General features: G+C 42.6%; 3 protein-coding genes and 1 non-coding gene across 7 annotated transcripts in view; 3 read left to right on the top strand and 1 right to left on the bottom strand.

The window, feature by feature from the left end:
* LOC135548718 (rho GTPase-activating protein 32-like) overlaps positions 1-3,885 on the top strand; it is a 226,397-nt gene extending 222,512 nt beyond the window's left edge. The window contains 2 exon segments of the mRNA XM_064978581.1: positions 1-42; positions 132-3,885. The exon segment at positions 1-42 is cut by the window's left edge and continues 563 nt beyond it. Of these exon segments, the coding sequence (XP_064834653.1) occupies positions 1-42; positions 132-2,378 (2,289 nt within the window). The 3' untranslated portion in view covers positions 2,379-3,885.
* A 181-nt stretch (positions 3,886-4,066) lies between these two features.
* anapc13 (anaphase promoting complex subunit 13) lies at positions 4,067-6,687 on the bottom strand. 2 transcript variants are annotated; one of them, XM_064978582.1, is made up of 3 exons: positions 6,519-6,687; positions 6,233-6,366; positions 4,067-4,464 (listed from the first exon to the last, which is right to left on the bottom strand). In XM_064978582.1, the coding sequence occupies exons 1-3, from the start codon at positions 6,586-6,588 to the stop codon at positions 4,339-4,341; spliced, it is 330 nt and encodes a 109-aa protein (XP_064834654.1). In that variant the 5' UTR covers positions 6,589-6,687; the 3' UTR covers positions 4,067-4,338. The 2 variants fall into 2 exon arrangements, with proteins under 2 accessions (XP_064834654.1, XP_064834655.1); XM_064978583.1 differs by having other exon boundaries at positions 6,233-6,685.
* A 19,924-nt stretch (positions 6,688-26,611) lies between these two features.
* On the top strand, positions 26,612-42,018 carry sc5d (sterol-C5-desaturase). 3 transcript variants are annotated; one of them, XM_064978580.1, is made up of 7 exons: positions 26,612-26,712; positions 27,409-27,486; positions 29,539-29,592; positions 32,104-32,321; positions 39,400-39,532; positions 39,661-39,761; positions 40,244-42,018. In XM_064978580.1, the coding sequence occupies exons 4-7, from the start codon at positions 32,112-32,114 to the stop codon at positions 40,709-40,711; spliced, it is 912 nt and encodes a 303-aa protein (XP_064834652.1). In that variant the 5' UTR covers positions 26,612-26,712; positions 27,409-27,486; positions 29,539-29,592; positions 32,104-32,111; the 3' UTR covers positions 40,712-42,018. The 3 variants fall into 3 exon arrangements, with proteins under 3 accessions (XP_064834652.1, XP_064834651.1, XP_064834650.1); XM_064978579.1 differs by lacking the exon at positions 29,539-29,592; XM_064978578.1 differs by lacking the exons at positions 27,409-27,486; positions 29,539-29,592 and having other exon boundaries at positions 26,632-26,712.
* LOC135548964 (small nucleolar RNA SNORA57) lies at positions 40,000-40,137 on the top strand. Its single transcript, XR_010456915.1, has one exon. It is a non-coding gene; the product is annotated as a small nucleolar RNA SNORA57 (small nucleolar RNA).
* Positions 42,019-72,089: the final 30,071 nt, after the last annotated feature.

Here is a 72,089-nt window from a genome sequence, read left to right as displayed (position 1 = left end):
AGGAGCAAGGAGACGGGTGTCCTGCCACAGCCTGCTCCTGAGGTAAATTGGCGAAAATGTGGCATATTTGCAGAATATCTTTGATAAAGTAACTATATAGCCAACTGGAATTGTTTTTGGTTAATTTTCAGGTCCATGTAGATGAGGCCGTCTGGTCGCCATCTCCGAAACCGTCAGAGCAGCGAGTTGCAGTTTCACAGCCTCAAATACAGTTCCAAACTCATCCACAGGCCCAGCCGCAGTCCCAGCCTCATCCCCAGCCTCATCCCCAGTCCCAGCCTCATCCCCAGTCCCAGCCTCATCCCCAGCCCCAGTCCCAGCCTCATCCCCAGCCTCATCCCCAGCCCCAGCCCCAGTCCCAGCCTCATCCCCAGCCCCACTCCCATCCCCAGCCTAACGCCAGAGTGCTCCCCACCCCATCCGAGCTAGTGGAGAGACCATGGGAGGCCATAAAGCCAGTTCAGCCCCGCGCGGAGCCTGTGACCCACGCCCATGGGCCCACGCCGCCAGCGCCTCCCATCCGCTCCATTGAGAGCAAATTGGCAACTGCCGCCCTCAGCCACACAGAGGCCGCCAACCCCGCCATCTTCCAAAACATCCTGACAGAGGCCTCCACGCCTGAGGCCCTCGCCCATCCTCACCCTCCCCCGCGTAAGTCTTCCACCCAGCAGTCAGCCTACCTGTACCACACCAAGGGAGAGGCCGCCTTACTGGAACCTCCCGGGGAGGCCTACTACCACCAACGGGCCATTCCCGTGGGGCAGCCTTCGTACCACTACCGGCCAGACAGTGTTCCCCCACACCTCTCCTACGCGTCAAAGTCGGAGCCCCAGATACCTTACCGTGCCCGCACGGACCACCGCTACAACACCATAGCTCACCCCAGGTCCTGCCACCAGTCAATGAAGCATCACGGGCCTCCCAGGGGTGGCGAGTATATATCACCCAGCCCGGGACACCACGGCTATGGACCCATGGAGGGAGCTCCGGTCTACCCCACTATCCGTAGGGTGCACTCGCTCCACGTGCCCTCGGCAATCCGCTCGGTGCCCATCCAGCGGACCGAGGTGCCTCCCGACGACGAGCTCTTCTACTACCAGCGGCCCGTCTACCAGTGCAATACCTACCAGCAGCCGCCGCAACAGTCCTCGCAGGCTGACTACCACGTCACCCAACTCCAGCCTTACTTTGAGAATGGCCGGGTGCAGTACCGTTACAGCCCCTATTCGCCTGGCGCCAACCCGCTGGACGCCCCTTACTACGACGTGGACCCCTACGAGACCATCCGGCTGAGGCACTTCCACTCGTTCAGCAGTCGGGACCTGGGCCTCAGCCGGTCGGGGGGCAAGGCGGGCGGCTACCACTACCTGTCCCGCCACATCCCCCCGCCGGGGAAGGAGCACAGCTTTGTCAGCAGAGACATGCCCCCGGGCCATGGCTCAAAGGGAGCCGCCGTCTACTTCGCATGGAACCCAGAGGACTCTGAAAGGCTCCGGATGCACTCCATCCACAGAGAGAGCCGGGCCAGGCAGAAGGTCAAGGGACCTGTCATGTCTCAGTATGACAACGTGGGCCTGTTCATGCCTGGCGACCTGGGAGCATACGAAACCCTACACCTGCGCAGTAAGTCGGACCCCGGCAAAGCCATGCTGATGACTGTCGAGGGTAAAGACGGGCGCTACGGAGTACCGCCGGGCTCCCAGCACGCTCCCCGACACCTTGTGTCTGACCCTGACGTCCTCATGTACATGGAGACGGAGAAGCACTGTCAGGGAAATGGCACCGGGGACAAACATAGCAACTCCAGGACCTGCCAGGTCTCCCACTCGCACCAAGCCCAACACCCACCCCGTTACCAGGCCCATCAGCAGGACCCCGGGGACGGAGCTCGGAGCTTCCAACCTCACTACGAACAGCTCGATCCAGACCGCCACCAGAACAGGTCCAAAATCCCCGGTTGTTACCAGGACAATGATGACCACCAACACCAGTCGGCCTCCGTCAAAGCGCAGGCCCCTCCCAAGCCCGAGCGGTCGCACAGCGTCCGAGAGCGCCAGCAGCAGCACTATAGCCAAGCTGCCACTTCCGAACAAGACAGAGACCACTCATACCAGCCCCACGGTGGGCAGCAGAGACACAGCACCATGGCGATACAGTCCCACTACGACAACCTGGATGATTACCACCCAGCAGCAATACCTCAGCCACAGGCCCCCATGCCAAACCCCCACGGGGTCTCCTCTGCTTCTTTCCCCACCAACCCTGGCTTCACGGGAAGCCACAGCAACCGAGCGTACTCCACTGCCTTGGGCCAGGGCGCCTTCATCCCAGCGGAACTGGCCCTGCAGAGGCCCGATACAGAAATACACGCTGAATGAAGAAGAGACTTGTAAAAGAAAATGTGCAGGTTTTAGTAAGCAATGAAGTGACTCAGCTGGAGATTAAAATGTTCCACAGCCTCTGCAGGACAGTGGACTGTCGTCAGAACCTTTCTCATTATTTTTCTCTATATTTTTGATGAATTGTAAAGGAAAATAAGATACTTTTTAGAGAATGTACCATACTTTCTTCAATTGTTCTAAGAAGCCACGCGGTCGTAACTCATTGAAATGGTGGATGATCATAGAAATGTATATGATATAAGCGAAAGGTCCAAGAAACCAGAAAATGTGTACAAAGAACTACTACTGGTAAAAAGGGATTTGTTTTATTTTTGTTTCCAGTTTTGTTTTGACTGGGGAGATATGAGCATAACAGGGATGAAGGTTTGCATTTTAGAAATGCATGTTATCTCTCGTTTACCATTGATATCCTTTGTGTACTTTCTGGATGTTTCAGTACAAGTTCTCGAGGGAGGAAATCTGTGTAAGTCATCGTGCCCTCCCTCCTGTTTTTGTATACATAAGGCGTTACAGTATGTTCACTTTCAGTCTTCAATAATCTCGGATTTGGGGTTGGGGCCCAGCAGTACAAAGTGCGTTCTAGAACTAGACAGGGTACTTTCACCTGGTACTGTACATTAAATTATGTTAATATTTTATTTGCTCTGTGATTGTGTTTTTGCTATAAAACGGAGTGAATTGAATTATAATGGAATGTTTTGGAACCGAGATTTGTTCTTCATTGCAAGAGGGACCAAACATTGAGTATTTTTGGCCATGAAAGCATTCCTGCACATGTATGGGTTGATGACCGGGTGTGAGAATGACAACATTACCTTGGGAGGTGTAACAGAGTAATTCTTAAAATGTTTAGTTATAGTCTTGTTTTTTTCTGCCAATTTCAAAGGACTTGAATGGACTGGACAACTTAATAAAATTATAAAAACTGATATTGTACAACACTTCACACAAATGCTTGGTCAGCCCTTGAGCAGGTTGAATTCACTCCAGCAAATACATTTTGAAATAAATGTACATACTAATTTTCATAGTATGTGAAAAAGAGAAGTAAACCATAATTTAATTTGAATGGACAAATGTTTGGGACCATTTAAGAAAATGTGGATGAACTTTTATGGAATCAACTGTCTGCTTTCAGTGCAATTAGTCAGTGAAATTGGCAGAGGATTCAGATTCATCTCACTCAATTTCAAATGCGGGTCATATTTGCATTTGAAAACCTTGACTATATTTCAGTTGTAACGCCCATTGGCTTGTGAAGGTACTGTTCTATTTTGCCTTATGGTCCCTAACTGTTTAAACGGAATACTCCCAGATGTCCCTCCTTTGTTGTGGGGCACAGTATGTGGCTAAATAACCACCTAGTTGTGTTTGAATGTAAAAACATCTCTTGTCTCAGTAACTGGAGAGTTATGCTGTTGGATATAACAAATAAAATTATTCAGGAAATAACAATGAAAATGTCTGTCAGTGGGTTCTTTTGTTAAATTGTAGTGTTGCATGTTCAATGCTACTTTGAGACCCTGAGCCTTTGTCATAAACATTGTATTTTTCATAACACAAAGCTCCCTGAGATGTCTTGACATGTTAAACACTTCAAAAATGTACAGTAGTTAGTCAGTGAAATTTTCCTCTTAGATGCCAGAGGCAAGGAGCCAATTACATGAGATGAAATGTTGTTTATTTTTGCTTCATTGAATATACTCAGTTTTCAGACTTTGTCGGGCCAATAAGAAAATCTACAAATAGTCCAAGGATGCTTCAATCCAGGTTCAGATATTGAACTGCGAGACAAATTGTGGGTTTGAGAGAGGGGGGTCCTTCTACATGAATGAGAATACCACAATGATTTTCTTTTGACCATTGTAAGAGGAAATGACAGATGAGTTCAACCACAGGTACATTGGATTGGGCACCGTATCCATTTACGGAGTAGCTAAGTCCCAGTGTTAGGTGTATTCTCGTGCAGACTCTGTAGAGCCAAATCTGACCACTTCATTTCTTGTTCTTTCACAGACTCTGTTGATCCTCCATTATCTTGCTCAGCTTCAGGCAGTTCGCTCTGCAGGAAAAAATAAAAGTATGAACCACATGAGAGCAAACTAGACTGAACAAAAATATAAACACATGTAAAGTGTTGGTCCCATGTTTCATGAGCTCAAATGTAAAAAAAATCAGATGCACAAAAAGTGTTTCTCTCAAATGTTGTGCACATAGCTGTTAGTGAGCATTCTCCTTGGCCAAGAATGCATATAATGACGCAGATTTAAACGGCATGATTATTACACAGGTGCACCTTGTGCTGGGGGACAATAAAAAGCCACTCTAAAATGTACAGTTTTGTCAGAGCGTGCAATTGGCATGTCCGCCAGAGAATTGATTGTTAATTTCTTTACCATAAGCCATTGTCGTTTTAGAGAGTTTGGCAGTATATCCAACAGGCCTCACAACCGCAAACTATGTGTATTGCGTCGCAACAGATTGCCCCATGGCAGCGGTGGGGTTATGGTATGGGCAGGCATAAACTATGGGCAACGAACACATTTGCATTATATTGATAACAATTTGAATGTACAAAAATACAGTGAGATCCTGAGGCCCATTTTTTAGGAAGGGGTATCTGTGACCAACAAATGCATCTCTGTATTCCCAGTCATGTGAAATCCATAGTTTAGGGCTTAATGAATTTATTTCAATTGACTGTACTGAGTTAGTTCATATGAGGAAAACAATCTTTGCATAATTTTTTTCAGTATAGTAATATTCAGTGGAGGCTGCTGAAGGGAGGACGGCTCATAGTAATGGCTGGAACGGATAGAATGGCATCAAACCATGTATATGATAATATTCCGCTCCAGCCATTAACACGCCACCAACCACCTGTGGTAGTGTTGTCCAGTTTTATACAGAGGTATCAGAAGTAATTTTATTCAGAAACATATTTCTGAAACCAGGTAAAAGAGGACTCATTGCCAAAGGCATTTCCTCTATTTGATTCCACCAGGGAGAGAAGAGAACCAGCAAGCTACAACAGTGAGCAGATTAAAAGGTATGTATGAGACTGGTACTAGATGGCAAATCTGAATGTCTCGTATTTCTACCTGATCTCAGAGCATTTTGTATTCTGTACGTACATCTAAAACTCCACTTAGTAATGTGTATGTTACGAATTCAAATTTGTTGTGGCTAATGTTGATTCAAAAGCGTTGGGTTGTTAGACGTTCGTTATATACCCACCCTCCTTTTGGTTTTTGCCTTAAGTAACCATACCAAACGTAACACACTAATTTGAGTGTCCCGGATATCTACTGTTACATTTAGTCTGAGGCCAGGCAGTGAGATCGTTTTAATATCTGTATTTCCTCGTTGTCGAAGTTCCATTTGCAACATACGTTTATAAATCGCCAGTGCCGTTAAACGTTTACCCCATCTATAATCCATCCTAAGCTAGAATCCTGTATTGAAGATGTTTCCAGTTCGATCTGGATATTTGGCGGAGCTGATGTAAATGTGAGGGTGCAAATGATTAAAAAGGGCTATGGCGCGTGTAACCGCACAACACAGTGCTTTCTAGCTATATAACGTAAGCTTGTTTAGTGTTGTCCAAATGTTCTTTTTGGGCTTCAGACATCAGCGATTTCGATTTGCCATCAAATAGCTAATACATTTTTGATGCTGCCATCATCATTCATATTTCCGAATTATATATCAACTCATAATTGAGTGAGACCTTTTTAGAAGCTAAATTACCAACGTTATATCATGTAGCAGTTATCAAATTAGCTAATCCTCATCTACAGCATAAACATTGTTTAAAGGGTTTTACATACCAATGGGATAGTGACATCTTCATAAGGTAGACGGTCTTCCCGCCAAGCATCATCTGTAAGGTCAAGAACCCTGCCATCTCTTTGAACTTCACTGTCCATCTCTGGATGTTTTGGTTGCCTGCTAGTAGTGCTAGCTAGGTGTGAAGATGGCACAATTCAGTATCCTTGTTTGTTGTGGTGGTTTAACCGTAGAAAAGTAGTCTGGTGTGGCAAGTCAGAAGTCTCAATATAGGCTTATGAAGCTAATCTAATTCCCAAAATATGTAATGTAAACACAATACCTTACCCAAACAATAAAGCCTTGCAAAAATCCTTAAAACCTGCGATTCAAATGAGTCGCAGTATTTTGACGTCATATTCTTCGGGAGGGGGATAAGTTCACGGGTTTCCACTAGATAACACAGCCACAAAGTCAAAATTAGCTTCACAGGTGTGCTTTAAGGGCTGATGTGTGCCGCATTCAACCAGTTAGCAAGTCAAAACATATTAAGACTTTCCAAGTTCCGACTAGCACTAGAACGCAGTTGAGCAACATTCAAATTATTGAATGGCTGTGTCGCAACTGTTCATGAATCAAATGCAGCAAATGCCTTCTAGTGATAGGACGTTCACGAACGAACTGCGCTTTTTGGACGGCTCTTTATGTTAAATGGTAGGAACCGAATCGCATCGGTAAAAAAAAAAATCGTTAATTTGACTCCTGATTTGCATACTGTACCTCTGTTTTTTGACATTCAAACGACGATTATCTGCAAGTAAATTACATAATCATTAGCTGAAGATGGTGAATCCTCACTGCAGAAACAATAAATAGTGGGAAGAGCACAGAACCGGTCCCAGCCTCCTGCCGCCAAAGGAAGGAGCAAGAAAAACGAATTGAAGTTAGGTTACGAATTAAATGTGAAAGGGTATTGTCTGGACGTTGAAAATGCTTATTTTCCGGACGTTGAAAAATACGTATTTTCCGGATGTTGAAATCCGGTTCATTTTCAGGTTCTGAATGAAAGCTGAAAATATGTCAACTCAGCAACAACAACAAAAACGTCCTCTCACTGTCAACTGCATGTATTTTCAGCAAACTTAATATGTATAAATATTTGTATGAACATAACAAGATTCAACAACTGAGACACAAACTGAACAAGTTTCACAGACATGTGACTAACTTAAATTTAATAATGTATCCCTGAACAAAGGTGGGGTCAAAATCAAAAGGAACAGTCAGTATCTGGTGTGGCCACCAGCTGCATTAAGTACTGCAGTGCATCTCCTCCTCATGGACTGCACCAGATTTGCCAGTTCTTGTGGTGAGATGTTACCCCACTATTCCACCAAGGCACTAGCAAGTTCCTGAACATTCCTGTGGGCATGGTCCTAGCCCTCACCCTCCGATCCAATAGGTCCCAGATCATCCCGGACAGTGTCCTTTACTCCCGCCGGCTGATCACCTGCCATCACCATCTTTAACAGAACTGCAGGAAAAGAGTGCCCAACTGGCGGAGGACACTGTCTAACGGTCGCCCCCTCTAGCAATGCCGGCGGGAGAGACACCGTGTGCTAACTAACTGACTCTGAAATCCTCTTTGATTGATTTGACTTAACCAATACTCCTCATCGTTTTAATGCTTCTGGTATTTTTGCAAATGACATAAGTGATCACTGACATAAGTATTGCCTGTGTGAGAGATTGTAAAATTACTAAGAAATCTCCACGTGTTATTACGAAAAGAAACTGGAAGCAGTTTGATATTCAAGGTTTTTTACATGATGTATCTAGCATTGAATGGAATAGAATGTAATTCATCTCTGATGTTGAACTAGCCTTTTCTTACCTCCACATCGCATTCCAGGAAGTATGCAATAGGCATACCCCTTTAAAATAATGCAGGATTAAGGGCAGGGAGAACCCTTGGTTTACTAAGCGACTTCATAAGGGAACGAAATCATAAGGGAACAAAATCATAAGGGAACGAAATGTTATGTGGGCTAAAGGAAGAGGGACTGGTGTGGCAGATGATTGGATGGCTTTTAAACGTCTTCGAAATATGGGTGTGGCTATGACCCGTAAATTGAAAGCAGACGACTACCTGAAATTTACTTCACATAATTTAAATAATCCATCCAAATCTTGGCAAGTAGTGAAAGGTTTGGAGTGCAAAAAAGATACACAGCTTCCCAAACAATTGTTGGTAGACACAGAGATTGAGAGAACCATTCTGAAAGCCTTGAATCAGCATTTTTTAGATGCAGGCAGTTTATTTGAAAAGGTCAAAGGGATAATTGAGCCCCCTGTGAATTTACCTGACACCCCTGTGCACTCCTTCACCAGGTGAAAAGGTTCTCCTTTTCATCCTTCTCTGTTTCAGAAGTGTGTAAAGCCCTGAAAGAAATTGATTTTAAAAAATCCCCTGGCCCTGATGAACTAGACCCCCGCCTCCTTCACCAAGCTGCAGACATCATTGCTCCCCCCTTAACATGTATTTTTAACCTCATGCTTGATGTTAAGGAAATCCCCAAGTTATGGAAATCTGCTTTTATACTGCCTCTCCTGAAAGGTGGAGATCCTTCGCTACTTGACAACTATTGACCCATATCAAAATTGTCTGTACTGTCAAAGGTACTGTAGTCCTTAGTTAGTCAGCAGCTGGAGGCCTACTTCCGAGAAAACAACATCTTAAATGAAATGCAATCAGGTTTTAGGTCTGGCCACAGCACTGTTTCAGCAACTTTGAAGGTTTTAAATTACATCTACTGTGCACTTTATAAGAAGTTACATTGTGTGTCTGTTTTTATTGATTTGTTGAAGGCTTTTGACACCGTGGACCATGCTGTGTTAGTGCAAAGGTTAAAATGTTTTGGAATTACTGGTCATGCTCTAGGTTGGTTTATAAATTACCTATCAAATCGTACACAATGTGTACCTCCATAGAGGTGTGCTCAGGTGTTCCGCAAGGTTCTATTTTGGACCCACTGTTGTTCATTTTGTATATCAACAACATTGGGGATCTTATTGAAACAGAGGATGTTCATTTTTATGCAGATGATACTGTTCTTTATTCAAGTGGTAGTAGTTTATCTTTAGCTTTTGAAAATGCCCAAAGAGCATTTAACATCATACAACAATCTGTATGATTTTAAAGCTGGTTCTAAATTCGGCTAAAACAAAATGCATGGTATTTTCAAATGCCAGGCATGTTACAAATCATGTCATTGCTACATTGGCTGGACATACTATAGAGCAAGTTAAAGTGTACAAATATTTGGGTGCGTGGGTTGATAAGCTGAGCTTCACTGTGCATGTAGAGACACATCCTATATCTGCTACATGGGTTATGTAATACTCTGAAAATATAATTTTATTACCGGCATAAGGCTTGTTTTTCTTTTGAAGCCAGAAAGGAGCAAGTACGGTGTTATATATATGCAGGCCTCAGCCACTACCCTGAGAGCACTTGATTCAGTGTATCATGCAGCCCTCAGACATCATGCAGCCCTCAGACATTTCTGATTTGTAATGAACCTAACACATCATTGTGATCTCTACAGCGCTGTTGGCTGGTCATCATTGACCTTACGTAGGCTTAAACACTGGTATACACTGATTTATAAGGCCATATTGGGTAAAATGCCATTTTTATCTCTGTTCTCTTTTAGTCAGGTCAGCAAATAAATATAAATTATGGTCCCATTCTGATTTGCTTCTAACAGTACCAAAAATTAGAACAGGTCATGGTAGAAATAGTTTTAGTGACTTAGCTCCGTGGTCCTGGAATTCTCTCCTGAACATTTTAAAATGTGATGATCTAGTTTTGTAGGGAGTTTAAACACTTGATCGATGTGTATATATCATAGAAGAGTGTAATTGTTTTTAGGCCAGCTGTTTTTAGTCAAGACGTTTGTGTTTTTAATGTAAAATGTTTGTTGTACTGTGTGTGTTTATAGTTTTGTTTTAATGTTGTGTTCGTGTATGTAAGATGTTTTGTCTGAAACGCTGTTCCCTCTGCTGCTATTGGACCAGGTCTCTCTTGGAAAAGAGATGTTATTGTCACGATCGTTGGAAGCATATTCGGACCAACGTGCAGTGTGATCTGGGTTCCACATCTTTTTTATTTAAAGTAAGTGAACCACACAACAAAACAATAAAGAATAAACGAAATGTGACGACAATGGAGTGCTAACATGCAACTACACACAAACAATATCCCACAAACACAGGTGGAAAAAAATGCTACTTAAATATGATCCCCAATTAGAGACAACGATTACCAGCTACTTCTATTTGGGAATCATACAAAATCACCAGCATAGAAAAACAACACTAGAACCCCAATTAGAAATAATAAACTAGACTTAATGGCGGATTTGGTGGTGGCTCTGGTGCGGGCCGAAGAACCCGCTCATCCCTCGGATCCAGACATGAACACGGTGCCTGGACTGGACCTAGAAAGGCTCCTGCCATGGAGCTGGACTGGACATCGGTGCAGAGGAAGACTCCTGCCATGGAGCGGGACTGGACGCCGTGTCTGGACTGAGCATCTGCGCAGAGGAGGGCTCCTGTGCCTGGAGCTGGACTGGACGCCGTGTCTGGACTGGGTATCTGCGCAGAGGAGGGCTCCTGTGCCTGGAGCTGGACTGGACGCCGTGTCTGGACTGAGCATCTGCGCAGAGGAGGGCTCCTGTGCCTGGAGCTGGACTGGACGCCGTGTCTGGACTGAGCATCTGCGCAGAGGAGGGCTCCTGTGCCTGGAGCTGGACTGGACGCCGTGTCTGGACTGAGCATCTGCGCAGAGGAGGGCTCCTGTGCCTGGAGCTGGACTGGACGCCGTGTCTGGACTGGGCATCTGCGCAGAGGAGGGCTCCTGTGCCTGGAGCTGGACTGGACGCCGTGTCTGGACTGAGCATCTGCGCAGAGGAGGGCTCCTGTGCCTGGAGCTGGACTGGACGCCGTGTCTGGACTGGGCATCTGCGCAGAGGAGGGCTCCTGTGCCTGGAGCGGGACTGGACGCCGTGTCTGGACTGGGTATCTGCGCAGAGGAGGGCTCCTGTGCCTGGAGCTGGACTGGACGCCGTGTCTGGACTGAGCATCTGCGCAGAGGAGGGCTCCTGTGCCTGGAGCTGGACTGGACGCCGTGTCTGGACTGGGCATCTGCGCAGAGGGGGGCTCCTGTGCCTTGAGCTGGACTGGACGCTGTACTCGGACTGGGCATCAGCACAGAGGAAGGATCCTGCCCTGGAGCTGAAGGTTCCGGACCGTGGACCGTTGCTGGAAGCTCTGGACTGGAGAGGCGCACTGGAGGCCTAGTGCGTGGAGCCGGCACAGGACGTAACAGACTGGGGAGGTGCACTGGAGGCCTGATGCGTGGAGCCGGAACAGGTGGTACCGGACTGGTGACATGGACTTCAGGGCGAGTGCGTGGAGCAGGCACAGGATGTACCGGACTGGGGAGGCGCACTGGAGGCCTGGTGCGTGGAGCAGGCACAGGACGTACTGGGCTGTGGAGGCGTACTGGAGACTACGTGCGTAGAGCAGGCACAGCTGGTGCCGGGCTGAGAAGGCGCTTTTCAACATGCCTGCGCTGCAGCATACTTCTTTCCACAACCTTTCTCTGGTATCTCTCATTACCCTTTTCTATCGACTCCCACACAGGCTCTGGCTCACTCCCCGGTTCCACCGACCAACCCCCCCCCAAAAAAAACTTTGGGGATTTTTCTGTGGCCGCAAACACCGGCGTTGTCACTGTCCTCCCTTCTCTCCTTGCGTCTCCCGCCAAGGAAGGCGATCCTGTCCTGACAGGATTTCCTCCCAAGTCCAGGATCCCTTCCCATCCAGAATCTCCTCCCAAGTCCATGTTATCCTCTCCTCCTGAGCACGCTGCTTGGTCCTGTTGTGGTGGGATATTCTGTCAAGTTCGTCAAAATAATAATTATCGGACCAAGGCGCAGCGGAGGTTGAGTTCCACATCTTTATTTCTAAGTGAAACTTGAGCAAAATAATAAAGAAAGAACAAAACGTGACAACAATAGTGTGCTGACATATAACTACCCATAAACAATATCCACAAATCACAGGTGGGAAAATGCTACTTAAATATGATCCCCAATTAGAGACAACGATAGAAAGCTGCCTCTAATTGGGAATCATACCAAACACCAACATAGAAAACAAAACTAGAATCCCACATAGAAAATATAAACTATACTAACCCCCCCAGTCACGCCCTGACCTACTCCACCATAGAAAATAAGGACTCGTGACGGTTATCTCAATGAGAAAAAACCTGTATAAATAAAGGTCAAATTAAAAAAATAGCTTGCACATGATGTCGCTCCCGCCTGCTATGACCTCGAGAAAACTGTGCCTGACCGGCAGGGGAACAAGGACACTGTCTACCGGGCGACCCGCTAGTACTGCATGCAGGAGGCTGGAGCTACACCATGTGTTAACTAGCTAGATTGCACATGTTGCCCCCGCCTGCTGTGTACCGGAGAAAACTATGCCCAACAGGCAGGGGCGAAGGACACTTATGGGGCAAGAAAACTCTACCCAGTGTGTACTAGCTATAGCAATCTACCACTGTTATCCCCACTTCTTTTGTGGAATTTGATGTCAGGTGGCATTCAACGTTATGGTGCATTACCACCATCTACTGTAGTTGAGCACTTTTTTTAATCCTTTATTCAACTAGGTAAGTCAGTTAAGAACAAATTCTTATTTACAATGACAGCACAACGGGGAACATTGGGTTAACTGCCTTGTTCAGGGGAAGAACGACAGATTTTTAACTTGTCAGCTCGGGGATTAGATCCAGCAACCTTTCAGTTACTGGCCCAACACTCTAACCATTAGGCTACCTGACACCCCTCTTGCCTATGTACTGGAGTCATAGCTTAAAAATGGACCAATATAAGTATAAAGAGGGGTTCCTGCAGACGCAGTATTGCCCACATGCAGGAATGCCCCGAATTGCAGGCTGCGGCTGCATCGTTCTCAAATGATGTGGCTCACCGAAAACACTCGGAAAACACTCAAAATGTCCAATGCTTTCAGTATAGTGAAGCAGTTCTTTATATGTTGTACACATGAAATTGTGTCATTCTGAACTTAATCTGCAAAGTTAAATTCCATTTTGTTTCCGACTGGAGAGATAATTTTGGCCATGTAGTGTATGTGGACACCTGCTCATTGAACGCCTCATTCCAAAATCATGGACATTAATATGGAGTTGGTCCCCCTTTGCTGCAATAACAGCCTCCACTCTTCTGGGAAGGCTTTCCACTAGATGTTGGAACATTTGCTGTGGGGACTTGCTTCCATTCAGCCACGAGCATTAGTGAGGTCGGGCACTGATGTTGGACGATTAGGCCTAGCTCGCAGTCGGCGTTCCAATTTATCCCAAAGGTGTTTGATGGGGTTGAGGTCATGGCTCTGTGCAGGCCAGTCAAGTTCTTCCACACCGATCTCGACAAACCATTTCTGTATGGACCTTGCTTGTGCACAGGGGATTTGTCACGCTACATCAGGAAAGAACCTTCCACAAACTGTTGCCACAAAGTTTGAAGCATAGAATCATCTAGAATGTCATTGTATGTTGTACCATTACGATTTCCCTTCACTGGAACTAAGGGGCATAGCCCAAACCATGAAAAACAACCCTCCACCAAACTTTACAGTTGGCACTATGTATTGGGGCAGGTAGCGTTCTCCTGGCATCTGCCAAACCCAGATTGGTCCGTTGGATTGCCAGATGGTGAAGCGTGATCAGCCCAATGGCGGCGAGCTTTATACCACTCCAGCCGACACTTGGCATTGTGCATGGTGACCTTAGGCTTGTGTGAGGCTGCTTGGCTATGGAAACCCATTTCATGAAGCTCCCAACGAACAGTTATTGTACTGACATTGCTTCCAGAGGCAGTTTGGAACTCGGTTTTGAGTGTTGCAACCGAGGACACATTTTTTACACTCTACATGCTAGATGGCAGCAGTGTATGTGCAAAGTTTTAGACTGATCCAATGAACCATTGCATTTCTGTTCAAAATGTTGTGTCAAGACTGCATTAATGTGCCTAATTTGTTTTTATTAATAACTTTTCATGCTCAAAATTGTGCACTCTCCTCATTAACCTATGTTAGCTCAACCGTCCCATGGAAGGGAAACCAATCCCAAAGAAGTTAAAGAGAAAGGCTTTCTTACAGGGGGAAAAACTGAAATTAATATATAATGAACAAAATTTAAATAAAAAAAACATGCAACAATTTCAAAGATTTTACTGAGTTACAGTTCATATAAGGAAATCAGTTAATTGAAATAAATAAATTAGGCCCTAATCTAATGATTTCACATGACTGGGCAATGGCAGGGCCGCGAAAGGCAACCACTCTTCGCATCGCGGCAATAGGGTTAAGTGCGAAGTGGCTCATTAGCAAGGATCGCCAGAATATACTTTCCTGCATTGAAGGTTTGCTTGAATATTAGCAGGGTTCATAGTCATGTTTACAGTTAATAACTTAAAAGTACAGTTGTTTTAAAGTAACATTACGTCTCAGGGTATAAAAGTGTCACCTCTTTTTTTTTCCAGGTATGTCCGAAATTGGTAGACAGTTCCTTAAAAAACACATTTACATTACAGAGCAGCTCACAAGTATTAAATCCACATTTTTGATGCTACTTCACCTCCCTAAATCAAAATCGAGCATGGATGCCAATGTGTTCCTCCAGGCAGTCTTAGATTTCTTACATCTTGGAAGTGCCTTTGGCTATAGGATTGTTTGGTGCTGTTCATTGATTTTCTGCCACTGCTTGATGCTTGGCTGTTTGGTTTGTCACTGTGGTTTTTGCTCTACTGCTATGTACATTTGCCTGTTGGGTCCCCTTGTCTATCTGTGGAGTTTGTGTTGATTTTAATTCTTGTCTGCAGCAAACCTGTGCTGCAACTTTGCATGGTTTCTTGGAATGGCGACGATCATAATGCTTAACCCATATTGTCTACCTTAGGTAGGGGCTTGTCATTTCTGGAAAGGGCCAGCCCTTTACTATGGCAGTTGTCTGCTCTTATCTCTGAATAGATTTTGTGTGTTTTGCTTTGACTTGGAATTGCCTTTGGCGTATCTGCCTGTGTGCTGCCCTTGTAGCACTGGAGTGTTGTGTGCTGAGATGTTGTCAATGTCAGAAGCAAGAAATTAAAAGCATTAGTTTGGCTCCGGCAGGTGTACAATTTTGCATTTGCTCCTTTCCCTATTAGTGCCGTGAACAATGTTCCCTGTTATCGCCGACTGTAGACTACAAATTCACCAAGTTCACATGTTATACACTCGCTCAAGACCGTTTGAAGCCCTAAAAATTTCATTTTTTTGCCTACTGGTTTTCAAATCCAACTTCATCAATTGCCATCGCAGTAAAGGTTTGTTTGTATACAGTAGTTGTCACATCCATCTGAGGGGATGTCAGAGGGAGCCTTTCCGCAATAATCCACCGGAATGCAGAGACTGTCCCTTGGGAGCCACCCAGAGCATGTTTCCAGGAGATGTCCAGGTAGGCTGTAGCAGGCATGGAATGCCAACTCATGTTGTATGCATATTAATCATAAAATGTTGAAGTACACATATTTTGAACACCAGTGAGCTGTCATACAAGGTTCCAAAAAAATAAATTTTATGTATCCTGTACTTGTCACGCCCTGGTCTTGGTATTCTGTGTTCTCTATATTATTTTGGTTTGACATGGGTGATTTATGTGGTGTGTTTTGTCTAGGGTTTTTTTGCAGGTTATGGGATTGTGTTGAGTGAAGTATTCTAGGTAAGTCTATGGTTGCCTGGAGTGGTTCTCAATCAGAGGCAGGTGTTTATCGTTGTCTCTGATTGGGAACCATATTTAGGCAGCCATATTCTTTAGGTCTCTTGTGGGTGATTGTTCCTGTCTCTGTGTTTTGCACCAGTTAGGACTGTTTTCCACGGTTTCTTGTTTTGTATAAGTTATTGTTCACGTTATCATCTTTATTAAAGATGTTTATAAATAACCACGCTGTGTTTTGGTCCGCCTCTCCTTCACCAGAAGAAAACCGTAACAGTACTATGTATTCTACTCCATAGGCCCATCTCCCATGACCAGCCGAGCGACAAAGCAAGACCCCAGGACCAACCGTGTGACATCCTGAAGCAAGACCCCAGGACCAACCATGTGACATCCTGAAGCAAGACCCCAGGACCAACCATGTGACATCCTGAAGCAAGACCCCAGGACCAACCGTGTGACATCCTGAAGCAAGACCCCAGGACCAACCGTGTGACATCCTGAAGCAAGACCCCAGGACCAACCGTGTGACATCCTGAAGCAAGACCCCAGGACCAACCATGTGACATCCTGAAGCAAGACCCCAGGACCAACCATGTGACATCCTGAAGCAAGACCCCAGGACCAACCGTGTGACATCCTGAAGCAAGACCCCAGGACCAACCGTGTGACATCCTGAAGCAAGGTCACTGGAGCAACCCATTGGAAAGATCCTGCCATCATCCAGTCTGTCCTGAAGTTGTCAGGGGCCTCATTTCTTATTGTTGTATACGCATAAAATATGCCCCAAAATGTGCGTGCGCCAGTTCATGCAAAAGTTAGCTTTTATAAAAACTGAACTTGACCTGAGAATGTGCTTCTCCTCCCGCAAACTTTCGACCATGTGTTTGCATTTTCTAGTGGTTGAAGTATTGCTTGGTAACAAGGCAAAAGTAGCCTAGTAATAGCCTTGTGCAAATTGGGAATCTATGATGATAAAAATGTAATAAATGGGTAGCTAAATATAATAAGATGCAATCATTGGCCATTAGTGAGAAGAGTGAAAATCGATTTATTTTATCTGGGCTTAGCTTAAGACGCGACAACAGTCAGCTCAGCTATTCCCATTGAGACTGTCTGTGCCTCAATCTAGGTTGGGCAAAACTAAACATGGCGTTGTTCGCAATCTTCTCCATGCCTGTCATTATTGAAAAAGATTGTGATATCTCAAAATAGGGCTAATGTTATAGATCCCTTTCTTCCAAGGGAGTTATAGTCAATGAACTAATCACTGATCATAATATTGATGTGATTGGCCTAACTGGGGTGGTAGGTAGCCTAGTGGTTAGAACATTGGGCCAGTAACCAAAAGCTTGCTAGATTGAATCCCCAAGCTGACAAGGAAAAATATGTCATTCTGCCCCTGAACAAGGCAGTTAACCCACTGTTCCTAGGCTGTCATTGTAAATAAGAATTTGTTCTCAACTGACTTGCCTAGTTAAATACATTTTTAAAAATTAACCATGGCTTAAGCCTGATGAATTTACTGGGTTAAATGAGGCCTCTCCTGGTTACACTAGTGACCATATCCTCCACGCATCCCGCAAAGACAGAGGTGTTGCTTACATTTACGATAGCAAATTTAATTTACAGAAACAAATCTAACTTGTTTTTTGTCTTTTGAGCTTCTACTCATGAAATCTATGCAGTCTACTCAATCACTTTTTATAGCTACTGTTTATAGGCCTCCTGGTTCGTATACAGCGTTCCTCACTGAGTCCCCTAATTTCCTATCGGACCTTGTAGTCATGGCAGATAATATTCAAATTTTTGGTGACTTTAATATTAAGTCCACAGACCCACTCCAAAAGGCTTTCGGAGCCATCATCGACTCAGTGGGTTTTGTCCAACATGTTTCTGGACCTATTCACTGGCACAGTCATACTCTGGACCTAGTTTTGTCCCATGGAAAAAATATTGTGGATCTAAACGTTTTTCCTCATAATCCTGAACTATCGAACCACCATCTTATTACGTTTGAAATCGCAACAAATAATCTGCTTAGACCCCAACCAAGGATCATTAAAAGCATTCTATAAATTCTTGGACAACCCAAAGAGTCCTAGATGCCCTTCCAGACTCCCTCTACCTACCCAAGGACGTCGGAGAACAAAAATCTGTTGACAACCTAACTGAGGAACTACATTTAACCTTGCGTAATACCCTAGATGCAGTCACACTTCGGGCTGTTACGGTGACCATAGTCATGTAAGAAGTCAAATTCCACATGACCGTTTAGTCAAGGTAATTAGGCATCTCCAAGGTGCTAACTGCCTGGTACTCAGCACTTTATTGCCCATCTAATCACTTTGACATCAATGCAAATGTCTTTGAAAATCTAATGAAACACTGAGTGCCCACGAGCTCATGTTGGGCAACATTTCTATAGGCTATGCAATTGTGGGAGAAAACAAGAGTGATGGCTGCTAATAAAAATAGGAGCTTTCTAAAGGCTAGGCCTACTATATTTATTTCTCAACTTTCCTAATATCAAACACATTGCTTATATGTACAACAGGAGTATAGCCTACCTGGCTGGCATGAAAATAAACCACGGGGAAAAGCATCCTCCATTCGCTATTTAAGTGCATAGATGATATGTATTTTTTTTCGCGCTGCCCCTGTTTCGATACAGGTGCATGATAAGGATCCATGCTAAATCATAACAAATGTCACACATATATCATAAAGTGTATATATAAAGACCAGATTAAATCAAGAATAGTCTGATGGGTGACCAATATTAGCCTATCACTTGTGAATTATATATTATCACTTGTGAATGAAGCCCAGCATAAGAAACCATGCCTTTTTTTGCAACTTGTTCGAATCCTAGTTGCACACCTTATGTAGCCTAGCCCATAGGCCAATATGTTTTAGTGGCCAAATAACTTCTTAAAATTAAGCACAGTTTTATCTCAATCTGTTCAGTAAAAGACTGACAGTTGTGTGATGTATTGTTGTCTCTACCTTCTCGCCCGTCATGCTGTTGTCTGTGCCCAATAATGTTTGTACCATGTTTTGTGCTGCTACTATGTTGTGTTGCTACCATGCTATGCTGTCATGTGTTGCTGCCTTGCTATGTTGTTGTCTTAGGTCTCTCTTTGTGTTGTCGTTGTGTAGTGTTTTTTGTCCTATATTTATATTTTATATTTTATTTTTAATCCCAGCCCCCATCCCCACAGGAGGCCTTTTGCCTTTTGGTAGGCCGTGTCATTGTAAATAAGAATTTGTTCTTAACTGACTTGCCTAGTTAAATAAAGGAAAACATTAGGCTCCTACACCCCTTGTAAAGCAGATTATCTATCTGGCATATATAATCAGCGCGTGAGTTTAAAATTTGGGGGTACATTTTCACCATAACAATGCACCTTTATAATAAAAGCATTACATGCATAATTGCATTTGGGGGTCACTTTTTTGATAATGGTGTTTTCAGCTCATGGAACATTCGCACTTATAACCTACTACCATGTGCACATTGCTGCGCTTATAATGTGATGAAATAGTTTAGCCTAATAGTTTATCAACATTTTAAGCTAAATGTTATGATTTGTTGTGTCAGCCACAGTGCAAAAAAAAACGTTTTTTGATGCTAGCGGTTGTATTAATTTAGGATCTATCGCATCCCACAACTGTCCCAGACTGTTTGGAATATTTTTCGTTGTTGCACAGAATAGAATAGGTCAGCTTGTGTACTATGGGGGATAGTAGATTGACATAGGCTAGTGCTTTTGCTGTTCGTTAGGCTTACTCATCTTGTTGGCTGACGAAAAGTAAATAGTTCATTCAATATCTTCAATATGCACCTCGGAATCAGATAAGGACGCGCTCAGTTGTGTCCCCAATGTGTCTGTCTTAACTTGTAGCCTGTGAGAAAGACCCGATCATGTGAAGGAGATCTCTTGTGAGATGCTTTATGTTGTGCAGCACACTAAGCGAGAAGGGCACAACACAGCAAAAAAAGCCATGGCTTTTCTTCGGGTGCATTTCGGCCACAAAGAGGGTGCTGCAGGGAAATTCGAGGCATTATCAGGTGCTTGTCATTTGTGAATAAGAGACTACTGGAGTGTGTACAGCATGCACACAAAACAAAAAGCAGAGCTCAAGCCTTTTCAAGAAACTTTTTTCCAAATCATCATTAGAGTTGCATCATGCAGCTCTTACAATGTATTAAAAATCAAAACGTATAGCCTTACGTTTGTAAAACAATTATATGAATAACTCTAAATTAAGCATATTGGAGTACCTATTTCTTCATTAACCGCTCAACACAGAATAACCGCATGTTCGCACTGCCACAAATCATTTGGAGAAAATAGTTATATTTTGTTCAATTGTATTCTATATACTAGCAAATCTCGACTGCTAAATGAACGAGTGTAGCCCACATCCATTAGCCACATCGGGACCTAACATAAGGACAACTCAGAGTATGCTATTCTTTTCTTAAAAAATAGACTACATTTTATGCATTAGACCTGTCTAAAATAAATAATGGATGTATTGTGAAGCTGTAGGCTATATTACATGTATTTATTAGACTTTTATAAAATGTAGATGTTCCAAAGGTCTGCATCAGTGGCTTGTTGGCTATGTGTGGAAGACAGGAGATGCTAAATGTGTTTATGTTAATTAACAGTCAATTACCTTGAGACCCACAGTTATTTCTTTGACAATCACTGGCTGACGAAATTTCGTGACCTCCACAGCCCTATTCACACCCCTAAAAACAAAAAACATTTGTCACAAGAAACTAGCACCCTGGTATACAGAAAATACCCGAGCTCTTAAGCAAGCTTCCAGAAAATTGGAACGGAAATGGTGTTCCAACAAACTGGAAGTCTTCCGACTAGCTTGGAAAGACAGTACCTGCTATATCGAATATCCTATTTTTCCGTCCTAATTGAGGAGATTAAGAATAATCCAACATTTATTGTTTGATACTGTTGATAAGCTAACCAAAAAGAAGAATTTCCCAAGATAGGATGGCTTTCACTTCAGCAGTGATGAATTCCTAAACTTCTTAGACGAAAGATCAGGATCTTTAGAAAGCAAATTACGGACCCCTGTTTGAATCTGCACATTTCTCCAAAGCTCAGTTGCCCTGAGTCTGAACAACACTGCCAGGACCTTGTATCAATGGAGTTTTTGAATACCCATTCATGAAAATAGTCATGGCCTCTACACCTTCAAGCTGCAAACTACTGAAGGAGCTGCTTCCTGTGCTTGGCCCTCCTATGTTGAACGTAATAAACGGCTCCCTATCCACCAGATGTGTACCAAACTCACTAAAAGTGGCAGTAATATAGAATCTCTTGAAAAAGCCAAACCTTGACCCAGAAATTGTAAGAAACTATCGGCCTATATTGATCACCAGCAATACTTTTCGTGGCTGTTTATTTACCACCACAGACAGATGCTGGCACTAAGACCGCACTCTGGCAGCGCTCCTAGTGGCTGAAGACTTTAATGCAGGGAAACTTAAATCAGTTCTACCAAATCTCTATCAACATGTTCAATGTGCAACCAGAGCAAAAACAAATCTAGATTACCTGTACTCCACACACAGAGACGCGTACAAAGCTCTCCCTTGCCCTCCATTTGGTAAATCCGACCACAACTCTATCCTCCTGATTCCTGCTTACAACCAAAAATTAAAGCAGGAAGCACCAGTGACTCAGTCTATAAAAATGGTCAGATGAAGTAGATGCTAAACTACAGAACTGCTTTGCTATCACAGACTGGAACATGTTCCGGGATTCTTCCGATGACATTGAGGAATACACCACATCAGTCACTGGCTTTATCGATAAGTGCATTGAGGACGTCGTCCCCACAGTGACTGTACGTACATACCCCAACCAGAAGACATGGCAAGGCTTGCAAACTATTACAGACTACAAAGGGAAGCACAACTGCGAGCTGCCCAGTGACACGAGCCTACCAGACAAGCTAAATCACTTCTATGCTCGCTTCGAGGCAAGCAACACTGAGGCATGCATGAGAACATCAGCTGTTCCGGACGACTGTGTGGTCACGCTCTCCGTAGCCGACGTGAGAAAGACATTTAAACAGGTCAACATACACAAGGCTGCGGGGCCAGACAGATTACCAGAACATGTGCTGTGCTGACCAACTGGCAGGTGTCTTCACTGACATTTTCAACATGTCCCTGATTGAGTCTGTAATACCAACATGCTTCAAGCAGACCACCATAGTCCCTGTGCCCAAGAACACAAAGGCAACCTGCCTAAATGACTACAGACCCGTAGCACTCATGTCCGTAGCCATGAAGTGCTTTGAAAGGCTGGTAATGGCTCACATCAACACCATTATCCCAGAAACCCTAGACCCACTTCAATTGCATACCGCCCAGACAGATCTACAGATGATGCAATCTATATTGCACTCCACACTGCCCTTTCCCACTTGGACAAAAGGAACACCTATGTGAGAATGCTGTTCATTGACTACAGCTCAGCGTTCAACACCATAGTACCCTCAAAGCTCAGCACCAAGCTAAGGATCCTGGGACTAAAAACCTCCCTCTGAAATTGGATCCAGGACTTCATGGCAGGCTGCCTCCAAGTGGTGAGGGTAGGGAGCAACACATCTGCCACGCTGATCCTCAACACTGGAGCTCCCCAGAGGTGCGTGCTCAGTCCCCTCCTCTACTCCCTGTTCACCCACGACTGCATGGCCAGGCACGACTCCAACACCATCATTAAGTTTGCTGACGACACAACAGTGATAGGCCTGATCACCGACAACGACGAGACAGTCTATAGGGAGGAGGTCAGAGACCTGGCCGGGTGGTGCCAGAATAACAACCTATCCCTCAACGTAACCAAGAATAAGGAGATGATTGTGGACTACTGGAACAGGAGCACCACAGACAGATGCTGGCACTAAGACCGCACTCTGGCAGCGCTCCTAGTGGCTGAAGACTTTAATGCAGGGAAACTTAAATCAGTTCTACCAAATCTCTATCAACATGTTCAATGTGCAACCAGAGCAAAAACAAATCTAGATTACCTGTACTCCACACACAGAGACGCGTACAAAGCTCTCCCTAGCCCTCCATTTGGTAAATCCGACCACAACTCTATCCTCCTGATTCCTGCTTACAACCAAAAATTAAAGCAGGAAGCACCAGTGACTCAGTCTATAAAAATGGTCAGATGAAGCAGATGCTAAACTACAGAACTGCTTTGCTATCACAGACTGGAACATGATTGTGGATTCAGCATGTCAACAACCATTTTGACAGTAACATCTGTTGCCACCAATAACTATTTAGCCTTATCCACTATAACCTTCAATCTGGCATTTCTGCTTTCCACAACCCGAGTCGTGTTGATAGCATTACCAATGAATGCTATGAAGTTAACCTCATTCACTATCAAACCAACAGATGTGTCCTTTGACACAGCACATTCATGATCGCAACATTTCTGAACAGGTCTCAAAACCATGCCAGGACCAACAGATGCACCAGCCCTGACAGTAGATCCACTTTGAACAAGAACAGCCATGGTAGCTCCATCAGTCCGCACTCCAGTTCCACCAATCTGTTTTACAGCCGCTGCATATGATACATCATGACTGATTCTATATTTCTGAGCTTCTCTCGTTTCTCTCTGCACCTGGCATCCACCAAATGTTTCCCCCCACAATTACAATACCTAACCTTCACATTGCTCCCACATTCACCAGAATCATGTTCCCCTCCACACTTGGCACATGTTTTCTTTCCTTTACACTGATCAGCTACATGTCCCATTATTTGACCTTCAAAACATAATGGGGAGGGGACACATTTTTCTGACATTGAAACTAAGGAATCCTATCTGTACTTTTCCAAGCAAAACCTTCTCAAACCTCAGCAGCACTGATAGCTTTCACTTCTTTGACCCTCTTTTCTACTGATCAATCTTTTGGCCTCAATAACTCTGCCTCCCTCCACATTAAAAAATAAATAATCTATGGATAAAGATATTGGGTCCCCAGTGATAACTCCCCTCAACCTAGCATAACCACCAGGGTCATGGCTTTTAATCTTATTCTCATTTAAGCTTTTCCATTTGCAGAATCTTCCCTTGCTGATCCTGTCTACCAGCGATCTACATTTTCCAACGTACCAGGCTTGTTTGACTTCACCGATCTCTTTCTCTACAGCATTGGTTAGTCGGGATAGGGTGTAAATGAGGCCCTGTGGTCTCATCAAACACCATCACCCCTTTCCACTCGGACACATTATTACTCTTTCTTCCTACCTTGTCCCTCTTTATGCTTTCTTTACTAGACTCAACTGCTTTCAGTATCATGATCTCTCTTCTTCCTATGTCTTTCCACTACTAATGAACTTGGGCATTAGGTCGAAGATTGTGGATATACCGACAAGATAACTGTCTCTTCGCCCTAACAATGGGAGTCGTTGTCCACAAAGCGGCATGGCAGGCAGTCTAGCACCCACCTATCCTTGCTTTGGATTGGTGGATACATCTCATTATTTTAATACTTTTTTGAATATTCAATTAGGGTTGTTGACATCAATGGCCTGTATTCAATGGAGAGAGACACTATGCTACTCGCCTCATGCCATGAATATGCATAGCCATCTCGAGACAACTCCAATATAGTTTTTTTTCTCAAAATTGCGGTGATATCACATATCCTACTTATATCAGTACACTTGTAGCAACCTAAGCATTACAACACTTTGATTCAATCAAATAAACCTCACCAAATAAACCGTTTACTGTTTTGTTGAACAAATTCGACACTCATTGACCTCCATACAAAAACTGCTTGCTTTTGATGGGCAGAAAAACGGTAAAAACACGCCACCTGCTGGAGGGAGACAGATTTTTCACTGAGTTGTGCCTCTCTCTTCGTCTTCCTCTCTGGTTAGGCTAATAAACACTGCCAGCTCATGCTCGATGTGAAGTCATCAGTCACTCTTAAAGGGAAAGGCTTTCTTACAGGTGAATAAAATCTAGGTATTTCACATGACGGGGCAGGGGCGCAGCCATTGGTGGGCCTGGGCGAGTATATGCCCACCCACTGGGGAGTCAGGCCCAGCCAATCAGAATGAGTTTTTCCCCACAAAAGGGCTTTTTTACAGACTCAGTTTCATCAGCTGTCTGGGTGGCTGGTCTCAGACGATCCCGCAGGTGAAGAAGCAGGTCCTGGGCATGGCGTGGTTACACAGATCTGCAGTTGTGAGACCGGTTGCATTTTAGAGTGGTCTTTTATTGTCCCCAGCACAAGGTGCACCTGTGTAACGATCTCTCTCTCTAAACAGGTGGATGGGTTATCTTGGCAAAGGAGAAATTCTCACTAACAGGGATGTAAGCAAATTTGTGCACAAAATTGGAGAGAAATAAGCTTTTTTGTGCATATGAAACATTTCTGGGATTTTTTCTAAACAGCTCATGAAACACTTTACATGTTGCATTTATATATGTTTTTCAGTATAGAACTGTTGTTGAAAATGTTGTAATTAATGTTGTTGTATTGTGCTGTAACTAATGACAACAAACTATAATTTAATGGATTCAATATTGGGGTGACAAAATCCTACAGTACTTATCAAAAATCTATAGGATCCAATCGGATTACTTTTAGGATTCTGAATGTGGTGATACAAAATCCTGTTGGATTGCGAGAATCATATAGAGTCCAATAGGATAACTTTTGATTCCCAATAGGAAAAAAGTTGTCCAATAAAATTCTGATACAGGTTACACAAAAGCCTATATATATTTTTTTAACCTTTATTTGACTAGGCAAGTCAGTGAATAATTTTTTTTTTAAATGTTTTATTTTAACCTTTATTTAACTATTCAAGTCTGTTAATTAAGAAGAAATTCTTATTTACAATGACGGCCTACCAGGGAGCAATGGGTTAACTGCCTTGTTCAGCGGCAGAACTACATATTTTTACTTTGTCAGCTCGGGATTCTATCTAGCAACCTATTAAGGTTACTGGCCCAACGCTCGAACCATTCGGCTACCTGCCGCCCCATCATTTACAATGATGACCTACACCGGCCAAACCCGGTCAATGCTGGGCCAATTGTGCGCCGACCTATAGAACTTCGAGAACCCTATAGTATCCACTATGATTACTTGTTAAAAAACTTATCCTATTGGAAAAAAAATCACTAATAATCATATAGGAATTTTGTAGAGGGAATACACCCAAATGTTGCATATTGCGTCTTTCTTAGCTTGTCTCAGAGGGTGAGAGTAATATGTGGACTATTACTTTATGCATACTATTACTTTATTACTTTATTACTTTATGCATACTTTATGCCACGCTATATGAAACAGCTGTTTTGATAGTTTGGCGCCGACGTTAATTCATTTAGTAATACCAATGTTTCATAACTGTGTATATAGTCATGTCTCTTTAAATTCACCTCTAAAAATTCGTCGCGCCATGATCACATCAGGCAGTTGTCCAATCAAACGAAAGATGCAGCCCTTTCGTGACAAGGAAGTGTCTTTCCATTGGATATGTGTGCAATTACGTAGTTGTTTCTTTAAACAGGGAGTTGCAGATTGGTTACCCGAATACCTATAGTTTGATGACATTGTTCGCCTTATCAAGTGGCTTGGTAAAGTGGACAACTGCGTCAGGTATGTAACGAACATTTACAAATCACCGATATAGTTGTGCGTTTATATGCGTTGTGGGACATTACATTGGGATATGCCATGGGCGCATATGCATGATGTAGAATGGGGATTAATGGCAGTTAAGTCATTATTTATTTTTTGGTAGGTATAGCTTCAATGTGTGAGCACATATTACCCGAATCTCACTTATCTGAAACATGTTCACGTATTATGAGGTGATATGTTTTGAATTGACTCTGTCTATCTATAAAGTAATGCACACAATGCAATTCGCTTTTTTATAGGCCGAATATGGTAGTGTGCTAAATGGGTACATGGGGCCTTTATTTGATACACTTGTAAAAGTAGGTAGAGTAATTAATTAACACTAATGCATTCTATTGGATTGAGATGTCAAACCTACTTGGGAATGTATTTGTAATTTGTAGTAGGTTTTCTAGATCCTACATAGCCCAATATGTACTCTTAATGAGCCTACTGTTACTTCTTAAAGGTCCAAGGACCTTTTGCTATTTTCAGTGGTAGACTGGCTCTGGCAGCCAACACAGCCTAATACTCCATCAAAACGTGAACCGATTCTCAATTGGAATACGTTTTTAGGAACAGAAAGCCCTTTACTTTCATTCCACATCTAAATACTTTGACAAATGCAAAATATACACTTACTGTACACTGTTTTTGCCGGCTTTATCACAGATGCAGCTGGCAGTAATTTTCAGTGACAACAGACTCCCCCAGGACTGCCGCAGAAGAAATATCAGCCCACACAGAGAGGCATGTAATTGAACTTTACTCAACTTACTAGAGTTTGCCCTCTTAGTTAACACTATCAACATTTCCCTTTACTGTGGGAATTGTGATAAAATCAACGCCATAATAGCCACTTTCAATGCAACATACTGAAAAACAAAATTAACTATGCAAGACTTAGTATGCAAAACTAACTATGCAAGAGATTTTGTTGTAGGCAGAACCCATGCGAGTAGAATTCTATTGCACTGAAATGCACGACTCAGCCCATAATCTACACAGACTGGTGCGGCATAACCAATCAGAGCTGCAATAGGCCTATATGCAAATTGCGATATATGAATCTGTGCCATTCACTTTTAACTGGACTGTGTTTACAGCATGAGCGGTCTTGAATAGGGCTGTGGTGGTCATGATATTTTGTCAGCCGGTGATTGTCAAGCACATAACTGCTGGTCTCATGGTAATTGACTGTTAATTAACATAAACACATTTAGCATATCCTGGCTTCCACATACAGTGGGGCAAAAAAGTATTTCGTCAGCCACCAATTGTGCAAGTTCTCCCACTTAAAAGGATAAGAGAGGCCTGCAATTTTCATCATAGGTACACTTCAACTATGACAGACAAAATTAGAAAAAAAATCCAGAAAATCACATTGTAGGATTTTTAATGAATTTATTTGCAAATTATGGTGGAAAATAAGTATTTGGTCACCTACAAACAAGCAAGATTTCTGGCTCTCGCAGACCTGTAACTTCTTCTTAAGAGGCTCCTCTGTCCTCCACTTGTTACCTGTATTAATGGCACCTGTTTGAACCAAATTAGATCCTTGGTACTCCAAAAATTCAAGGTGATGGCATGTATCTTCTGACCCAACATATGGGATATGCATGCTATCATCTTTATTAAATACCAAGGATCAACAATGACAACACCATTCTGTATACTTTTGGCCCTTCTTTTGACACTGTGTTAACTAACCTCCAGACGAGCTTCAATTCCATACAACTCTCCTTCCGTGGCCTCTAACTGCTCTTAAATGCAAGTAAAACTAAATGCATGTTCTTTAACCGATCGCTGCCCACACCTGCCCGCCAGCCGAGCATCACTATTCTGGACGGTCCTGACTTAGAATATGTGGACAACTACAAATATCTAGGTGGCTGGTTATATAGTAAACTCTCCTTCCAGACTCATATTAAGCATCTCCAATCCAAAATTAAATCTAGAATCGGATTCCTATTTCGCAACAAAGCATCCTTCACTCATGCTGCCAAACATACCCTCGTAAAACTGACTATCCTACCGATCTTTGACTTCGGAGATGTAATTTACAAAATAGCCTCCAACACTCTACTCAGCAAATTGGATGCAGTCTATTGCAGTGCCATTCGTTTCTTTACCAAAGCCCCATATACGAATGGAACTACGACCTGTATGCTCTCATTGGCTGGCCCTCGCTTCATATTTGTCGCCAAAACCACTGGCTCCAGGTCATCTACAAGTCTTTTCTAGGTAAAGCCTCGCCTTATCTCAGCTCACTGGTCACCATAGCAGCACCCACACGTAGCACACGCTCCAGCAGGTATATTTCACTGGTCACCCCCAAAGTCAATTCCTCCTTTGGCCCCCTTTCCTTCCAGTTCTCTGCTGCCAATGACTGGAACGAATTGCAAAAATCACTGAAGCTGGAGACTCATATCTCCCTCACTAACTTTAAGCATCAGCTATCAGAGCAGCGTACAAATCATTGCACCTGTATATAGCCCATCTGTAAATAGCCCATCCAACTACCTCATCCCCATATTATTCATTTATTTGTTTGCTCCTTTGCACCCCAGTATCTTTACTTGCACATTTATCTTCTGCACATCTGTCACTCCAGTGTTTATTTGCTAAATTGTAATTATTTCGCCACTACGGCCTATTTATTGCCCTACCTCCCTAATCTTACTTCATTTGCACACACTGTATACATATATTTTTCTATTGTGTTATTGACTGTACATTTGTTTATTCCATGTGTTACTCTGTTGTTGCTTGTGTTGCAATGCTTTGCTTTATCTTGGCCAGGTCGCAGTTGTAAATGAGAACTTGATCTCAACTGGCCTACCTGGTTAAATAAAGGTGAAAAAAAATGACTAGCTTGTACCCAAATAAGAATTCCCATTCCTGGAAAACCTTTGGTAGTGCCGGGACACTGAAAAGATTGCCTAGTGAAACACTACAGTAGTTTACCCCAAGGTATTCTCAAATGTCACTGCTTTAAAAAGCACTATCAGTAGCATTCCCCCAAATACACCTACAGTACTAGGCCCGCCTCCCATTTATCATACTCTTATTTACTGTATGTTATCTGAGTTCTAGTAACAAACACATAGGGCTGGGCGATATGGCCAAAATATCATATCATATTTTTCAAGTTTTTGACGGTGTGACTTATTTGATGGTATTTTATGTTTTTGAATAATGAAAGTTCCACATTTTCTTTATGAGTAGTGCGTGACCCTAGGGTGGCAACACATATATTCTAAATGGTTTCAATGGGTCTTTCTCCATTCTGATTGTTTTATACTTGGGGTGGCAGGTAGCCTAGTGGTTAACCCACTGCATTGGGCCTGTAACCGAAAGGTTGCTAGATCGAATCCCCGAACTGACAAGGTAAAAAATCTGTCGTTCTGCCCCTGAACAAGGCAGTTACCCCATTGTTCCCCTGTAGGCCCGTCACTGTGAATAAGAATTTGTTCTTAACTGACTTGCCTAGTTAAATGAAGGTAAAATAAAATACTGTTCAATTCAACTTCAATCTGCATTTCCTGCACTCATTTGAGATCATTTCCATACTGCAACGTTATGGGCAAAAATACTAGCCCATATTTTTAACCAAATGTTGCAATTGCAATTTAGATTAAACCACTTGGGTGAACTTTTGGAATCATGGAAATAGAATGTTTATTATAATTTATTATCATTATCGTTGTTTGATTTGACAACGAATGAAAATTCCATGGAAGAGTTATTGTGACAGGGTAGGAACCGAAGTGATGTTCCGTGTAAATCTTTAATCATATAGCCAACATATTCATGCTTCGCCTATTCCTCTGATTTAGAATATATAGTTGCACAAACAACATGCTGATTTAGGCCTCCACCAGCTAGCTACGTTTGCTCTGACTCAGTACTTTTATTAGCTAGCCAGCTAACTAGCGATTAGTATTAGTGGTTAAGACGATTTAGCTTAACCATCTAAGAAAATACAAACTAGCTGTTTACAGATGTAATCTTGTAATTATAGAACGCTAGTGGATAAATATTAAGATCAAATTGGAAACAACATTGTTGTCATCAACATTGTTGCATGTGCTGCATTGACTATGCAGACTGAACGAAAGTGTCTCGTGGTCAAGCAACAACAAATGCGCTCCTTGAGTGACGGGTTGGGACTCGGTCTGTGTGGAAGCAGGGCGGAGAGAGATGACTCAAGTAGCGGAGTAAACTGTAAAAATGGATGTTACACACGGCGTATCACATTTAACAAACGAAACATTCAAATACCGTTATAGAAGGTAAAGTAAAAACCCAAACCGGTCCGTGCATCAATACCGGTGTATATAGTAAAATACAGTATACCGCCCAGCCCTAGTAAACCACTACTGTCTATGTATGATGAAAATATGATTGAACTTGCCTATAGATCTAACATTGACTAGTTGACTACCCACCCTGTCCATAAGCCATGTCCAGTTTACATGTGATGTGTCACTCTCAAGAAGTAAATTCGGCCCACAAATCATTTATGACATTGTCTGCTACATCTGCGAATTCATCACTTCTCAAAACCTGAGCCTTCTCTGAGTCTGAGCCTTCTCTGTGTCTGAGCCTTCTCTGTGTCTGAGCCTACTCTGTGTCTGAGCCTACTCTGTGTCTGAGCCTACTCTGTGTCTGAGCCTACTCTGTGTCTGAGCCTACTCTGTGTCTGAGCCTTCTCTGAGTCTGAGCCTTCTCTGAGTCTGAGCCTTCTCTGAGTCTGAGCCTTCTCTGAGTCTGAGCCTTCTCTGAGTCTGAGCCTTCTCTGAGTCTGAGCCTTCTCTGAGTCTGAGCCTTCTCTGAGTCTGAGCCTTCTCTGAGTCTGAGCCTACTCTGTGTCTGAGCCTACTCTGTGTCTGAGCCTACTCTGTTGCTGAGCCTACTCTGTGTCTGAGCCTACTCTGTGTCTGAGCCTACTCTGTGTCTGAGCCTACTCTGTGTCTGAGCCTACTCTGTGTCTGAGCCTACTCTGTGTCTGAGCCTACTCTGTGTCTGAGCCTACTCTGTGTCTGAGCCTACTCTGTGTCTGAGCCTACTCTGTGTCTGAGCCTACTCTGTGTCTGAGCCTACTCTGTGTCTGTGTCTGAGCCTACTCTGTGTCTGTGTCTGAGCCTACTCTGTGTCTGTGTCTGAGCCTACTCTGTGTCTGTGTCTGAGCCTACTCTGTGTCTGAGCCTACTCTGTGTCTGAGCCTTCTCTGTGTCTGAGCCTTCTCTGTGGTTTTGAGAAGTGAGAAATTATTTGTCACTTGTGATATGTGGGTAGGATAGGCTACTTGAGAGGAGGAGTCTACAAGGCTATGCTCAAAGCCATTACTTATCAACTTGGCAGATTCAGACATGGATCTTGTGCTGAATGTCGCCGACCACTATGTCCTCACCCCCTACGTATACCCGTCGTCGTGGCCTGAAGACGGGGCGCTGCGCCAGATCATCAGCCTGTTGGTAGTCACCAACCTGGGAGCCGCAGTCCTCTACCTGGGCCTGGGGTGGCTGAGCTACCACTTCATCTTTGACCACAACCTCATGAAACATCCACAGTTTCTAAAGGTAGGTCCTTCTTTATATTACTCAATACTTGGTCCTAGATCTTGTTAAACGTCACAACACCTGTAGGACTTGGCAAGAGAACACAAACAGATCTGGGACCAGGCCACAATATATTTGTATGCAGTTGAACTGCGACAAACTATATACACTGCTCAAAAAAAATAAAGGGAACACTTAACAACACAATGTAACTCCAAGTCAATCACACTTCTGTGAAATCAAACTGTCCACTTAGGAAGCAACACTGATTGACAATAAATTTCACATGCTGTTGTGCAAATGGAATAGACAACAGGTCGAAATTATAGGCAATTAGCAAGGCACCCTCAATAAAGGAGTGGTTCTGCAGGGGTTGACCACAGACCACTTTCAGTTCTTATGCTTCCTGGATGATGTTTTGGTCACTTTTGAATGCTGGCGGTGCTTTCACTCCAGTGGTAGCATGAGACGGAGTCTACAACCCACACAAGTGGCTCAGGTAGTGCAACTCATCCAGGATGACACATCAATGCGAGCTGTGGCAAGAAGATTTGCTGTGTCTGTCAGCGTAGTGTCCAGAGCATGGAGGCGCTACCAGGAGACAGGCCAGTACATCAGGAGATGTGGAGGAGGCCGTAGGAGGGCAACAACCCAGCAGCAGGACCGCTACTTCCACCTTTGTGCAAGGAGGAGCAGGAGGAGCACTGCCAGAGCCCTGCAAAATGACCTCCAACAGGCCACAAATGTGCATGTGTCTGCTCAAACGGTCAGAAACAGACTCCATGAGGGTGGTATGAGGGCCCGACATCCACAGGTGGGGGTTGTGCTTACAGCCCAACACCGTGCAGGACGTTTGGCATTTGCCAGAGAATACCAAGATTGGCAAATTCGCCACTGGCGCCCTGTGCTCTTCACAGATGAAAGCAGGTTCACACTGGAGATGCCGTGTAGAACGTTCTGCTGCCTGCAACATCTTCAAGCATGACCGGTTTGGCGGTGGGTCAGTCATGGTGTGGGGTGGCATTTCTTTGGGGTCGGCCGCACAGCCCTCCATGTGCTCGCCAGAGGTAGCCTGACTGCCATTAGGTACCGAGATGATATCCTCAGACCCCTTGTGAGACCATATGCTGGTGCGGTTGGCCCTGGGTTCCTCCTAATGCAAGACAATGCTAGAACTCATGTGGCTGGAGTGTCAGCAGTTCCTGCAAGAAGGCATTGATGCTATGGACTGGCCCGCCCATTCCCCAGACCTGAATCCAATTGAGCACATCTGGGATATCATGTCTCACTCCATCCACCAACGCCACGTTGCACCACAGACTGTCCAGGAGTTGGCGGATGCTTTAGTCCAGGTCTGGGAGGAGATCCCTCAGGAGACCATCCGCCACCTCATCAGGATTATGCCCAGTCATTGTAGGGAGGTCATACAGGCACGTGGAGGCCACACACACTACTGAGCCTCATTTTGACTTGTTTTAAGGACATTACATCAAAGTTGGATCAGCCTGTGGTGTGGTTTTCCACTTTAATTTTGAGCGTCAGTCCAAATCCAGACCTCCATGGGTTGATAAATTTGATTTCCATTGATAATTTTTGTGTGATTTTATTGTCAGCACATTCAACTATGTAAAGAAAAAAGTATTTAATAAGAATGTTTCATTAATTCAGATCTAGGATGTGTTATTTTAGTGTTCCCTTTATTTTTTTGAGCAGTGTGTGTATATATATATATTTTTTTTTTTTCACCCTATATTTTTTTAATATATATTTTTTGTTTATATATATCTAAAAATATATATTTATGTATATATATTTATATATATGTATGTATATATATTTATATATATGTATATATATATATTTATATATATATATTTAAAAAGCTATATATTATATATATATATACAGTGCCTTGCGAAAGTATTCGGCCCCCTTGAACTTTGCGACCTTTTGCCACATTTCAGGCTTCAAACATAAAGAAATAAAACTGTATTTTTTTGTGAAGAATCAACAAGTGGGACACAATCATGAAGTGGAACGACATTTATTGGATATTTGAAACTTTTTTAACAAATCAAAAACTGAAAAATTGGGCGTGCAAAATTATTCAGCCCCCTTAAGTTAATACTTTGTAGCGCCACCTTTTGCTGCGATTACAGCTGTAAGTCGCTTGGGGTATGTCTCTATCAGTTTTGCACATCGAGAGACCGGAATTTTTTCCCATTCCTCCTTGCAAAACAACTCGAGCTCAGTGAGGTTGGATGGAGAGCATTTGTGAACAGCAGTTTTCAGTTCTTTCCACTGATTCTCGATTGGATTCAGGTCTGGACTTTGACTTGGCCATTCTAACACCTGGATATGTTTATTTTTGAACCATTCCATTGTAGATTTTGCTTTATGTTTTGGATCATTGTCTTGTTCGAAGACAAATCTCCGTCCCAGTCTCAGGTCTTTTGCAGACTCCATCAGGTTTTCTTCCAGAATGGTCCTGTATTTGGCTCCATCCATCTTCCCATCAATTTTAATCATCTTCCCTGTCCCTCCTGAAGAAAAGCAGGCCCAAGCCATGATGCTGCCAAATCAAATCAAATTTTATTTGTCACATACACATGGTTAGCAGATGTTATTGCGAGTGTAGCGAAATACTTGTGCTTCTAGTTCCGACAATGCAGTAATAACCAACAAGTAATCTAACTAACAATTCCAAAACTACTGTCTTATACACAGTGTGAGGGGATAAAGAATATGTACATAAGGATATATGAATGAGTGATGGTACAGAGCAGCATAGGCAAGATACAGTAGATGGTATCGAGTACAGTATATACATATGAGATGAGTATGTAAACAAAGTGGCATAGTTAAAGTGGCTAGTGATACATGTATTACATAAGGATGATATAGAGTACAGTATATACGTATGCATATGAGATGAATAATGTAGGGTAAGTAACATTATATAAGGTAGCATTGTTTAAAGTGGCTAGTGATATATTTACATCATTTCCCATCAATTCCCCTTATTAAAGTGGCTGGAGTTGAGTCAGTGTCAGTGTGTTGGCAGCAGCCACTCAATGTTAGTGGTGGCTGTTTAACAGTCTGATGGCCTTGAGATAGAAGCTGTTTTTCAGTCTCTCGGTCCCAGCTTTGATGCACCTGTACTGACCTCGCCTTCTGGATGATAGCGGGGTGAACAGGCAGTGGCTCGGGTGGTTGATGTCCTTGATGATCTTTATGTCCTTCCTGTAACATCGGGTGGTGTAGGTGTCCTGGAGGGCAGATAGTTTGCTCCCGGTGATACGTTGTGCAGACCTCACTACCCTCTGGAGAGCCTTACGGTTGATGGCGGAGCAGTTGCCGTACCAGGCGGTGATACAGCCCGCCAGGATGCTCTCGATTGTGCATCTGTAGAAGTTTGTGAGTGCTTTTGGTGACAAGCCGAATTTCTTCAGCCTCCTGAGGTTGAAGAGGCGCTGCTGCGCCTTCTTCACGATGCTGTCTGTGTGAGTGGACCAATTCAGTTTGTCTGTGATGTGTATGCCGAGGAACTTAAAACTTGCTACTCTCTCCACTACTGTTCCATCGATGTGGATAGGGGGTGTTCCCTCTGCTGTTTCCTGAAGTCCACAATCATCTCCTTAGTTTTGTTGACGTTGAGTGTGAGGTTATTTTCCTGACACCACACTCCGAGGGCCCTCACCTCCTCCCTGTAGGCCGTCTCGTCGTTGTTGGTAATCAAGCCTACCACTGTTGTGTCGTCCGCAAACTTGATGATTGAGTTGGAGGCGTGCGTGGCCACGCAGTCGTGGGTGAACAGGGAGTACAGGAGAGGGCTCAGAACGCACCCTTGTGGGGCCCCAGTGTTGAGGATCAGCGGGGAGGGGATGTTGTTACCTACCCTCACCACCTGGGGGCGGCCCGTCAGGAAGTCCAATACCCAGTTGCACAGGGCGGGGTCGAGACCCAGAGTCTCGAGCTTGATGACGAGCTTTGAGGGTACTATGGTGTTGAATGCCGAGCTGTAGTTGATGAACAGCATTCTCACATAGGTATTCCTCTTGTCCAGATGGGTTAGGGCAGTGTGCAGTGTGGTTGAGATTGCATCGTCTGTGGACCTATTTGGGCGGTAAGCAAATTGGAGTGGATCTAGGGTGTCAGGTAGGGTGGAGGTGATATGGTCCTTGACTAGTCTCTCAAAGCACTTCATGATGACGGAAGTGAGTGCTACGGGGCGGTAGTCGTTTAGCTCAGTTACCTTAGCTTTCTTGGGAACAGGAACAATGGTGGCCCTCTTGAAGCATGTGGGAACAGCAGACTGGTATAGGGATTGATTGAATATGTCCGTAAACACACCAGCCAGCTGGTCTGCGCATGCTCTGAGGGCGCGGCTGGGGATGCCGTCTGGGCCTGCAGCCTTGCGAGGGTTAACACGTTTAAATGTTTTACTCACCTCGGCTGCAGTGAAGGAGAGTCCGCATGTTTCCGTTGCAGGTCGTGTCAGTGGCACTGTATTGTCCTCAAAGCGGGCAAAAAAGTTATTTAGTCTGCCTGGGAGCAAGACATCCTGGTCCGTGACTGGGCTGGATTTCTTCCTGTAGTCCGTGATTGACTGTAGACCCTGCCACATGCCTCTTGTGTCTGTGCCGTTGAATTGAGATTCTACTTTGTCTTGTACTGACGCTTAGCTTGTTTGATAGCCTTACGGAGGGAATAGCTGCACTGTTTGTATTCAGTCATGTTACCAGACACCTTGCCCTGATTGAAAGCAGTGGTTTGCGCTTTCAGTTTCACGCAAATGCTGCCATCAATCCATGGTTTCTGGTTAGGGAATGTTTTAATCGTTGCTATGGGAACGACATCTTCCACGCACGTTCTAATGAACTCGCACACCGAATCAGCATATTCGTCAATGTTGTTATCTGACGCAATACGAAACATGTCCCAGTCCACGTGATGGAAGCAGTCTTGGAGTATGGAGTCAGCTTGGTCGGACCAGCGTTGGACAGACCTCAGCGTGGGAGCTTCTTTTTTTGTTTTTTTGTCTGTAGGCAGGTATCAGCAAAATGGAGTCGTGGTCAGCTTTTCCGAAAGGGGGGCGGGGAAAGTCGCGGAGTCGCGGAGTAACAGTGAACCAAGGTTTTTCCACCCCTAGTTGCGCAATCGATATGCTGATCAAATTTAGGGAGTCTTGTTTTCAGATTAGCCTTGTTAAAATCCCCAGCAACAATGAATGCAGCCTCCGGATAAATGGTTTCCAGTTTGCAAAGAGTTAAATAAAGTTCGTTCAGAGACATCGATGTGTCTGCTTGGGGGGGGATATATATGGCTGTGATTATAATCGAAGAGATTTCTCTTGGTAGATAATGCGGTCTACATTTGATTGTGAGGAATTCTAAATCAGGTGAACAGAAGGATTTGAGTTCCTGTATGTTTCTTTCATCGCACCATGCCTCGTTAGCCATAAGGCATACACCCGCACCCCTCTTCTTACCAGAAAGGTGTTTGTTTCTGTCGGCGCGATGCGTGGAGAAACCCGTTGGCTGCACCGCTTCGGATAGCGTCTCTCCAGTGAGCCATGTTTCCGTGAAGCACATAACGTTACAGTCTCTGATGTCCCTCTGGAATGCTACCCTTGCTCGGATTTCATCAACCTTGTTGTCAAGAGACTGGACATTGGCAAGAAGAATGCTAGGAAGTGGGGCACGATGTGCCCGTCTCCGTAGTCTGACCAGAAGACCGCCTCGTTTCCCTCTTTTTCGAAGTAGTTTTTTTGGGTCGCTGCATGCGATCCATTCCGTTGTCCTGTTTGTAAGGCAGAACACAGGATCCGCATCGCGAAAAACATATTCTTGGTTGTACTGATGGTGAGTTGACGCTGATCTTATATACAGTAGTTCTTCTCGACTGTATGTAATGAAACCTAAGATGACCTGGGGTACTAATGTAAGAAATAACACATAAAAAAAAACTGCATAGTTTCCTAGGAACGCGAAGCGAGGCGGCCATCTCTGTCGGCGCCGGAAGCCACCACCATGTTTGACAGTGGGAATGGTGTGGTCAGGGTGATGAGTTGTGTTGCTTTTACACCAAACATAACGTTTTTCATTGTTGCCAAAAAGTTCCATTTTGGTTTCATCTGACCAGAGCACCTTCTTCCACATGTTTGGTGTGTCTCCCAGGTGGCTTGTGGCAAACTTTAAACGACACTTTTTATGGATATCTTTAAGAAATGGCTTTCTTCTTGCCACTCTTCCATAAAGGCCAGATTTGTGCAATATATGACTGATTTTTGTCCTATGGACAGAGTCTCCCACCTCAGCTGTAGATCTCTGCAGTTCATCCAGAGTGATCATGGGCCTCTTGGCTGCATCTCTGATCAGTCTTCTCCTTGTATGAGCTGAAAGTTTAGAGGGACGGCCAGGTCTTGGTAGATTTGCAGTGGTCTGATACTCCTTCCATTTCAATATTATCGCTTGCACAGTGCTCCTTGGGATGTTTAAAGCTTGGGAAATCTTTTTGTATCCAGATCCGGCTTTAAACTTCTTCACAACAGTATCTCGGACCTGCCTGGTGTGTTCCTTGTTCTTCATGATGCTCTCTGCGCTTTTAACGGACCTCTGAGACTATCACAGTGCAGGTGCATTTATACGGAGACTTGATTACACACAGGTGGATTGTATTTATCATCATTAGTCATTTAGGTCAACATTGGATCATTCAGAGATCCTCACTAAACTTCTGGAGAGAGTTTGCTGCACTGAAAGTAAAGGGGCTGAATAATTTTGCACGCCCAATTTTTCAGTTTTTGATTTGTTAAAAAAGTTTGAAATATCCAATAAATGTCGTTCCACTTCATGATTGTGTCCCACTTGTTGTTGATTCTTCACAAAAAAATACAGTTTTATATCTTTATGTTTGAAGCCTGAAATGTGGCAAAAGGTCGCAAAGTTCAAGGGGGCCGAATACTTTCGCAAGGCACTGTATATATATAGTTTTTTAATATATATATATATTGTGTATATATATATAATATATATTATATGTGTTTTATTTATTTATTGGAATTGATCCCTGATCTCAGATCATTGTTTGTCCTCAGAACCAGGTGCGGCGGGAGATCAAATACGCCATGACCTCGCTACCCATAATCAGTATACCCACTGTGGCGTTATTTTTCCTTGAGGTCAGAGGATACAGCAAGCTCTATGACCACGTCGAAGAGTCTCCCATGGGTAAGACAATGCTGCGTTCACTGACGCTGGGACTGTAATGTAATGTAATGTTTATACTGTTCTTTTTGTTATGCAACTTTGTCTAACAGGATTGTCATTATGAGGCTAATGGTGGTTTGTTTTTTCAGGCTGGCCCTTTGTGCTTCTCAGCATGATTTCCTTCTTGTTATTCACGGACGGGTGCATTTATTGGATTCATCGGTTTCTTCACCACAAGAGTATTTACAAGGTGAGCATTACAAAGTCTTGTTACCAATGGGGAAGTGTGCTACTGGGTAGGTCCCTTCACTGATAATTGCATGTGGATTGTTGCTCTAGACGTGATTTTGGTGATCTACAGTTACAGATCAGTCCACAATGACAGACAAATCCTGTATATTAAGTCCTATCATTCTGCTCATTTTTCTTAATGAGATTAAGGCAGTTGACATTGTCTTAATGTTGATTAACAAATGTGCAGTTTTTCCCCTCCATTTTTTGGCATACATGTATTTGCTAAGAACTTGTGTATGTAATGTACGGAGGTAGAACAAAGCCAGTGCCATATCTTCAGTACCAGTGTGTGTTGTCGTCTGCTGGTCCTATCCTCAATCGCTGGCACACTTGAAAGTGATCCAACGGGGCCATATGTTTCATATTCTATCTGTTCCTCAGCAAATATGTTCTACATACAGTTCCTTTTGAATATGGTGTCATGTTCCCTCCCCTCAGCACTTCCACAAGCCACACCATGTGTGGAAGATCCCCACCCCGTTTGCCAGCCACGCCTTCCACCCGCTGGATGGCTTCCTGCAGGGTCTGCCCTACCACATCTACCCCTTCCTCTTCCCTCTGCACAAGGTGCTCTACCTGGCCCTCTACATCTTCGTCAATATCTGGACTGTGTCTATCCATGACGGCGACTACCGCGTGCCCGGACCACTGAAGGAAGTGGTCAACGGGGCGGCCCACCACACGGACCACCACCTCTTCTTCGACGTCAACTATGGCCAGTACTTCACCCTGTGGGACCGCATTGGCGGGTCTTACCGCAACCCCTCAGTGCTCGAAGGGAAGGGCCCCCTCGACTGCATTCGTAGACTGACTGCCGAGGGGAAGATGAGTGCTAATGGGACTAATGCCAATGGGCACACGAATGGGCATGCTAACGTAAGCGGTACAAAGATTAAGGAGGAGTAGTTGGTACATGTGGTGTAGTGTCATGATGGATTCGTTTTTAGTTGATAAAGCTAAGCTATGTGTCATTGATAAGGAATAGCTCACATACTGCTTCACACATTGATTGTTTTCATTCATTATCCCATTATATAAATAATCAAGCTACAGTTGCTTATCTTTCTTAAACTCTCCCTTTATTAATTTTCCTCATTGTTTCAATGCTATGGAAATGGAGGAGGCAATAATGTCTTGACATTTCACTGAAAAGCACTGATATACTGAACATGTGGGTGATATAATTGTTTGGAACTTAATTTCAGTTTCTGCATTTGCCACACAAATACTTAATGAGAATTTAGACAAAAGCACCAAGCTATTCTCATAGTCAAAAGCTATAGAAACCTAGCAGGCCATTTCTTGGATTGTCATCATTGACTTGAGAAATAATTGCTTATTTTAATGAAGTTCATTGAGTGCATGCTGATTGATTGTGCCTGTTTGGAGGTGCTATGTGTTGTATGGATTTTTTGGGGTATCTGAGGGGAGGTGACAATGAAATAGGATGTCTAGTGCTGATTAATGCAAGAAAATGAAAATGCATGACTTCCTACAACCCCTATGTACTATAAGATATTAAGGTTGTAGTGGTTAATGGCAGGAACTGGGATTCTACACACCATGACTCGTCAGATTTGGTCATGCTCATATCCAGTAGTTAACCCTCTGGGACTTTTCTCCAACAAGATAAAAGTAAAACGTCTATGACGAATGGAAGTGTGTTTACCTGAATGTTTTGCATTTTAAAGCAGACATCTGGGGAATGAAATAAAATACAAAAAACGTGGCCATTTGGAAGTTGAGCAAAGTGAATCCTATTGTATGTGGACACATGTCCTTATCCCATCGGCTACTTACTGTATGTGCTGCAGCCATCTCTTTTTTTTTTATTGCATTACCATGTATGATAGAAGTTGGCGACAACACTCACAGATGGAATGAGGCAATGTGTACAGTAATGCACATAGTCACATAATCTAGTTGTAAATAATTGATGTCTGTAAATGGAAGGGTGAAGTTTTCATGGATATTTTACAATTTAGTCATTTAGCAGATGCTCATATCCAGAGCAACTCAAGTTGAGTGCCTTGCTCAAGGGGCGCAGACCAATTTTTCACCTAGTCTGCTCGGGGATTGGCCCAATGCTCTTAAGCACTAAGCTACCTGCCACCATGGATACCCGGGAAAATATATTGGTTGTTTTCAATATAACAGTAGTGTGACTTGGTTTTATCCTATTTTCTCAATAAACATGGAAACTAATATGAAAATGTCTCTGTCCTTTTATTTAGAGTCTGCAGGTGGCAGAAAACGAGTAGTTCTATCAGTGTCTGACAAAGGCCACCTTTAAACTCGTCTTTTGGATCTCCAGTGACGTAAGCAGAGTTTGAATTTGGAACTTGAAATCTTATCAAAGTGCTGTGGAATCTCCCATTTAAAATTGCTAGAAAGGCCACAATTATATCACAATATCTGAGAAGCAATATCTGTTAATCCAAACAGTTTGATTTCATAAATTATTCTTTGTGTTGTTTCAAACCTCTTAAGGATCTGACCCTTTTTTTTTCAATTTTCGCATAAAATGACATGCCCAAATCTAACTGCCTGTAGCTCAGGCCCTGAAGCAAGGATATGCATATTCTTGGTACCATTTGAAGGGAAACACTTTGAGGTTTGTGGAAATGTGAAATAATTGTAGGAAAATATAACACAATAGATCTGGTAAAAGATAATACAGAGGAAAAAAAATTTTTTTGTAATTTGTGTACCATCATCTTTGAAATGTAAGAGAAAGGCCATAATGTATTATTCCAGCCCAGGTGTTATTTAGATTTCGGCCACTAGATGGCGGCAGTGTATGTGCAACGTTTTATATTGATCCAATGAACCATTGCATTTCTGTTCACAATGTTGTATCAAGACTGCCCGAATGTGCCTAATTTGTTAATAACTTTTCAAGTTCAAAATTGTGCACTCTCTTCAAACAATAGCATGGTATTATTTCACTAATAGCTACTGTAAATAGGACAGTGCAGTTAGATTATCAAGAATTTAAGCTTTCTGCCAATATCAGATATATCTATGTCCTGGGAAATTATCTTGTTACTTACAACCTCATGCTAATCGCATTAGCCTACGTTAGCTCAACCGTCCCGCAGGGGACCCACCGATACTTAGCAATACGGATGGAATGTTCCCAAGACGTTTGCTTGCATGACTCAGCACTCTTGAAGTGTTATTTCAGACAAAGTACAGCAGAGGGAGCTATTGCATTACCCAAAGTATGTAGATGACAAGGTTATTTTCAGTGTCTTATATTTTCAATTTATGTATAAAAACATCAGATGAACACACAGCAAAATAACACTTTATTGTGTTTTCATTAGGATCCCTTTCTATAAAATCAATTGGTACAACAAAGACTCAAAACATGTAGCCCAAAAATTCCTAAATGAATAGCCTGTGTGGACAATAACCTCAATAATAAGCTCTGTACAGATTTATAACTATATAATGAATATAACTGGATACCTCTTGAGCTGAGATGCGAGGAGACAAACACAATTGGCTGTATTTACATGAACATAATTCAATGACTGTATAAATGAATGGACAAAGCCATCGATCACGTGACACCCTTCATTCCTATGTGAAGCGCATTGAAGCCAAATGAAGTCGATTAAGATGGCGTCTCATAAAGACGATGGGCGCGTTCCTCTGCCCAGGTGTTGCTGACGCCTGCCAGATATTGTAACTCCTGGATAAGCATTTTAAGTATCAGCTAAAATCTGTCAGTCAATGACACAATCGTTGACGTGGCACACAACCATTGGTTGATGCATGCAACGTCTGAGCAAGAGGAGCTCAACCATAATATGCACATCTTGAGCTACTCCAGGAAGTGGTTTTGCAGGCACCCATTTAAAAAAAAAAGATTAATCAATCTCACCTTCTACTGTGAGAGTCTCTGGCATTAAATCAATTTGAAATTGTAGTGTACTCTCACAGTTCATCAACAGTTTAATTGAGTTATGAACCAAACAAACCAAGTGAGCAATTTAAAAGAATAGGAGATGAACATTGCTGTCTTGGCTGGAAGAGTGTTTTGGGGAATAAAAATGTCCTCTTTGTGCACATTTTACAAACACTCTTGATCTACCATCAAAATCATTCAGCAAATACACTTAATTATTGGCATACAATTTTTCATTTTTTATTTATATAGGCAAGTCAGTTAAGAATAAATTCTTAAATACAATGAAAGCCTTCCCCAGCCAAATGCTAACCCGGATGACACTGGGCCAATTGTGCATCACCCTATGGGACTCCCAATCAAAGCTGGTTGTGATACAGCCTTGTGATACAGCCTAGTGACTTAGACCACTGTGCCACTCAAGTGCCCCTAATAATTTGTCTTGCTTCAATCACTTGGTTGTACTGCTTCTTTGGCTAGGTCGTAAATACTGTAAATGGCTTAATTGTACCACATACAGTTATGTCCAGAATTATTAGCACCCTTGATTAAAAAAATGGGATATAAAAGTGCTGGTCAGATGGTCAGATGACATGAAAATAGAGCTCTTTGGCCACACACCAGTGGTGGGTTTGGTGTAAAAAAAAACTACAGAAGCATAGGCATATTTTAAGCTATGGGGCTATTATGCTTCCATGGTCCTGTGGCCTCTGTTAAGGTCAACGGTATCATGAACTTTACCAAGTACCATTTTAGCAAAAAACCTGGTTGCCTTTGCAAGGAGGTTGACACTTGGCTGCAAGTGGATTTTCCAGCAAGACAATAACCCTAAGCACTTATCAAAATCCACAAAAAAATGGTACAAAATCAACATTTTGCAATGGCCATCTCAGTCTCCAGACTTGAACCCCATTGCAGATCTGTGGTAAGAGCAGACAAAGGATCTGAAAGATCTGGAAAGATTCTGTATGGAGGAATGGTCTAAGATCCATCCTAACATGTTCTCCAATCTTATAAAACAATTTAGAAAACGGATCAGTGTTGTTACCCTTGCAAGGGGAAGGTGCTAAAGTATTGGAAACTGTGGTGGCAATAATTTTCACCCCTACCTTTTTGTGTTTTTTGTATTACTTGTTAAACAAAATCTCTTTCTCTGAGCAATCGTATTAGTATAAAATATAATAATGTAAAAAAAATGTAGGAGGGGGCCTCCTGAATGGTGCAGCGGTCTAAGCCACAGCATCACAGTGGTAGAGGTGTCACTTGAGGCACGGTTCGTTCCAAGGCTGTGTTACAACTGGTCATGATAGGGAGTCCTGTAGGGCAGCGCACAATTGGCACAGCACCGTCCGGGTTAGGGGAGTATTTGGCCTGTGGGTCTTTACTTGGCTCACCGTGCTCTAGTGACTCCTTGTGGTGGGCCAGGTGCCTGCAGGCTGACTATGGTGGTCAGTTGAACTGTGTTTCCTCCAACACATTGGTGCGGCTGGCTTCTGGGATAAGTGGGCGGGTGTTAAGAAGAACGGTTTGACAGGTCATGTTTCGGAGGACATGTGACTTGACCTCCACCTCGCGAGCCCTTTGGGGAGTTTCAGCGATGAGACAAGATTGAAAAAGGGGGTAAAATACCAAAAATATTTTTACAAAAATGTAAATGTAGCATACAATATAGCTCAGTATTTGTATTATGTATTTTATACATTATTTTTTGCTCATCTTTATCAAGGGTGCCAATAATTATGGACCTAACTATGTCTTGCTCCTTCTTTATCTTTCTGTAAAAAAAACACCTTTGAAAGGATTTAAAAGAGGATGTCTCCATACAGTATTTGCTTTTGACACATGGCCATAGAGGTCTCCTCCTTCACTCTTTCCTTTCATCCTGCGCTCTTCCATTTCATGCCCGGCGCTGGAGATAAAACATCTTTGTTACTCTAGTGCCCTTCGTGTTGAGACGGCAGTCAGTGCTTCAACTTTATTGTCCTCAGTCCTTGATCAGTCTTGCTTTTTGAGCTTGGACAAATGACAGACTGGAAAGATTCTTGAAGATCATACACTGATGGATGGGAGCGATTCGGGTTCAAGTGGAATTTATCTCTCCAGTTCCTAGTTTTGCCAGTGCTGAGCCTTTCAGTTCCAGTCCTTTTAGATTTCTAGCATGATCAGTTTCAAAGCCACCTTGTGCAATGCATTGTACCAAATACTTAAACATTACAGCCTTTTCCCCCGACCCCCATGAAGCCTAGTCCTGGGGCCTCATTTATAAAACAGACTTAGGATCAATTTTGATCTTAAGTATGACTTACGCAGAAAACCACGTATAAGTAGTTATTTATTAAACCTTACTTTGATGTGGAAATTATCTTATCGCTACGCAAAGTCTAGACTCGACATAAGTGATTTACCTGCTGGTTATGTATGGCTATTCTTTTTTCCCCCTTGCAGTTTAAGGTTGGTCCATGTCTTTTTCACATCAGCCAAAGTTCTGTCTTGCTGCCCCACCTCGTTCACTGCAGCGGCTACACTCCCAAGCTACCTGTTTGGCTTTGTTTGTCAACTCACTATTTAGTCCACCGAATAATACGTGTTGCCTGTCTTCAATCTCCTGGTACCATCGCCGTGATCTCATCTTCCAAAAAGTTTGCTTTTCTCTTTTGGTCCATGGCTATTCCTAACTAAACCCTTATTTGTGCAAGCATTCTATAAGGGGAAATCGCTGATTGTAAGGTACGTTCAGGTGGCGTCAATTTTAAGTTAATTTGAGATTTATAGATCACAGGTGCGTAAGTTACAAATGGGTTTCTTAGAACCTGCGTAAGCAAGGTTTTTATGTTCAGTATCTTTTATGAATCGAACGTAAGCACACCATCGGAAATGATCTTACGACTAAGTTCAAGTGTAAATCTAAGAACATTTTAATAAATGAGGCCCCAGGACTAGGATTTATCTGTGTCTGGAAACTGGCTCTACATATTTATTGCAGTACAGTGCATTTGGAAAGTATACGAACCCCTTGACTTTTTCCACATTTTGTTACTTTACAGGCTTATTCCAAAATGGAATAAATTGTTTTCCCCCCTCATCAATCAACACACAATACGCCATAAAGACAAAGCAAAAACAGGACTTTAGAAATGTTTGCAAATGTAAAATGTCAAATCAACTGAAATATCACATTTACGTAGGTATTCAGACCCTTTACTCAGTACTTTGTTGAAGAACCTTTGGCAGTGATTACAGCCTTGAGTCTTCTTGGGTATGACGCTACAAGCTTGGCACACCTGTATTTGGGGAGTTTCTCTCATTCTTCTCTGCAGATCCTCTCAAGATTTGTCAGGTTGGATGGGGAGCGTTGCTGCACAGCTATTTCCAGGTCTCTCCAGAGATGTTCAATCGTGTTCCAGGCCGGGCTCTGTCTGGGCCACTTAAGGACATTCAGAGACTCCTCCCGAAGCCACTCCTGCGTTGTCTTGGCTGTGTGCTTAGGGTCGTTGTCCTGTTGCCTATGTCGCTCAATCATTGCTCATCCATATACAGTGCCTTGCGAAAGTATTCGGCCCCCTTGAACTTTGCGACCTTTTGCCACATTTCAGGCTTCAAACATAAAGATATAAAACTGTATTTTTTGTGAAGAATCAACAGCAAGTGGGACACAATCATGAAGTGGAATGACATTTATTGGATATTTCAAACTTTTTTAACAAATCAAAAACTGAAAAATTGGGCGTGCAAAATTATTCAGCCCCCTTAAGTTAATACTTTGTAGCGCCACCTTTTGCTGCGAATACAGCTGTAAGTCGCTTGGGGTATGTCTCTATCAGTTTTGCACATCGAGTGACTGAAATTTTTTCCCATTCCTCCTTGCAAAACAGCTCAAGCTCAGTGAGGTTGGATGGAGAGCATTTGTGAACAGCAGTTTTCAGTTCTTTCCACAGATTCTCGATTGGATTCAGGTCTGGACTTTAACTTGGTCATTCTAACACCTGGATATGTTTATTTTTGAACAATTCCATTGTAGATTTTGCTTTATGTTTTGGATCATTGTCTTGTTGGAAGACAAATCTCCGTCCCAGTCTCAGGTCTTTTGCAGACTCGATCAGGTTTTCTTCCAGAATGGTCCTGTATTTGGCTCCATCCATCTTCCCATCAATTTTAACCATCTTCCCTGTCCCTGCTGAAGAAAAGCAGGCCCAAACCATGATGCTGCCACCACCATGTTCGACAGTGGGGATTGTGTGTTCAGGGTGATGAGCTGTGTTGCTTTTATGCCAAAACATAATGTTTTGCATTGTTGCCAAAAAGTTCAATTTTGGTTTCATCTGACCAGAGCACCTTCTTCCACATGTTTGGTGTGTCTCCCAGGTGGCTTGTGACAAACTTTAAACAACACTTTTTATGGATATCTTTAAGAAATGGCTTTCTTCTTGCCACTCTTCCATAAAGGCCAGATTTGTGCAATATACGACTGATTGTTGTCCTATGGACAGAGTCTCCCACCTCAGCTTTAGATCTCTGCAGTTCATCCAGAGTGATCATGGGCCTCTTGGCTGCATCTCTGATCAGTCTTCTCCTTGTATGAGCTGAAAGTTTAGAGGGACGGCCAGGTCTTGGTAGATTTGCAGTGGTCTGATACTCCTTCCATTTCAATATTATCGCTTGCACAGTGCTCCTTGGGATGTTTAAAGCTTGAGAAATCTTTTTGTATCCAAATCCGGCTTTAAACTTCTTCACAACAGTATCTCGGACCTGCCTGGTGTGTTCCTTGTTCTTCATGATGCTCTCTGCGCTTTTAACGGACCTCTGAGACTATCACAGTGCAGGTGCATTTATACGGAGACTTGATTACACACAGGTGAATTGTATTTATCATCATTAGTCATTTAGGTCAACATTGGATCATTCAGAGATCCTCACTGAACTTCTGGAGAGAGTTTGCTGCACTGAATGTAAAGGGGCTGAATAATTTTGCACGCCCAATTTTTCAGTTTTTGATTTGTTAAAAAAGTTTGAAATATCCAATAAATGTCGTTCCACTTCATGATTGTGTCCCACTTGTTGTTGATTCTTCACAAAAAAATACAGTTTTATATCTTTATGTTTGAAGCCTGAAATGTGGCAAAAGGTCGCAAAGTTCAAGGGGGGCGAATACCTTCGCAAGGCACTGTATTTATATGTACAGCACATATTCTTATTCCATCCATTTACTTAGATTTGTGTGTATTAGGTAGTTGTTGTGGAATTGTTAGATTACTTGGGGATATCGGAACTAGAAGCACAATAATTTTTTACATACACCTTAGCCAAATACATTTAAACTCAGTTTTTCACAATTCCTGACATTTAATCCTTGTAAAATTCCCTGTCTTCGGTCAGTTAGGATCACCACTTTATTTTAAGAATGTGAAATGTCAGAATAATAGTAGAGAGAATTATTTATTTCAGCTTTTATTTCTTTCATCACATTCCCAGTGGGTTCAAAAGTACACTCAATTCGTATTTGGTATCATTGTCTTTAAATTGTTTAACTTGGGTCAAACATTTTGGGTAGCCTTCCACAAGCCTCCCACAATAAGTTGGGTGAATTTTGGCCCATTCCTCCTGACAGAGCTGGTGTAACTGAGTCAGGTTTGTAGGCCTCCTTGTTCGCACATGTTTTTTCAGTTCTGCCCACAAATGTTCTACAGGATTGAGGTCAGGGCTTTGTGATGGCCACTCCAATACCTTAACGTTGTTATCCTTAAGCCATTTTGCCACAACTTTGGATTTATGCTTGGAGTCATTGTCCATTTGGAAGACCCATTTGCGACCTAGTTTTAACTTTAACTTCCTGACTGATGTCTTGAGATGTTGCTTCAATATATCCACATAATTGTCCTGCCTCATGATGCCATCTATTTTGTGAAGTGCACCAGTGCCTCCAGCAAAGCACCCCCACAACATGACGCTGCCGCCCCCGGATGGTGTTCTTCGCGTTGCAAGCCTCCCCATTTTCCCTTCAAACATAACGATGGTCATTATGGCCAAACAGTTCTATTTTTGTTTCATTAGACCAGAGGACATTTATCCACAAAATATGATCTTTGTCCCCATGTGCAGTTGCAAACCGTAGTCTGGCTTTTTTATGGTGGTTTTAGAGCAGTGGATTCTTCCTTGCTGAGCAGCCTTTCAAGGTTATATAGGACTCGTTTTACTGTGGATATCAATACCCGTTTCCTCCAGCATCTTCACAAGGTCCTTTGCTGTTGTTCTGGGATTGATTTGCACTTTTCGCACCAAAGTAAGTTCATCTCTAGGAGACTGAACGCGTCTCCTTCCTGAGCGGTATGACGGCTGCGTGGTCCCATGGGTGTTTATACTTGCGTACTATTGTTTGTACAGATGAACGTGGTACCTTCAGGGATTTGGAAATTGCTCTCAAGGATGAACCAGTCTACATTTGTTTTCTGATGTCTTGGCTGATTTCTTTTGATTTTCCCACGATGTCAAGCAAAGAGGCACTGAGTTTGAAGGTAAGCCTTGGAATACATCCACAAGTACACCTCTAATTGACTCTTATGTCAATTAGCCTATCAAAGCCTCTAAAGCCATGACATAATTTTCTGGAATTTTCCATGCTGTTTAAAGGCACAATCAACTTAGTGTATGTAAACTTCTGACCCACTGGAATTGTGATACAGTGAAATATAAGTGAAATAATCTGTCTGTAAGTCTGTAAACAATAGTGTCACGCAAGTAGATGTCCTAACCGACTTGCCAAAACTATAGTTTGTCAACAGTGGTTGAAACACGAGTTTTAATGACTCTAACCTAAGTGTATGTAAACTTCCGACTGGAACTGTATGTGACCAATAGAATTTGATTTGATTTGTACTTTGCTCCGTTCATCTTTCCCTCGATCCTGACAAGTTTCCCAGTCCCTGCCACTGAAAAATATCCCAACAGCATGATGCTGCCACCACCATGCTTCACCATAGGGATGGTGCCAGGTTTTCTCCAGGCGTGACACTTAGCATTCAGGCCAAAGACTTCAATCTTGGTTTCATCATACCACCGTATCTTGTTTCTCATGGTCTGAGAGTCCTTTAGGTGCCTTTTTGGAAATCTCCAAGTGGGCTGTCATGTGCATTTTACAGAGGAGTGGCCTCCTTCTGGCCACTCCACGATTAAAGGCCTGATTGGTGGAGTGCTGCAGAGATGGTTGTCCTTCTGGAAGGTTCTCCCATCTCCACAGAGGAACTCTGGAGCTCTGTCAGGAGGACCATCGGGTTCTTGGTCACCTCCCTGAGCAAGGCCCTTCTCCCTCGATTGCTCAGTTTGGCCGGGTGGTCAGCTCAAGGGAGAGTCTTGGTGGTTCCAAACTCTTCCATTTAAGAATGATGGAGGCCACTGTGTTCTTCGAGAACATTTTTTTGGTACCCTTCCCCAGATCTGTGCCTCGACACAATCCTGTCTCGGAGCTTTACGGACAATTCCTTTGAACTCATGACTGGGTTTTTGCTCTGACATGCACTGTCAACTGTGGGACCTTATATTGATAGGTGTGTGCCTTTTTCATGTCCAAACAATTAAATTTACCACAGGTTGATTCCAATGAAGTTGTAGAATCTCAAGGATGGTCAATGAAAACAGGATGCACCTGAGCTCAATTTCAAGTTTCATAGCAAAGGGTGGAAATACTTATGTAAATAAGGTATTTCTGTTTATTTTTTATTTTTAATACATTTGCAAAAAAATATATTAAATCCTGTTTTTGCCTCGTTTTTATGCGGTATTGTGTGTAAATTGATGAGAATTTGTTTTAATTTAATCAACTTTAGAATAAGGCTGTAACATAACAACATTTTGAAAAAGTCAAGAGGTCTGAATTCTTTCCAAATGCACTGTATATACAGTGCCTTCTGAAAGTATTCATAAACCTTGACTTATTCCACATTTTGTTGTGTTACATCCTGAATTCAAAATGGATTAAATATTTTGTTTACCCTCCCATCTGAACACAATACCCATAATGGCAAAGTGAAAATATGTTTTTTGACATTTTTGCACATTAATTGAAAATAAATACAGAAATGTCTCATTTGCATAAGTAGTCACACCACTGAGTTAGAATCACCTTGATTCTCACATGTTAGAATCACCTTTGACAGTGATTACAGCTGTGAGACTTTCTGGGTAAGTCTTTAAGAGCTTTGTGCACTTGGTTGTACAATATTTGCACATTATTCTTTTTAAAGTTATTCAAGCTCTGTCAAATTGGTTGTTGATTATTGCTAGACAGCCATGTTCAAGTCTTGCTATAGATTTTCCAGCTGATTTAAGTCAAACCTGTAACTAGGCCACTCAGGAACATTCAATGTCGTCTTGGTAAGCAACTCCATTGTATATTTGGGCTTGTGCTTTAGGTTATTGTCCTGCTGAAAATTGAATTTGTCTCCCAGTGTCTGTTGGAAAGCAGACTGAACCAAGGTTTTCTCTAGGATTTTGCCTGTGCTTAACTCTATTCCGTTTATTTTTATCCTAAAAAACTCCATATTCCTTGCCGATGACAAGCATACCCATAACATGATGCCACTACCACCATGCTTGAGTGGTACTTAGTGATGTGTTGGATTTGCCCCAAACATAATGTTTTGTATTCAGGATATAAAGCTAATTTCTTTGCCACAATTTTTACAGTTTTACTCTCGTGCCTTGTTGCAAACAGGATGCATATTTTGGAATATTTTTATTCTGTACAACCTTCCTTCTTTTCACTCTTTAATTTAAGTTTGTATTGTGGAGTTGCAACAATGTCGGTGAGCCATCCTCAGTGTTCTCCTATCATGGCCAATAAACTGTGTTAAAGTTACCATTGACCTCATAGTGAAATCCCTGAGCGGTTTCCTTCCTCTCAGGCAACTGCGTTAGGAAGGGTGCCTGTATCTTTGTAGTGACTGGGTGTGTTGAGACACCATCCAAAGTGTAATTAATAACTTCACCATGCTCAAAGGGATATTAAATGTCTGCTTTTTTACCAATTGGTGCATTCTTTGCCAGACATTAGAAAACCTCCCTGGACTTTATGGTTAAATAGGTGTTTAAAATTCACTGCTCGACTGAGGGACCTTACAGATAGTATGTGTGGTGTACAGAGATGAGGTAGTCATTAGAAAAAACACGTTAAAAAATATATATATATATATCCCATTTAGCAGACGCTTTTGTCCAAAGCGACTTACAAGTCGGCTGGGGCCACTACTTTTACATATGGGTGACCCCAGCGGGAATCGAACCCACGACGCTTGGCGTTGCAAGCGCCATGCTCTACCGACTGAGCCACACAGGACTAAACACTATTATTGCACACAGACTCCATGCAACTTATTATATGACTTAAGCTAATGTGTACTCCTGAACTTATTTAGGCTTGCCATAACAAAGGGGTTGAATACTCATTGACTTAAGGCATTTCAGCTTTTCATTTTTAATTAATTTGTAAACATTTCTAAAAACATCATTCCACTTTGACGTTATGGGATATTGTGTGTAGGCCAATGACACAAAATGTCAATTGAATCCATTTTAAATTCATGTGTGTGTCTGTGTGTTTGTTTGAAACACAGAGAGAGAGAGAGTGTTCATGAACCCAATCACTGAACTTGAAAATGATATTTTATTTCCTGCTGGGTGAAATGGGTTTATTATACCGTTTATTATACCACATGAGCGTGTGGGATGCTGTGTGACTCATTTGTATCCTGGCAACTCGTGAAGGTGAAGGAACACATCATTTAAAAGTTCACTTACTGGGTTAGAAATACTCTGGGAGATGCCGTGCAGAGGTGATGGCCACATTGTGGACAGCCATGCTACAGCACTTCCCTCCCCCATTATGATCATCGCCATGAGGACACCTTAAAGAGAACTGATAATGGTCCACTGGTAGTGGACCAATCTGTCGGCATTTATCTGCCTACCGTAGTGCCATCATAATCCTTGCGTAAAGGGGAACTCTACAGGTCAGACATTGTGTAGCCTCATTTGTATGTATTTTCTATCATACTCAAGACAGTACAGACTGCTTATTGGTTATATATCTTCATAGGAGACTGGAGTTTTACCCTCCGTACCAAATATTTCCTCTAGAATCTAGATCTCATTTGGCCCAGTGTTTAGATCTGCGTTGATTAATGAAATGGGACGATAGGATGCCAAGTTTGGCACAAGGGGAGATTGATTGTCTGTTTGGGACTATATTTCCTCTTGGAAGACATCCATGCCCTGACCCAGTGTTCGTGATTGAGACAAAATGTCACAGTGTGCCGTCTAAATGATCTCATTATGCATCTAACAGCTGTTTTCCCCCTGCACTGTGGCAGTGGTGGCAAAGAGGCAACGCTTCCCAACAGTGTCTCAAGGTTGCAGACCTGGGTTTAAATACTATGTCAACTAATTTCAAATACGCAAAGCTGGGATTGATTGAGTTTGACTGGCACAATGGAACAAATTGAATCATCGCAAAAGTGCAATCCCTGCTTATCTGGCACTCTAGGCAGGCTAAAGTAAACTAAAAGTATATGAAAGATTTCAAATAGTATTTTAACCAGGTGTTGGAACCAAAATAATTTTCCAATTGTTTAGTTCTGAACAGAACCCGCTAAAAAATTGTTCCGTTCCACTGTTTCTGACCAGCAAAATAAAGTTCTGGACCGGTTTGAACCCCAAAAAAATCACTTGTTTATATCGCTCCTTTCTGTTCCCTTTTAAACCTTTGAAATATAGGCATCCTTTTTTAAACATTAAATTACTTCACCAATCAGTGCGGATAGAGCAGGTTGTTGTGGCTCATAAGCGATTTAATCTGTATTGGAACGGCATTAAAAGAACATTGTATTTTGCGGTAACACCATGGTTTAATCACAATGAAAGACAAACAAACACACACACTGTGCTGCCAGTCACAGTGTAGGGATCGAGACGCAATTACATTTTGAGGGTGAATAGAGAGCGAGTGAGGATGGAACAAGCTTGCCTTGAAAAACTGGGGTGGTTTAGCTAATGTGGGTTAACGAGCTAACAAATTTGTGCGCGCAGAACAGCGCTAGAATAAAAAAAAATCTCTTAACTTTTTGTTGTTAATTAATCCAATGTGGAACGTGCTACATTTAGTATTCTTAACTAGCATTGAAAAAGTAAATCCATTATTCTTTAATTAAACATCTCTCCCTAATTTCTGGATTACACTTGTAACGTAGTCAGTAGGCTACAGTAACCTATGCTTCAGAAGCAAGGGGCAGGTAGTCTACACACACATGCACACCTACTGGCAAATAGTGATTGCTTTGCATAGGCGCTTTGTTGACATCTTTGTGGGACTGAAGAAAAAAAATGCCCAGAATGTAAAACATTATTAAAAGGTTCCCATTCTTTTAACATAGCGATTCTGTTCCGGAACAGTATAGATCACATTCGTTTTCGGTTCGGGTTCTCTTCCTCAAATAATTTCGTTATTTTCTGGTTTTCAGTTCTGTTCTCTGAACCGGTCCCAACCCTTGATTTGAACCCAAGACGGGAAGGTTGGCCGCTGGACTTTTGAATCAGCCACTGATTTGAATCAGGCAAGTCAGGAGAGAGACACGCAGTTTCTACACAATCATTTGCACTCGATAAGTAAATAAAGGGATCACAACAAAATGCACTCAGGCAAGAAATACCAGTCTCCGAACTAAGTGCTTTCGCTGACTGAAAAAGCACTTTGAAGACTGATTTTGCTAACACCGAAATGGCATGAATATGTGTTAGTCCTGTTAGGTTGAGTGTTAGTTTTACTCATGTGGGTTGCCAGCTGTAATTTCTCCTCCAATCTCTCCTCTCCTACTAGAGAAGTGTTACTTATGGCTGTTTTGCCTAAAGATGCTTCTGATGGATTTAGAGTCCCGTTATTTCATCCATTTACGGCTGGCTTAGCAGGCGAGCAAAAACAATTACCTTGCCTGGCGACAGTGGATGAATGTATCCTGCCAATTTATTATGGCTCCCCCAGGAGTGGCAATCTACTGTTTGATCCTATCTATTAGAGCATTCTGGATGGGTCGGCATTTATGTAGTATGTTATGACATCCTCAAAGCTTTTAGATAGGCCCACGATACATTATTCCGAATTTTGGTTACTTTTTTACCCTCAGAGCAGCATTTGGGTGCAGAGAATAAATCACCCTAACCCAAGGTCAGAATTTGGGAATTATTTCTGAATCTACCGCAGGGAAGATTTTAGCAGTCAGTCAATCTCCCTGCATGCCTGTGCTGGCTTTCTGCTGAAGCTCAGCTTCTGCATGGTCAGTACTCGGACTGTGTGTGTGTGCGCGCGCGCTTCACAGGAGATGGGATGCTACTATATAATTAAAATTAATTATTTTACAAATTAATAGGGAAGGGGAGGTATGTGTATAAGAGCATGGGAGGGATGGGCTTTGCTTTTGTTGAGCATAAAATGCTTGTCCCCAGCCATTCATTGTCGATAATTGGTGGATTGCATTCAGACTGAATAATTGGATGCATATGAACCCAGCCTGTGCCATGTGTAGGAGTGAATAATTGTCATAGCGCAACCTCTCCTTGCCATGGGTTACTGGGCTGGACATGCACAATTCACTATTACAAATGTGATATTAGAAACCCCAATGGATTGGCCTTGCTGCATTGAGCCAGTAGTCTATTAAATTATAAACATTCTGACCTTACCTTTGTCTAAATGACAGTGAATGTCCACAGGGATATATGGACGAAATAGGTTATTGATTATGTACAGCTTACGGTATAGATTTCTCATTATTTCAATTGGTAAATTGATAACAAGCTGAGTTTTACAGAGAATACAGACTGTATTTTTTTTAAAGAAAGTCAGCGCCTGTTTTTAATCAGGAAAATGAAGGAGTTTGGTGTCAGCCAGGATGTTCCGGAGAGGGTGTACAGCAGCTTGGTGGCGAGCATCCTGACGTTCAATATGACAGTCTGGTATGGTAATCTGAGCGTGAGGAGCAAAAGTAAACTGTCCAGAATAGTAAAGTAATATGTCGACCACAGGCACATTTAAGCAGTCTGTTCCACAAGGCAACCAAACAGAAGGCACTGGCTGTCGTTGGCGACCCCTCCCACCCTCTAGAGGCTTCCCTCTAGCCGCGCCTCAGAATGCTCACGGCCAAGTCGAACGTGATCAAACATTCATTAGTTCCTTGTGCTGTTGAACTACTAAATGCAAAGTAAATTGTATCAGTATACTGTATGTCATTCTCTACGCAGTGCAGTTGGGACAGCAGTCGATTGTGATTGAATGTATACGTTTTTAGTGTATGCAACATGATGAACTGACTGGTATAAATGTGTATGATGTGAGAATGTATGTATGCGTATGTGATCCTTTTAATGGAAGGTGACGCCAAAGAACAAGGGATGAACAATAAAGTTTTAGTCTATTGAGTTCTATTCTAGATCCTTAACATGGAAATCCAACTGTCTTTGCATTTGTTTTGTGTTATGAGAAGCGATAAAATACCTTTACTGATGGTTACTTTGGCGATATTGAATCATGTTTTATAGTGCTTATTAGTTTCTCTCAAAAACACCTCGTGTCCTCCTATCTTTATTAACCATTTGAAACTTGTAACAGGCAAATACATATAGTGTGCATAGCGTGCATTTCCAACGTGTCCCATTTACAGTCTGCCTCGCCACCACAACTTAGGACGCATGAGAAACTGTTTCACTTGAAAGTATCTAAAATGCAGATTGCTGATGACAGAGAGAGATGCCCTCTTGCTTTGATGATCTGTGGAGTAATTAAAAATGCTATTTAATTGAGCAATTCTTTCAGAACAGCTCGTGTAAAGTATAGATGTGAAGCTAATTTATTTATTTTTTGTTGCAGCAAAAGAGAATATGTTATTTTGACAATTTGTACTTTGACATAAAAGAGACAAATTCGTTTTCTGAAGGGAATCTGGAATTCTACCCAGTCAGAAACATGTGATCTGAGAAGAGAACAAGAGACTCTTTGGTCATTACTGCACGTTGGAGAACATGACTTGGAGTGAGGTGTAGCGGTTTTTTTTAGTCGAAGGAGAGTCGGACCAAAATGCGGCGTGGTTATTTAGATACATCTTTACTGAAGATGAAACACGATCAATACAAAAACAATAAACGTAACATGAAAACCGAAACAGCCTAAACTGGTGCAAACTAACACAGGAACAGGAACAATCACCCACAAAACCCAACACCAATCAGAGACAATGACTAACACCTGCCTCTGATTGAGAACCATATCAGGCCAAACACAGAAACAGACAAACTAGACACACAACATAGAATGCCCACTCATATCACACCCTAACCAAACAAAACATAGAAACATACAAAGCAAACTATGGTCAGGGTGTGACATGAGGTCACGTTTTTTGTTGTTAAATGTTATACCATTAACTCAATGTTGAGCATCTTCTCTGGTTCATTTACCATACTCAAACTAAGATGCCTGACACTCCAAGATGCTTATATAAAGGAGAATGTAATGAAACGTTCATGTTAGGTGAATTCGGAATGTGTGTGCATTTCATAACTCTTAGTGTTGTTGAAAGCTGGCACTGTGTATGAAAAATAAATACCCTTTTGTAATGTGTTTCAACTTGATCCTTGACTAGATCTCATGCTTCTTCCAGTACCCCAAACTACAACATCAGCAGTTCTAACAACTAAACTTTATTGGCTACCTGGCCACCCAAATGGGTGACAGCTCACTTGGTGGGTTTTTCCCATATGTGATTGATTGCCTCATTAACTCTCCAGACATTTCATTGGTTCATTTAGTAATTGTATGTTCACATGACTTGTATATCTTTCTGTTTGAGGTGCGAAGCCCACAGGAAGTGATGCAGTCCAGAGGCATGGTGGAGGTCTGTTGCAGAGAGCGTGTGGCAAGCGTTTGATGACAGCACATGGGTACTAAAGGTTGTGAGATGGACTTTTTTTTTTTTAAATGGACGCCTGCCTCCTGAGCCCTATACTACGTAGCTGGTTTGAGGGGTTACAGTAGTCAGGTAACTTTGGTCAACTCTGAGTTCAACTCGGGACCACGAAAGTGGCTCACCTTTCAGCCAGGTAAATATCTATGGCAAAAAATCCTTTAGAACTAACCTGCTCCAGTGCAGGCTAACTCCCATGTCCTAAATGAAATGTCTGTGCCGTGAGTTGAGGACCAATTGAATCCAATTCCCTTCCTCTTCTTGCATCATCCCCTTTATTTGAGGAAGACTGATTAAAGGCCCAGTACAGTCAAAGTTGGAATAATACTGTGAAAATGGTGATAATGCTCTTTTAGTGTAAAAACTGTTGGAATACACCACCTGAAATTTCAGCTTGTTCTGGTGGGATGGAGGTTTGGCCTGCCTGGTGAAATTGCCAGGTGATAAATTTAGTTAATAGACCAACAAGAAAGATAGTTCCAAACCTCTCTGCCAATGACAGCTAGTTTTGTTTTCTCCCCTCCCTAATCATACCACTCTCAGACAGTCCTAGCAAAATTATTGCTTGAGAAATGGCTCTTTGCTAAGGACCTATTTTTTTGTTGACCATTTTAATTGATTGTTCTCACAGTAAGGTATTACTCTATCGTTTACCCAGGAATTATTTGATATTGAGAAAACGGCTGCATTGGACCTTTTAAATATTGTTAATCAAATGTTTTGTGTAAAAATTATTTTGTTAAAATACCTATTACATTACACATTTAGTAATAACAGAATACATTTTAAACTTCACGCACAGTCCAATTTGTATGACTTAAAATAAATTGTATTATGATAGGAGTGGGGAAAAAGGTGCTAGTGCATTGATAAGTACATCAAAGCACACCAAATACGGCATTAACAATAAGCAATAAAATAAGATGGTACTTTAACAAGCCTGAAGAGTTCGGTGTTCAACTAACCACGTACGACATACACGCGCAGTTACAAGCCTGTAAGAGTTAGGGGCAGGTGGACAAACAATATCCACCATTGTGGTACAGATGAATACTAGCTGGAATGTGAAGCTAGCTGAAGCTGTCTAACTTTAGAAAATCCTGAGTATATCTAGCTTCAATTGTAGTATACCCCTCAGGACTGCTTTGCTTCCTGTGCCCCTTTGTTAATTTTCTTCATTATGTTTTAGTGTTTTTTTGTTACTTATTTTGTACAATGTAAAATAATTTGAAAATGTGAATGAAGAATGGTCTTGAGTTCAGCTGTGGAAAAACCATGTTTGAAACTGGCCATTTGTTGTCTGCCTGCTCAACCCAGATCCTAAGAACGTGTCACAAGTAGCGTCCCTACGCAAGATTACGAATCACTGCTACACCAGCACCGTGGCACTATGGCTTGGAATGCCCTGTAATAAGAAAAATGAATGTCTGTACGCTTTGAATAATGCTTGTACCAGAGGCTATTTAAAAAAAAATAAAGTTTCATGCTGCTAAGTTACATTGCAGCTTGTTCAGTGTTACTCTTTTTAGCCCCTACACACATCAACTAGTTCCTTACTATCCCTGTCTGTCTGCAACCCACGGCAGGAAGAGACGCTTGGTCTCAAGACACTTTTTCATTTAGGTCTTTTCCAGTCATGGAGTCTTTTTTTTTTTTTCCTCAATGCGAGCCATAGCTACACTGTCCCCCGCCTAGAGTCCAATCCTTTGCAAGGAAAAGGAGGGGGTGTACTAAGCTAACATATGGAATTGTTTTAAGATGGTCAAACTGTACCATGGATCATTTAGCTGTTTGATATACAGTTTTAGGACCTCTGTAGGTGTATATATAAATTGATTTGATGAACCATTGAATTTGGCCTTACTGCTATTAACCTAAAGCAACACATTAAAGTTGTTTTTAACTAGGCAAGTCAGTTAAGAACAAACTCTTATTTTCAATTATGGCCTAGGAACAGTTCAGGGGCAGAATGACCTTGTCAGCTTGGGGATTTGAACTTGCAACCTTTTGGTTACTAGTCCAACACTCTAACCACTAGGCTACCCTGCCGCCTCATACATGGTAAAACAAAAAATGTTTTGAAGTATCTGTCATATGTAAGAAAGCAACAAAAAGTTAATGTTTACTGACATAGAAATGCCTTTTCACTTCCATTTATTTTTCCTGGTCTGACAATCACCGCTGTGGCTCTAAGTATGGGTAGCTGCAGCCTAATATGGTTGACAGGAGTATGGGATAGTGGGTGTGTTGAAATGAGTGGGTGTATGGAAAGCGAATCAGCTAATTGGGCAGATTTGTGGCCACTCAACCGTTTTGGTTGGCTGATTGGGCTGTTGATAACCTGCGACCAGTACACCGGTGTATCGAAGTGCCTGCTGACCTGAGGTGCTTCCTACTAGGCAGCATGTTAATGGTCGTGTTGCTGGCGGTAGCTAATGTGGTTAACAGCCTACACAAATAACTAATATTGATAACCATCTCGATTTCACCTTCATACATACACTATGTATACAAAAGTATGTCGACACCCGTTCAAATTAGTGTAGCTGGCTATTTCAGCCACACCCATTGCTGACAGGTGTACAAAATCAAGCATACAGCAATGCAATCTCCATAGACAAACATTGGCAGGAGAATGGCCTTACTGAAGAGCTCAATGACTTTCAACGTGGCACCGTCATAGGCTGCCACATTTCCAGCAAGTCAGTTTGTCAAATTTCTGCCCTGCTAGAGCTGCCCCGGTCAACTGTGAGTGCTATTATTGTGTTAAGTGGAAACCTCTAGGAGCAACAATGTCTCAGACGCAAAGTGGTAGGCCACACAAGATCACAGAACGGGACCGCCGAGTGCTGAAGCGTGTAAAAATCGTCTTTTCTCGGTTGCAACACTCACTCCCGAGTTCCAAACTGCCTTTGAAAGCAACGTCAGCACAAGAACTGTTTGTTGGGAGCTTCATGAAATATGCCTCCATGCCAGAGCAGCCGCACACAAGCCTAAGATCACCATGCGCAATACCAAGTGTCGGCTGGAGTGGTGTAAAGCTAGCTGCCATTGGACTTTGGAGCAGTGGAAACGTGTTCTCTGGAGTGATGAATCACGCTTCACCATCTGGCCCCTTAGTTCCAGTGAAGGGAAATCTTAATGCTACAGCATACAATGATATTCTAGATTATTCTGTGCTTCCAACTTTCTGGCAATAGTTTAGGGAAGGCCCTTTCCTGTTTCAGCATGACAATGCCCCCGTGCACAAAGCAAGATCCATACAGAAATGGTTTGTAGAGATCGGTGTAGAAGAACTTGACTGGCCTGCACAGAGCCCTGACTTCAACCCCATCGAATACCTTTGGGATGAATTGGAACGCTGACTTTGAGCCAGGCCTAATCGTCCAACATCAGTGCCCGACCTCACTAATGCTCTTGTGGCTGAATGGAAGCAAGTCCCCTCAGCAACGTTCCAACATCTAGTGGAAAGCCTTCCCAGAAGAGTGGAGGCTATTATAGGGGGGACCAACTCTATTAATGCCCATGATTTTGGAATTACATTTTCGACGAGCAGGTGTCCACATACCTTTTGTCATGTAGTGTACATACTTTAGAGTGCTATCTCTGGGTGCTATAATTTTATGAATAATAGATAGCCATACAAACCAGTGTATACATATGGCTTGTGAATAGGAATACATGTTTAGTATGTGATGATAGCTAATTGTTAGTTCTCATTGGTGTCTTTCTTACAGGCTGGTAAAATGTCATGGTATTTACAACGAGAAGGAAATGTCAGCAGTGTTTGCACTACGAGAGACGAGTGTCTGTCTTCATTATGACCCAATTGCAAACAGATTTGCAGCGACTGCTATTGTTCTTGTGTATGTTCTATGTTCTACAGGTTCACCCAAGATGATTGGGCATACATTTGTCCTCCGTTGGGTGATGGTTATGTGTCTATAGCCAAGGATAATGTGCTAATCATTGTGCATGTGGACCTTGCAGTAAAACCACTATAAACCATTTAAAGCGATTCTTCCAAGAATCATAAAGAGACTGTTCTTTGCGTTGCCCGTGTACCTCTTTTCGGTTCCCTGTAGAACCTTTCACTCACCAGAAAACCCTCTTAGACCCATGTAGAACCCTTGTTCCTGTAGAATAACCATTTTAGAACCCTTGTTAAAGCTTCAACAGTGGTTGTTTGGAACAAGGTTAAACTATCTGCCCAATCTCCTCCCTGTAGCCTTAAAAGCCTGAAGCGGGAGATGTAGCTCTCTTGGGGGCCCAGATAAGTCGCTGTTAGGAAACAGACTTGGTTGCGGCGCAATAGGAAAATGATAAAGGGACATCTGTGTACTGTGGTCACATCAGTAGCCCTTTTGCCCGGAGCCATGTATGTTTTTCGAAAGACTTTGAGAGAAAATGATTGCCATAGCAAAAAGTGTCTTTCCAGCTGGGTTTAATAAATTATTTTAACCAATGTAGCACAGCGGTATGTTAATAGCAAGTGGGGCTAGGTCAATCACTGTGTGAGGCGGCGATGACTCTAAGCAGATCGACTTTAGGGTCAAGGAGAAGTCTTTAAACACACGACCAGTGAGAAAAATACAAATACATTTACCCCACTGTACAAACCTACTGATAGATAATTGCTTGATCAGCTACTTGCCGCAGGAGCAGTTTGATTCAAAGGAGTGTTGCCTTGGTGACCTGTGTTCTCGTTTTGAACAATTGTCTAATTTAATTGGTGCTCTGCTTGATTGCCCTGCCTAACTCCATTCCCGTCCTTGCACTTCTAACATCAAAAGCCGTCTCCACAGAGCTAGTCATGTATTGTCCTAGCAGAAGAAAAGCTGAATGTCAAGGGACTTTATGACACAATTTCAATATAAAGCTGACTTCTTTCTGAATATATACTGAACAAAAATACAAGCTCAACATGCAACAATTTCAACAATTCTACTGAGTTACAGTTCATATAAAGGATATCAGTCAATTGAAATACATTCATTAGGCCCTATCCAAATGAGTTTCTCCCCACAAAAGGGCTTTATTACAGACATAAACACTCCTTTTTCATCAGCTGTTCAGGTGGCTCAGATGATCCCGCAGGTGAAGAAGCCAGATGTTGAGGTACTGGGCTGGCGTGGTTACACGTGGTCTGCGGTTGTGAGGCCGGTTGGACGTACTGCCAAATTCTCTAAATGACGCTGAGGTGGCTTCTGGTAGAGAAATTAATGTTCAATTCTCTGGAAACAGCGCTGATGGACATTCCTGCAGTCAGAATGCCAATTGCATGCTCCCTCAAAATGGAGATATCTGTGGCATTGTGTTGTGACAAAACTGCACATTTAAAAGTGGCTTTTTATTGTCCCCAGCACAAGGTACACCTGTGTAATTATCATTCTGTTTAATTAGCTTCTTGATATGCCACACCTGTCAGGTGAATGGATTATTTTGGCAAAGGAGAAATACTCACTAACAGAGATGTAAACAAATTTGTGCAAAATTTGAGAAATAAGAGTAGAGAGAATTTCTGGGATCTTTTATTTCAGCTCATGAAACATGGGACCAACACATTACATTTTTGTTCAGTGTATATATAGATTTCTAAGTTCCTTGAGGGTAATATGCTTCCTCCACTTTCAAGAAGTGTCACTGCATGAATGGCACATCTTGTCAGGCCCATTTTGACGAAGAATGATTTTCCTCTCTCAAATATCAGTTACAGCCATTTACTTTATGTTCGTATTCTTATTTATTATTGATATTGCACTGTCGAGAACGAACCGGCAAGTAAGTATTTCGTTAGATGGTGCATACCATGTGTATTCCGTATATACGACTAATACACTTGAAACTGAAACATTTGCAAAGAGAAGGACTTTACTAAGAATATGAAAATGGAAATATGTGTTTAGGTTACAAACATGAATGTCTTAAGGACTGAATAGTGGTATTAACCTCCACGGTCAACCTGGTGTCTACAGAGTGCAGTGGAACAGGACGTGATTCCCCTCCCCCTCTAGCTCATGTAAATGTCTGTCATTCATCATCAGTAAGGTTCTGTAGCTATTGTTTTTCTCTCCTTTTAAAGCTATAGGTCACCGCTTTATCTGTGCTGCTTACCGGTTGACTTGAAAATAATGAGTAATTGGATGAGGAGACACGGTATCCGTTTACTTCAGTGGTCTTTCAAACTGGTGACATTAGCATTGGGCGCCTTTGTCCGTCTCCTGACGATGTCCCGACGTGCTTCTCAAAACATGACAATCACCGTACAAAATGTCTCATAATGATATCCTTCTTCGAAGCATTGTATACTATAGTATTGTATAACACAGGTACTGTAGATGTAGCGATCAGAGTGAACTTCACCGCATTACACCATAACGGGCAAGAAGAATGATCAATTTAAACAGGAAAACGTTCAGATAAAGTCAGTGGAGGCATCTGGTGGGTATGCTAGAACAGGTGTTCCCAAACATTTTCACTTGGGGGCCCCCCTTCCAGCATTTGGGAACATCCCACACACCCCCTGAACATGCACACATTCCACGCCTATTTCTGTGGACAGAAGCACTTTTCATGACACACACCCATCTTATTGGTGGAGAGAATTTTGCAGGTTTAAAGCTTATTTTCTGCAATTCTACAGTGTTGTGTTAAAGCCAATTATTTTGCAATTCTATACATTTTGCCATTTGTAATGTATATTCATGTGACATTTGAGTGACTAAAAAAGTACAACAATATCTATGGGCTAAAAAGCCTAAATAAAAAGCGTTAGCTGACATGGGCTAGTTGATAAATAGCTCTGACTAACATGGCAAGAGGAACTGACGATGCACTAACCAATTTGAATCTTGAACATTCTACTATTACAACTTTCAAGAATAAGTTTAAAACCGGAATGAGTTCCCCTTGCCTACCCATCGACCACTGTGCTAGAACATAATGCTGTAGCCAGTACATGTTATACTACATTATGGTAATTGTTCAATAAAACCTGTGCAACTTTCACTGGGGATAGACATGTGTCCCCCCCACATTCTGAAATTGTGTTTTTGTCCCCCGCAGTTTTAGCATTGGAAGGTGACACAAAACAAGGCAACGGTGTGCTTTAGGACCATGCGGAGGCCTCCAAGCTGTTGTGTAGACTGTTTGGAGTATTTAACCGACTGGATTTAGGACCACGTGGACACCGCAGAGTGGGCTGACAGGCTGTGTGAAGGCAAATATTCTGGAAGGCTGGCTGGACCAGCAAGGGAGAGTTGCAAAAGGAACAGAAACTGGCTACTCTTTAGTTGTGTGATATAGCTGGCAAGGTAACTGCTGTTTAACTTAAGAGGATTAAACAATGTTCTCTCATGATCCACAGTTTACTGTAGGGTGTGTGAGGTATTTAAATTGGTTGATGGACCTGCAAAGCTTGTGTTTGTGTGTGTGTGTGTGTGTCAGAACCAAGATGTTTTGGAGTAGTCCAACCTGACACTACCGCACCAGGTATTCCTCTTCTGTTCCCATGCTGCAGGCCAGGGCTTGATTATAACCTGCTACAAGGAGGCTAACCATATTGTGGCCGATTTGTCAGCGAGAGAGTGGGTGAGTGTGTCAAAGACCACACAGTATGGCTCGTTTTTGTTATGTGCATGTTTGTGTACTGAGGATCATGTAACTTGATTTGAGAAGAAAGACTCTTTACACTTCTTTAGGTTGGTGCTTTCATCTTGGTGTAACGTCGTCCCTAGGCTATTGCACACATCCCAGGCTTGTATGTGCTATCAACCATTCCAAAGTTGGCCTTAGTGGGAGTGACAATACAATTCTATAGGTAAAGGATTGGTCATTGTCACTACTTAACACAGTCAAAAGTCATAATTATTGCTAAACCCTGCCCATTACCACAATTTAACTTCATAAAACTTTATTTTAAACCTTAACCCTAACTAATGAAGGCTAAGTTTGATGCATTGATCCACCAGACCTTCCTTGCATTTGGGCGGAAGTGTCTAGGAACAAGATTAGGTGTAAAGTGACTAACATGACATCACTTTAGAGCTTATGTCATCATTCAGCACTACATGTCTATCTTCATAAAGCACATGTTTACATCATACTTGACATAATGGGTTATGTCACATTTGACAATGGTGATTGTCTCACAGTTATGCCACATTTATGAACCCTTTATAAAGCAGGAAATAAGGTTATAGATGCTTTGTAACACATATATGTAGTTCTTATGAAGGCATTATGAAGCCTTTATGAAGCCTTTATGAGCCGAATGTCATTTAAAGCGAAACCCTTAATCCTATGTGCCATACATAAAGATCAGTGGTGCGCTACTCTCGTCCTTGAGGGCAGAAATGGTGGCTGCTTTTGCTTTTCTGTAACACTTCTTCATTGATCATTTAGCCATTGATTGGCCTGACCATAAAATCATTGACTCTCACAGCTCAAAACTTATGGCAAAAAAGGGAAAACTAGTAGAAATTGCTGCCTTTGAGGGCTTGTGTTTAGTATCATGGTGGCAGTCGTGAGTGGCTGAAGCGATCAGTATAACTGATTCTCTGTTGCTTCAATGAATGATTGATTGCATTAAAAAAGCCAACAGATGAACCTGTTCCTTTGACAGTGAAACATGGTCACAGATTGCGGTTTTGCAACTTTCAATATACTTGAGTGAACCAATTAAATTGTTCATCATTAAATGTTCTGTGTTAGATTGGACAAATTAATATACTGTGGTAAATGTATAATTCAGATTTCTTCAATAATGAGTTTCTCACTGACAGCTACTTAACAATACATGACAAGAGTATTTGGCGTTTTTATTCAGGAAGAAAGAAGGAAGCGATACAACTAATCAGTGACGCTTTCTGAAGACCTATGCATTGTTAAGTGGAATAATTGTTTTGGCAGTTTAATCTATTATACTTACAATATGTATAGTTACCTTAGAAACAAATGTAGTCACACATCCACTCTGAGAAATGTGAGTGACATTGTCCATTGGACCTGAGGCCATTGTGCTTGCTAGGCCCCTGAGCTGGCCTATGGTACCACTAGGAGCCATGTCATGCTTTCACCAGTGTCTTCCTCCCATCAAAGCCCCTTTTGCTCGATGGCCAAGATGATTTCAGTAAATGTGTTGCCTGGAATCCTCTTCTCCCCGCAGATGATGAGGTTTGCCAAGAGCTGGCAGGCCATCACACACACACACACACACACACACACACACACACACACTGGAATCAGAATATGTTGGCCACAATTCCTCTGATGCCTCATTTGATATTTTTCTAATCTGGCTCTTTCAAGCATATCCATCCTCCCTGGAACCTCTCAGCCAGACTTCTCCCTCTTTTCCATGCAACAGATTTTACGCCTGCTCTCCATCCCTCCTACACAGGCTAGTTTTGGTTTAGATGCCCTGTTGTACCAGGCTTCAAACCATCACCTGCTGCCTATAAAACCTTTGACTCACTGCTGTTATATTCACTATAATGATAACCGGAATGTCTTGTTTTGGTATTGCATTAAGTTGTGATCAAGAGTAGAAGTCTGCCTTTGTTAGCACAAGTGTACCCAGGCTTGCTCTGTAGTTCTGCTGTCACCTATGGGAGCGTGTCAGTGATATACAGTGAGGGAGTGCAAGGGAGAGAGAAAGAGAGACAAAATAGGATACATACAGTATCTCACTGAGCATGTTTTGCCTACTAAAATAAGATTCACCTAGAATCTACTGCACTAGACTGCTCTCTTTCTACACCACCCTCTCTCTCCCACACGGTTTCTTTCCTTTTTGTGATTTTTGTTTCTTTCTCGATTCCACTTTGTCTGCACCCGTCTCTCCATTTCCTTGTTTCTTTCTCTGTTGTTTGTGTTTGTTTATCGCCCTTCAGCCCTGCTATGAGCCGTGCACTAATGAAGCCCAGAGTTTATAGGAGGGTCTTATTGACCACGTTTATACACGCACAGTATTCAGGATAATAGCTCATATTCCGGTTAAGGTCTTACTCAGGATAAACTGTTTACATGCAACTTTGATATCCCACTCATGAGTATCCCTGTATCCATGAATAAACAGAATATTACCCAGGGACGGTGGAATATTTTTTTGGGCAGGGACTTGAGAAAATAAAAAGTTAAGCCTCATTTAAATATTATTCTGCTTATAATTTCTGACATTAGGTAGGCTATTTGTTAGGTATCTTGTCTATAATTAGATACATGCAGCTTCTCTTCTGTCATTACTTAATGCTTTAGACTACAAAGTAAAGCCTTACTCACCAGAATGTAATAAATCGATAGAATTGAATGCATAATCAACAATAATTGACATCTGTAAAGTTCTCTATCATTTCAGCTTCCCATCTGAACTTCAAATGTGATACTATGTGGCTGACTTTTTTCGTGTTCGTATCCAATTGTGTTTTTTGTTTGTTTCTTTGAGTTATTTGTAACGTATTTTTCAAACTTATTTTGTACATACTGTTGCTGCTACTGTCTCTTATGAACAAAAATAACTTCTGGACATCAGACCTGCGATTACTCACCACGTTCTGGCAGAATCTTATTTTTCCTTTAACGAGTCTGATGTGAATGACATACTGCTTTCCCGGGAACAGGCCCAGATCCCCGTCATTTTGTGACGAGAAGGCGGAGAAAAAGGGGCCGGAGGGCGGGCTGCCTTCTGAGAATTCGTAGGCGATCGAATAAACCCCCACTGCCTTCCATTCTGCTAGCAAACGTGAAATCTTTGGAAAATAAAATTGATGACCGATGCGGAAGATTAAAATACCAAAAGGACATTCAAAACTGTAATATCTTATGCTTCACGGAATCGTGGCTGAACGTCGCCATTATCAACATACAGCTTGCTGGTATCGGCAGGATAAAACAGCGGTGTCTGGTAAGACAAGAGGTGGTGGACTATATATTTTTGCAAATAACAGCTGGTGCACGATATCTAAGGAAGTCTCAAGGTTTTGCTCAACTGAGGTAGAGTCTCATGATAAGCTGTAGACCACACTATCTACCGAGAGTTTTCAGCTGTATTTTTCGTAGCTGTCTATATACTACCACAGACTGAGGCTAGCACCAAGACCACACTCAATGAGCTGTATTCCTCCATAAGCAAACAGGAAAACGCTCAACCAGAGGTGGCGCTCCTAGTGGCCGGGGACTTTAATGCAGGGAAACTTAAATCAGTCTCACCAAATGTTAAATGTGCAACCAGAGGGGAAAACATTGTAGACCACCTTTTACTCCACACACAGAGACGCATACAAAGCTCTCCCTCGCCCTCCATTTGGCAAATCTGACCATAATTCTATGCTCATGATTCCTGCTTACAAGCAAAAATTAAAGCAGGAAGCACCAGTGACTCGATCAATTAAAAAGTGGTCAGATGCAGATGAGAATCAGATGCTAAGCTACAGGACTGTTTTGCCAGCACAGACTGGAATATATTCCAGGATTCCTCCAATGGCATTGAGGAGTACACCACATTGGTCTTTGGCTTCCTCAATAAGTGTATCGATGAAGTCGCCCCCACAATGACCATATGTACATACCCCAATCAGAAGCCATGGATTACAGGTAACATCCACACTGAGCTAAAAAGGCTAGAGCTGCCGCTTTCAAGGAGCAGGACTCTAACCCGGAAGCTTATAAGAAATCAGGGCTTGCAAACCACTACAGACTACAAAAGGAAGCACAGCCGACAGCTGCCCAGTGACACGAGCCTACCAGATGAGCTAAACTACTTCTATGCTCTCTTAGAGGCAAATAACACTGACACATGCATGAGCGCAAAAGCTGTTCCAGAAGACTATGTGATCACGTTCTCTACAGCAGATGTGAGTAAGACCTTTAAACAGGTCAACATTCACAAGGCCGCAGGGCCAGATGGATTACCAGGACGTGTACCGCGAGCATGCTCTGACCAACTGGCAAGTGTCTTCACTGACATATTCAACCTCTCCATGTATGAATCTGTAAAACCAACATGTTTCAAGCCAACCATCATAGTCCCTGTGCCCAAGAAAACTAAGGTAACATGCCTAAATGACTACTGACCGGTAACACTCATGCCTGTAGCCAAGAATTGCTTTGAAAGTCTGGTCATGGCTCACATCAACCCCATTATCTCAGAAACCCTAGACCCACTCCAATTTGCATACCACCCAAACAGATCCATAGATGATGCAATGTCTATTGCACTCCACACTGCCCTCTCCCACCTGGACAAAAGGAACACTTACGTGAGAATGCTATTCATTGACTACAGCTCATTGTTCAACACCATAGTGCCCTCAAAGCTCATCACTAAGCTAAGGATCCTGGGACTAAACACCTCCCTCTGCAACTGGATCCTGGACTTCCTGACGGGCAGCCCCCAGGTGGTAAGGGTAGGTAACAGCACATCCGCCACGTATGATCCTCAACACATGGGCCCCTCAGGGGTGCGTGCTCAGTCCCCTCCTGTAATCCCTGTTCACTCAAGACTGCACGGCAAGGCACGACTCCAACACCATCATCAAATTTGTCGATGACACAACTGTGGTAGGCCTGATCACCGACAACGACAAGACAGCCTGTAGGGAGGAGGTCAGAGACCTGGCCATGTGGTGCTAGGACAACAACCTCTCCCTCAATGTGATCAAGACAAAGGAGATGATTGTTTCACCACAGCCCAATTCTCATCGACGGAGCTGTGGTGGAGCAGATTTGGTGTCCACATCACCAACAAACTAACATGGTCCAAGCACACCAAGACAGTCGTGAAGAGGGCACGACAAAGCTAAACCTATTCCCCCTGAGGAGAATTAAAAGATTTGGCATGGGTCCTCTGATCCTCAAAAGGTTCTGCTTGGCCTCCGACCGCTTGGCACTACAGAGGGTAGAGCGTTACGGCCCAGTACATCACTGGAGCAAAGCTTCCTGCCATCCAGAACCTCTATACCAGGCGGAGGAAGGCCCTAAAAATTGTGTAAGACTCCCTAGTCATAGACTGTTCTCTCTGCTACCACACGGCAAGTGGTACCGGAGCGCCAAGTCAAGGTTCAAGAGGCTCCTTAATAGCTTCTACTCCAAAGCCATAAGACTCCTGAACATCTAATTAAATGGCTACACAGACTATTTGCATTACACCCCCGCCACACTGCTGCCACTCTCTGTTGTTATAATCTATGCATAGTCACTTTAATAACTCTACTTACATGTACATATTACCTCAATTACCTCGACTAGCCGGTGCCGCCACACATTGACTCTATACCGGTACACCCCCTGTATTTAGTCTCGTTATTGTTATTTTACTGCTGCTCTTTAATTACTTGTTACTTTTATTTCTTATTCATATTTTTATCTATTTTTT

The sequence above is a fragment of the Oncorhynchus masou genome, chromosome 11, assembly GCF_036934945.1.
Source record: "Oncorhynchus masou masou isolate Uvic2021 chromosome 11, UVic_Omas_1.1, whole genome shotgun sequence".
NCBI lineage: Eukaryota > Metazoa > Chordata > Actinopteri > Salmoniformes > Salmonidae > Oncorhynchus > Oncorhynchus masou.
The sequence above is the reverse complement of the archived record's forward strand: the minus strand, read 5'-3'. Positions and strand labels throughout refer to the sequence as shown.

Bases quoted from the DNA above. Each gene is read 5' to 3' on its own strand.
- anapc13 (XM_064978582.1), bottom strand. From the start codon at position 6,588: ATGACGTCAAAATACTGCGACTCATTTGAATCGCAGGTTTTAAGGATT. The intron at 6,367-6,518 runs GTAAGGTATTGT...CTTCACACCTAG, and splicing joins TGCAAGGCTTTATTGTTTGG to CTAGCACTACTAGCAGGCAA. The intron at 4,465-6,232 runs GTATGTAAAACC...TTTTTCCTGCAG, and splicing joins AAGATGTCACTATCCCATTG to AGCGAACTGCCTGAAGCTGA.
- sc5d (XM_064978578.1), top strand. From the start codon at position 26,661: ATGACATTGTTCGCCTTATCAAGTGGCTTGGTAAAGTGGACAACTGCG. The intron at 26,713-32,103 runs GTATGTAACGAA...TCAACTTGGCAG, and splicing joins AAAGTGGACAACTGCGTCAG to ATTCAGACATGGATCTTGTG. The intron at 39,762-40,243 runs GTGAGCATTACA...CCCTCCCCTCAG, and splicing joins ACCACAAGAGTATTTACAAG to CACTTCCACAAGCCACACCA.